The sequence below is a fragment of the Gossypium arboreum genome, chromosome 3, assembly GCF_025698485.1.
Source record: "Gossypium arboreum isolate Shixiya-1 chromosome 3, ASM2569848v2, whole genome shotgun sequence".
Taxonomy (NCBI): domain Eukaryota; kingdom Viridiplantae; phylum Streptophyta; class Magnoliopsida; order Malvales; family Malvaceae; genus Gossypium; species Gossypium arboreum.
The window spans coordinates 72,386,966-72,459,054 of NC_069072.1; the positions used below are offsets into that span (position 1 = coordinate 72,386,966).

General features: G+C 33.4%; 2 protein-coding genes and 2 long non-coding RNA genes across 7 annotated transcripts; 2 read left to right on the top strand and 2 right to left on the bottom strand.

The window, feature by feature from the left end:
- Nucleotides 1–20,173: 20,173 nt before the first annotated feature.
- LOC108464941 (uncharacterized) lies at nucleotides 20,174–24,179 on the bottom strand. Of its 2 annotated transcripts, XR_001868376.2 has the most exons (3): nucleotides 23,646–24,179; nucleotides 23,265–23,568; nucleotides 20,174–20,431 (listed from the first exon to the last, which is right to left on the bottom strand). It is a non-coding gene; the product is annotated as an uncharacterized LOC108464941 (long non-coding RNA). The 2 variants fall into 2 exon arrangements; XR_008280388.1 differs by having other exon boundaries at nucleotides 23,265–24,179.
- Nucleotides 24,180–31,828: 7,649 nt separating this feature from the next.
- Nucleotides 31,829–36,470, top strand: LOC108464942 (leucine-rich repeat receptor-like serine/threonine-protein kinase RGI4). Its single transcript, XM_017765222.2, has 2 exons — nucleotides 31,829–35,150; nucleotides 35,767–36,470. The coding sequence occupies exons 1-2, from the start codon at nucleotides 32,294–32,296 to the stop codon at nucleotides 36,282–36,284; spliced, it is 3,375 nt and encodes a 1,124-aa protein (XP_017620711.1). The 5' UTR covers nucleotides 31,829–32,293; the 3' UTR covers nucleotides 36,285–36,470.
- A 4,148-nt stretch (nucleotides 36,471–40,618) lies between these two features.
- Nucleotides 40,619–45,066, top strand: LOC108464939 (uncharacterized). Of its 3 annotated transcripts, none has more exons than XR_008280371.1 (8): nucleotides 40,619–40,878; nucleotides 41,481–41,633; nucleotides 42,632–42,748; nucleotides 42,828–42,891; nucleotides 43,739–43,902; nucleotides 43,994–44,068; nucleotides 44,641–44,733; nucleotides 44,856–45,066. It is a non-coding gene; the product is annotated as an uncharacterized LOC108464939 (long non-coding RNA). The 3 variants fall into 3 exon arrangements; XR_008280372.1 differs by having other exon boundaries at nucleotides 42,836–42,891; XR_001868375.2 differs by lacking the exon at nucleotides 42,828–42,891.
- A 4,501-nt stretch (nucleotides 45,067–49,567) lies between these two features.
- LOC108464940 (LRR receptor-like serine/threonine-protein kinase GSO1) lies at nucleotides 49,568–53,168 on the bottom strand. The gene has a single exon (XM_017765221.2). It carries the CDS (start codon nucleotides 52,720–52,722, stop codon nucleotides 49,783–49,785), a length of 2,940 nt encoding a protein of 979 aa, XP_017620710.1. The 5' UTR covers nucleotides 52,723–53,168; the 3' UTR covers nucleotides 49,568–49,782.
- Between the last annotated feature and the right edge of the window lie 18,921 nt (nucleotides 53,169–72,089).

Sequence of the window (72,089 nt, forward strand, 5' to 3'; positions counted from 1 at the left end):
ATGAGGCTTTGTAAATACATTTTTTGTTTTTTAAATTATTTTGTCTTTTTTGTATTTTTTCCTTGAAATTTTGTAATTTATCTTTTTGAATTGTTGTAATTAAGTACAATATTATAAAATTATAAAAATCTACATTAATGGCCGAAAGCCCAAAAATTTTAATTAGCATAAAAAATAAAAGGAATATAGCTCAATTAGGGAAAATGGGTCTAAAGTCAATCAAAGCCTTCAAATTAAACATTGATTTATAATTAGTCTAAATTAACATTGATTTATAATTTAAAATTGAATATTTGAATTTACTGGACAAAATTTGCTCTATAGCATATTTGTGTATTAACGTCATTCTTGTTATTATTTAATCATATTAGATGATGACGTGGTACCTCACTAACAATGTGGCAATTATATATTGAAAGTTACATTATTGGTGACAACTTGATTAGTAAATGACATTATTGGTGACAACTTGATTAGTAAATGACAAATGTGTATATCATTTGATAAAATTATTTATACATCTCGACCCAAAAGTGAGAGGATTTGAGGTAAAAGTATAAGTTTAAAAAATGGACTTGAACAAAAAATGAGAAAACGGCTTGAGCCTCAAGTAGGATTTTTTGGCTTGAGCTCGGCCCATTCGACTCGAATCAGTTGTTTTATTGTTGTTTCGCTATTGCTTTGCTACTATTTCGCTATTGTCTTACTACAGTTTTACTATTACATTGTTACTATTTTATTATTATTGTTTGGATATTGTATAACTCTTGTTTTATTATTAATTTGCCACTATTTTAGAGGCATTTGTTTGCTAAGTTACAACTATCTTAATGTTACTTTTAAGTATAAAGACTTTTTAAAAACATTTATTTTTAAGTTTGTTTTTATATAAAATTAAAAAAATTAATACGGACTAGCCGAGTTGGGCTCGGGTTTAGCAATTTTAATTTGAGTTGGGCTTGGGTAGAATTTTAAGCCCATTTTCTGGTCGAGTCGAGCTATAGCCTAAAAGATGGAGTCTAAAATTTTGCATTGGCCCGACCCATTATCAAGTCTATTTGTCACCTATATATTGAATGTTATTTTATTATTAGTGACAATATAGATGATTAATGACAAATTTTATATCATTATGTGACACAATTAATTGTCCCTAAATATTAATTATACGACGACATTGCAATTGTGGCCACCATATTATTGATAATACGTGATGCATAATGATACGAAACCATTAACCTTTAGTGATACACCTAATGTGACAAACGTTATGACACAATATGCGTCATCATATACTAATAGTGAATGTAATTTTTAGTGGCAATATTTTAGTTGTCACTAATAACCAAATTCCTTTTAGTAACATATGCAATATATAGTTAAAATAAAATTAATTTAACTTATGACAAGAAATTGAAATAGGTAAATACATCATATTAATTATATTAAATGTACTCCAATTATTTATAATGGCATTGTCATTTTATATAGCATGTCAAAAAGTTATTAAGTTAGTGAAAAGAAATTTAATATTAAAATTTATCTATTTTTAAAAATTAAATATCAAGTCGTCTTGTGAAATCTTATTCAGATGAAGCAGAAATTTTTTAGGGAGGCGGATGAAATTTTAATTTTTATAGTTTATATTTTTATAATTTGTAAAAGATTAAATCGAATTTTTATAATTTTAGGGGGGGCCAAAGTGTAATTTTACCTTTACTAATTTAAAATGTTTAAAAAATCTTAAGGGTCTAAAATGCAATTTTATATTTTAGGGGGGCGGGGCCCATGCTAGCCCCCTGGCTACGTCCCTGATCTTATCACACACGTATGCGTATGGAAACCACAAATTTAGAACATAAATAAGTGTTTAAAAATAACATAGAATAAACAATGAAATGTATGGTTTGGAATTAATTAATCATAATAGCATATTAAATAAGTACGACATTAAAATAAAAAAATTTGATTAAATTGTGAGTAAAATGAAATTTAAACACATAAATACACCATATTAACAATACTAAATGCACTATAATTATTTATCATGGCGTTGTCATCAATTGCGAGTTAGTATCCAATTAACTTGTGACACTAACTCCATTAACAATATTGACAATTTATAACATTATTAATACTAGAAATCCTATCACACACGTATGCGTATAGAAACCACCAATTTAGAACATAAATGTGTGTTTAAAAGTCACATATAATAAACGATGAAATGTATAGTTTGAAACTAGTTAATTATAATAACAAATGAAATATGTACGATATTAAAATAAAAAATAGATTAAATTGTGAATTATATTTAAACACATAAATACTAAATGCACTACAATTATTTATAATGATTTTGTCATCAATTGTGAGTTAGTGTCTAGTCGACTTGTGATATTATTAATATATACAACTAGTGGAGATAGGAAATTGTGCATATTAAAAAATGTATAAAAAAATCAAAATAAAGCTTTGGTTGAGTAGCAAATTTAAAGTTTTACTATTTCAATTGGTGCAAGTTCAATATCCATCTTTTGCATATTTTTATTGGTTTTTGTTAAAATAAAAAGTCTAGAGTACCTTCGAATAATATGATTTCTTTTAATTATAGAAGGAGATTTTCGTAATTTCCTAATTGAGTTGGTATCGCAAGTTAACCGAGTTGGCACTCAGTTAACCTGCGATATCAACTAAGTCATAGGTTTTCTTAATAGTATAAATACACAAATTTGGTGAGAGAAAATATTTTATATTAAAAGTTATTTTTTAAAAAGTTTACTTAAGAATTATTAATGGTGCAGTTATAAGGAATTTGTTTATAAATCTATTAAGGTAGTGTTTTGAAAGCCACCTAATAATTTGATTTGGGTGTAATTATTAATGGTGCAGTTATAAGGAATTTGTTTTTAAATCCATTAAGTTAGTGTTTTGAAAGCCACCTAATAATTCGATTTGGGTGTAATTGCTTATAATTATACAAGGGTGATATGTGTAAGCATTGTAATTGGTGGTTCCCACCATATTAGGTGTAATTAGAGCACCCTAATTACAGTAATTCTTGGGGAGAGAATGTGAATTGAAGTACTTACTATAATTACACTCAAATCCAATTTTTTAAAAAAATATACAAATTCTAAAAATTATATTATAAGCATGAATCCATTTGAATATTTAGGATGGTTATATAACAAACAATTGTTTTATATTATGAATTCTAAAAAATATATGTATTTTATAAAGTTATAAAAATTATTTAAATCCTAAAAAACTCTAAGACCTAAAAGTTTATTATAATTTTTTAAATGTTATAAAGTGTTATGATATATATATATATATATATATATATATATAAAGTTATGATTAAGAAGTATGGAGATAACTTATTTATGTGTCCATGCTATATATTATAAAAATAATATATTTATTCATAAAAATCTTTATAATTTTTTTATTATCATAACTTATTTGTAAAAATAATTTTCTAAAGTTATGGCACGAAAATATGTTATTTATAAGAAATGTTATGAAAATTTTATAAAATTTATAAAACCTTTTTATACGGGTATATTTTAAATTTTATATTATTTTTACTTAATTTACATAGTATAAAAAGATATATAACCTAATATAAGTATTTCTCAAAATAAAGTTTATATAAGATTTTATAATTAAAGCTATAGACTATTTGAACTATGAACCCCAAATCTTATAAAGTCAATGTTAATTATGGAAATAGAAAATATTTTCTTACGCCATATTTGATGTGAACACGAGAAATATAACAAATGCGTTACAAGTGCCCATGGGTCCAATTACAAGATCAAGGGTTAAGGGACTTAGAGAAGCTATTAATGGTTTCGTAACAGACATTTGGGCTAAGTGTGATTATTCTGTGTCACAATTTGGGCCGAATTGTGAATTGAATCCTTGCAACTTGTTCAAAGTTAACCCATGAACTTTTGGGCCATGGAATAATTGTTCAGTTTTCTATAATGTTTTAATTTGTTTTTATTTATTTGTCGTTTTATTTAACTTTTAATTTCATGCAAATAAATATATTGTCTAAAGGGAATAAAGTCTTGTTGATTTCTATTTATAGCTTTACAGGTTACTACAATGAATAAGTTTTCAAACATCAAGCATAGATGAATGTTTCAAGCAAGGATAGACGTTTCAAGCATGGATGGACGATTTCAAGCATGGGACATGGACAATTTCAATGCACAAAGACGTTTTGTAATTCAAATACATGATCATGGATGGTTTTCAATGCATAGAGACGTTTATCTCATTTAAATACATGACATGGACGATTTCAAATGCATGAAGACATTTTTCCTCAACCAAATACATCAGCATGGATAGTTTCAATGAAATGAGACATTTTCCTATCCAAATACATTTGCATGGTTGTTATAAAGCTTGGAGGGTTTTACTTATTCAAAATTGGACAGTTTTTTACATTCAATGGCTTGTTTTATGACCATTTGAGACTTTCCTTTACATTTTACACACATATAAATAGGTATCACATGTAAGTTTTAAGAAATCAAATCAATATACAATTTGTGAGCTTATTCTCTTTTATCTCCTTGGGAGATTGTTCTGAACTTATCATTATTTTAATATTGTGGCGTTTTTCTTTTTTCATTTCTTATCACTCCCCTTTCATATCCCAATCTATGAGTGTGGCGACCATAAACTATTGGTTCCTATCTCTTTATAGACAGTGGGTCACAGTTTTCTTCTACCAACTTCCATTTCTATTCAAACTTTGTAGAAAACGGGTCATGTTCTTCCATAACATTAGTTCTTTTCTGGGTTTGTTTCGGGTTGAAGTTTTTATCATTTCATTCATTATATTATTTCTCTTATTCTTACTTGGTTTTTTTTCTCAAGTTACCTGTTAGAACGATCAAACAACAAATTCATACTTGTGTTCATCAAATGAATATAAGCATACATCATTTGGTATTAGAGCTATCCATCTAATCATGTGATGTTTTTGATTTTTGGTTTCGATATTCTCAAAAAAAATTGTAGCAAAAAAAAAAGAATAAGTGCAGAAGTAAAAAAATAAAGGAAAAATATGATTTGAGATCCACTAAAAAAAAAAGAAAGTAAAAAGTACCATAAAATGTTTTCTTCTGTGATTAGTGTCATTGGATCTATTTTACATCTTTTGGTGTAATCTAACGATAGTGAAATTTTTTTTTGTTAAAAGTGCTATAAAATTTTCTCTTATATTTAGTGTTTTTAAAGTCATTTTATATCATTTGGTGTAATTTGGTAGTAAAAATTTTCTGTTGTCAAATATTTTTGTTCTGTCAATTTGTCTTTTGTGTCATTTTTTGGTTTTTTTTTTAGTCTATTTTGTCAAGATAAGGATCCTTTGTTAATCTTGTCATCCATTTTTTGAGTTTTTTTTTTTATTCTATTGTTCATTCTCACTGTTTGTTCTTTTTTATTCCTCAACTACCATAACCTTTTAACACCTACAAGATCACAATTTTGATTAAGTTCTTTTCTTTCATTCTTGAAAAACTTTAGAGAAATGAGTGGTAAAAGGCAAGAGGGGTAAGTGCATTGAATGAGTAAAAGCCAAATTGAGAGAAGCACGAGTAGAGTGATTATCTTTATTCGAGTGAAATTGTGATTGAGTGAAGTGAGGACATTTTTGTTACTAATCACTTTGTTGTGTTTATAGAAAGAAAACCATGTCTAATAATAGTCGTGAATTGATGAAAGAGGTGGAGTTCCCAACCTTCAAATGCAAGCTATGTTGCGGGAAATGCGAAGGATGATGTGAACGTGTTGATCGTGTGGAGGAAAGGACTTGAAGGGAAAGGTCTCGAAGGGGAAGATCTCTAAGAACTCTTGGTGTGCGAAAGGGCAAGGCATCCAACAGATCCGATAATGACGGATATTATGGTAATGATGATGAAAAGTCATCTGATTGTAGCGTAAATCCAAATGAACGAAAGCCTAGAGAGAGACGAGATTGAGAACGGGTTGATAAAATGGTGTATTAGTCATTTCCTAATCGAGTTGGTACTCAGTTAACTAGTGACGCCAATTCAGTCAAGGGTTTTATTAATAGTATAGTTAAAGTCAAAATTAAATTTATTTTAATTTAATACATCTTACTTTGTGTTTGTTGTATTTATAATTATTAGAAATCTTATCATACACATATGCGTGTGAAAACCATGTACTTAGAACACATGTATGTTTAAAACAATGTACAAAAAAATAATAAAATGTACGGCTTGAAACTAATAAACCGTGCATATTAAAAAAATGTATAAAAAAATATTAAAGTAAAGCTTTAGTTGAGTGGTAAATTTAAGGTTTTACTAATCTAATCGACGTGAGTTCAAATCCTATAATACCAACTCAATCAAAAGTTTTATTAATAACTATAGATTATTCTAGTAATTTAAATAAAATTTGCAATTATTTCTATTCTTATAACCACCATAAATGTAGAAATTTATATCGATTATGCAATCACTTATTAAATACATATATTCAGTACCATACCAAATGAAAATAAAAAAATTTAAGACCCATATACACAAATTCTTCTCTATCGCTTGGCACGTTTTTCTCTACTCTTTGGCATGAACTCTGATATGTAGCATGTAACACCCCAAACCCGGCCCAGACGTTATGGCCGAATCTGACGTGCCACATTGGAGTTGAAAACCCACGTTCCGTTTTAGTGTTTTAAAACCATACATTTTATTGAGTTAACAAAGTGTATAGAAGCTGGGCACCAGATAGGTATCCGAGACAGAGGAGGTGAGCCATGAAGGCTGCTTAAGTACCAAGCTCTTTAATTGGATCCAATCCTAGACATGCCCACAACCATAGCCACACTTTGTCATATCGAGTTTAAATTTGTTTAAGTGGACGTCTTTGATAAATCGATTAATCGTGGTGTTGAGATATTTTGAAAACACGTCCTAAGTCTAGCCCATTTGAACAATTATCAACCAGGTTTGAAGTTATTAAAAATAAAATAATCCCAAGAAGAAATAAAAGAAAAGTTAAAATGGCCTTATTACAACCCAAAAATAAATAATATTTAAAGGAAATTTAAAGAAAACCAACGCTTATTTAAAAGTCCAAAGACAATCACCGTGGCCACTCAATCCCTCCGCCCAAGTCCCCACATCAAGGCTCACTGCAAGGTTAAGGAAAGGGGTGAGTTTGGAAACTCAGTGTGCAACAAGCCCTTCGAGCCCAAAACAATAATAACTGTTGGGTCTAAGCCCAAATCCAATCTCAAACATGTCTTGGGCCATAGCCCTTTTCATATTTCATATTTCATAACACTGGGTCAAGCCTTTTCAAATTTCATATTCTTGGGTCAAGCCTTTTATCAGAAAGCAGTATGGCCCTTAGGCCCATTTCAATATCACATATAATTTCAATGAAAGAATGCAACCCATTTGGGGAGACTACTCAACCCACCATCCGCTACTCTCCACCGTACCAACCAACACACCATGTGGGATTAACTCGACCCACCCCGCCATACTCTCCATTGGCAAAGATAGTGCTTTATCATATAACCGAGGCCTAGCCTCTTTTAATAATCAGGGCAAAAGCCCTTTCAATAATCGGGGCATAAGCCCTTTTATAAGCGGGGCATAAGCCCTTTTGATAATCGGGGCATAAGCCCTTTTGATAATCGGGGCATAAGCCCTTTTCACTTCCTCCATCCATATAAAACCCAACCCAATGCGTTATGATTACATCATGTGCATATCATACATATCATGTGCATATCATACATGTCATGTGCATCTCATACATACCATATTTATCAAAATCCCATGTATTAAAATCATACATAAACCCTAGGGGTATAATGGTCATTTTTACCTAGGGGCAAAACGGTCATTTTCATGGTATAAGGGTAATCTCATAATTTTACCAAAATTAGGGTTTCCATGTTCATTAACGATTACTAACAATCCATGGGTGCAAACAGTGATTCGGCCCATTTTTAGCGAAATCGAGTTATTGGGCCTAAAACCCCTAATGGGCCCTACTTAGCCAATTTCGTCATCTAGGCCCATTTAGCCTATATTCCATAACGGTTTTAACAGTCTTATCATGCCATATAACAGATTTCCGTTTTCTACCAATTTTTACCCAAATGGGCCCGAAAGCCTAATGGGCCCCACTTCGGCCCCTCGAGGCCCAACTTACCAAGAACGCCAAAAATCACATTCTTACTGTTTCCATCGTTCTCGATCATCGTCTCATCGATTCTAACTAACTAGTGAGCGTTCGCTTGCTCACAAGTCCTCGAAATGCCGTAATTTGGCATTTGACTTTTCGGCATTTTATCGCTTTAAGCTATGAAAGGGTTCGTTACACACCTGATTTGCGATATTCCTTGACGAGATCTCCTATGCGATTTGTCCTATAATCAACCACTTATAGATTAGACCATGTTATTATTAAACCAAATCGAAAACTACCTATTATCATCACTTACACATTCGGCCACCATCCACAATGGCCCTTGGGTTCATACCTTTACAAGTTGATGACTAGATTTAGTCACTCCGATGATCCAAGCTTTTCACACACTCCTCGATCGGTAGCCTTTAATCCTCACTAGCACCAACAAACCAAATAACATCAAAACCCTTTTAGCCTTAGTCGATGAGAGGGTTTTCACTTTTCTTAAACCACAAGATACAAATGGAAAGAAGGTTCGAATACTTACCAAGAGATCTACTCATTGAAGACGTTCCAAATACCTTCCTACCCCATATCCATTGTGAATCCAACTTAAACGTGCGTAGAAAATAGATCTAAATATTAATTCCCGAATCACTAAAATATGAAGCTTTCGGCTTTTCAGAAAATATTAATCTAAGCTATTTAGAGGGTTAGTACACACCTGTTATGGGTTGAAGTTGAAACACTTCCAAAATCAATCGCCTACGATAACCACCACCTGTCACTCAAACTTAACTAATCCAATATCAATATATGTAAATCCTAAGCACATCAGTCATACGGAACATAAGGGCATATTCATCATTTTACCATACAGGGGTATTTTGGTAGTTTTACAAATTGAGGGTATTACGGTAATTTCACAAACCAAGGGTATTTTAGTAATTTTGTAAATCGAGGGTAAAACAAGAATTTTGTAAATCAAGGGTAAAACAGAATTTTGTAAATCAAGGGTAAAACAAGAATTCTATAAATCGAGGTAAAATGGTAATTCAGTAAATTGAGGTAAAAGCGGTAATTCTATAAATCGAGGGTAAAACGATAATTATGTAAATCTGGGTAAAATGGTAATTATGTAAATTAGGGTAAAACGGTAATTCTATAAATCGAGGGTAAAATAGTAATTACAGAACCGAGGGTAAAAGCAGTAATTACGTAAATCGAGGGTAAAACGGTAATTTTACAAATCGAGGGTAAAACGGTAATTCTATAAATCGAGGGTAAAACAGTAATTCTGTAAATCAAGGGTAAAACAATAATTCTGTAAACTGAGGGTAAAACGGTAATTCTGTAAATCGAGGGTAAAATAGTAATTCTGTAAACTGAGGGTAAAACGGTAATTTTACAAATCGAGGGTAAAACGGTAATTCTATAAATCGAGGGTACTTTGGTAATTTTACAAGTCGAGGTATTTCAATAATTTTACAGGTCGAGGGTATTTCAGTAATTTCACAAATTAGGGGTATTTTGGTAATTTTACAAACTAGGGGTATTTTGATAATTTTACAAACTAGGGGTATTTTGGTAATTTTACAAACTAGGGGTATTTTGGTAATTTTATAAACCAAGGGTATTTTAGTAATTTTACAAAGCAGGGTATTTTGGTAATTTTGTAAACCAAAGTATTTTAAACATGGATAACAATACTAATGGCTCTAAAGCCCATTCTCGCCCAAATGGGCCCACGCTCGTGTGGCCCTTTTAGCCCAAACCTAGCCACAGATATGCGATTCACCTAGCCTAGTCCAATATTTACTACACAATCAAACAACTTATCCAATTGGGCCGTAGAGGCCCATTGGGCCCATATGGCCCCTTTTACCATCGCTACCAAGTAGCCATCCAACAACAAGAGTAGTGATAAATACACACCGATAGGAGACTAGAGTTAATCCACGCTCCGAGCACTCTTAGCCGACGCCCAACCCAAACGAAAGCACGCCATACAAATGAAAGGGATCACCAAGAAAGGTACATTTACTCTCTTCATGGTTCCTCTATTTAAAGCCACTTCACAACCACTCTTATATTAGCTTCGATGTGGGATCCTCCAACATTAGAGTTTAAATTCAACACCAACTATTGTCACTGTTAGCAAAATAAATGCTCTTTGCTTGCCATGGGATTCGAACCTATGCCTCCCCTTAAATGCTCCACACGCTACTTGCCACTAAGCCATAAGGCTTTTTGTGTCATTTATTTAACACAATAATTTCAAAACCCTCATCCAAGCATCCAGGTTTTTTTTTCACTTAATACCAAAATTTTTTGCTAAAGCCCAAGTTTGAACCCAAGATTTCTCTAACACTTCTCAGGGCCATTAACCACCAAAGCGGACATTTAATTGTGTCATTTCATTGCACAATTAAATACCTATATACAACCTCCTTACGGACCCCCACTCAAGGCCCAATACTTCTAGGCCCAAATTGTGGTGTTACAATTCTACTCCTTAAAGAAATTTCGTCCTCGAAATTTCCAACTATCAACTAACCGTATTACTCAAGTCAAACCTCTATGCTTCGCCACGCACTCTAATTAAAAATAATTCTTAGTACGACCCGAACATCTAATTACCAAAGTAAAGAAACATTTATCAAGCACGCATACAATTCATAACACATATTTAAATAAAATAAACTTGGTGATCCCGAGCTCGATGCTCCTTGGACCCACATCTAAGACATGCTCCTGTCTTCCTATGGCATTCACCGGATGACGTCCGTTGTAGTCTTTGCAGATTGGATAGGTTGGTCGTGCCTTAACATGTTTCACGTAAGCGAGGCTTGGTTTTCGAGAACTAGAATCCTTCCTTTTCTTACACTCCAAGCACCACCTTGAAGCGTTTCCCTAATTTCCTTAATTTTGGTATCCAATACTTCCTCTACCACTTTCCTTACTAACTCGGCCAGTGCCTCAGTACCAAGCTCCGAGTTACCGCTACCCGAAGTTGGTAGACTTTGCTTACCCTCAGAATTCATATCAATACTCTACATTGCTAGTACACATATCAATTAACTACAAAGATCTAAAAAATTTTACTATTTATTCACATGTCTTATGCAGAGATAGTATTTTAAAGTTTCTATTTTCACATAATCATAGCCTAGCTATAGTCTCGATATTCTAGAGTTTTTAGGGTTGCCCTAGTCATAATGTCATGATATGGTCTCGCTTTTATCTACAATAATATCTTAATATAGAGTAATATGAGGAATGTAAATACTTACGGACTTGGTGCCGGGATTCAAGTCGCCACTTCTTTCTCAATCCATTTAAAACTCGAAAACCATATTTTTGATCACCGAAAATAGAAATTTAAAACTTTGATTTGAAAACACCCTTTATTTTGAAACTCTTGATTTAAAACAAAAAACTTGGACCATTTTAACATATATACTCCACAAAACATCTTTAAAATGAACTTTTCAAAACCATTTCCAAAAATACCCTTCTTAGGCCTAAATTTTGAAAACTTTTGGACCGATCCACAGTACCGAGTTGTTGCAACTTAGCTCGATACCACTAAATGTAACACCCCAAACCCGCCCAGACGTTATGGCCGAATCGACGTGCCACATTGGAGTTGAAAACCCACGTTCCGTTTTAGTGTTTTAAAACCATACATTTTATTGAGTTAACAAAGTGTATGGAACCGGGCACCGTGTAGGTATCTCGAGAGAGGAGGTGAGCCATGAAGGTCGCTAAGTACCAAGCTCTTTAATTGGATCCAATCCTAGACATGCCCACAACCATAGCCACACTTTGTCATATCGAGTTTAAATTTGTTTAAGTGGACGTCTTTGATAAATCGATTAATCGTGGTGTTGAGATATTTTGAAAACAAGTATCATTTTGAAAACATGTCCTAAGTCTAGCCCATTTGAACAATTATCAACCGGGTTTGAAGTTATTAAAAATAAAATAATCCAGAAGAAATAAAAGAAAAGTTAAAATGGCCTTATTACAACCCAAAAATAAATAATATTTAAAGGAAATTTAAAGAAAACCAACGCTTATTTAAAAGTCCAAAGACAATCACCGTGGCCACTCTGAATCCTCTCCGGCCCAAGTCCCCACATCAAGGCTCACTGCAAGGTTAAGGAAAGGGGTGAGTTTGGAAACTCAGTGTGCAACAAGCCCTTTCAGAGCCCAAAACAATAATGACTGTTGGGTCTAAGCCCAAATCCAATCTCAAACATGTCTTGGGCCATAGCCCTTTTCATATTTCATATTTCATAACACTTTGGTCAAGCCTTTTCAAATTTCATATTCTTGGGTCAAGCCTTTATCAGAAATCAGTATGGCCCTTAGGCCCATTTCAATATCACATATAATTTCAATGAAAGAATGCAACCCATTTGGGAGACTACTCAACCCACCATCCGCTACTCTCCACCGTACCAACCAACACACCATGTGGGGATTAACTCGACCCACCCCGCCATATTTCTCCATTGGCAAAGATAGGCTGCTTTATCATATAACCGGAGGCCTAGCCTCTTTTAATAACTGGGGCAAAAGGCCTTTCAATAACGGGGCATAAGCCCTTTTATAATCGGGGCATAAGCCCTTTTGATAATCGGGGCATAAGCCCTTTTGATAAGCAGGGCATAAGCCCTTTTCACTTCCTCCATCCATATAAAACCCAACCCAATGCGCTTATGATTACATCATGTGCATATCATACATATCATGTGCATATCATACATGTCATGTGCATCTCATACATACCATATTTATCAAAATCCCATGTATTAAAATCATACATAAACCCTAGGGGTATAATGGTCATTTTACCTAGGGGCAAACGGTCATTTTCATGGTATAAGGGTAATCTCATAATTTTACCAAAATTAGGGTTTCCATGTTCATTAACGATTACTAACAATCCATGGGTGCAAACAGTGATTCGGCCCATTTTAGCGAAATCGAGTTATTGGGCCTAAAACCCTAATGGGCCCTACTTAGCCAATTTCGTCATCTAGGCCCATTTAGCCTATATTCCATAACGGTTTTAACGGTCTTATCATGCCATATAACAGATTTCCGTTTTCTACCAATTTTACCCAAATGGGCCCAAAGCCTAATGGGCCCCACTTCGGACCCTCGAGGCCCAACTTACCAAGAACGCCAAAAATCACATTCTTACTGTTTCCATCGTTCTCGATCATCGTCTCATCGATTCTAACTAACTAGTGAGCGTTCGCTTGCTCACAAGTCCTCGAAATGCCGAATTTGGCATTTGACTTTTCAACATTTTATCGCTTTAAGCTATGAAAGGGTTCGTTACACACCGATTTGCGATATTCCTTGACGAGATCTCCTATGCGATTTGTCCTATAATCAACCACTTATAGATTAGACCATGTTATTATTAAACCAAATCGAAAACTACCTATTATCATCACTTACACATTCGCCACCATCCACAATGGCCCTTGGGTTCATACCTTTACCAAGTTGATGACTAGATTTAGTCACTCCGATGATCCAAGCTTTTCACACACTCCTCGATCGGTAGCCTTTAATCCTCACTAGCACCAACAAACCAAATAACATCAAAAACCCTTTTAGCCTTAGTCGACGAGAGGGTTTTCACTTTTCTTAAACCACAAGATACAAATGGAAAGAAGGTTCAATACTTACCAAGAGATCTACTCATTGAAGACGTTCCAAATACCTTCCTACCCCATATCCGTTAGAATCCAACTTAAACGTCGTGAGAAAATAGATCTAAATATTAATTCCGAATCACTAAAATATGAAGCTTTCGCTTTTCGTAAAATATTAATCTAAGCTATTTAGAGGTTAGTACACACTGTTATGGGTTGAAGTTGAAACACTTCCAAAATCAATCGCCACGATAACCACCACCATCACTCAAACTTAACTAATCCAATATCAATATATGTAAATCCTAAGCACATCACCATACGGAACATAAGGGCATATTCGTCATTTTACCATACAGGGGTATTTTGGTAGTTTTACAAATTGAGGGTATTACGGTAATTTCACAAACCAAGGGTATTTTAGTAATTTTGTAAATCGAGGGTAAAACAGTAATTTTGTAAATCAAGGGTAAAACAGTAATTTTGTAAATCAAGGGTAAAACAGTAATTCTATAAATCGAGGGTAAAATGGTAATTCTGTAAATCGAGGGTAAAACGGTAATTCTATAAATCGAGGGTAAAACGATAATTATGTAAATCTGGGGTAAAATGGTAATTATGTAAATTAAGGGTAAAACGGTAATTCTATAAATCGAGGGTAAAATAGTAATTCAGAACCGAGGGTAAAAGCAGTGAATTCAGAATCGAGGGTAAAACGGTAATTTTACAAATCGAGGGTAAAACGATAATTCTATAAATCGAGGTAAAACAAAGAATTCGTAAATCAAGGGTAAAACAATAATTCTGTAAACTGAGGGTAAAACGGTAATTCTGTAAATCGAGGGTAAAATAGTAATTCTGTAAACTGAGGGTAAAACGGTAATTTTACAAATCGAGGGTAAAACGGTAATTCTATAAATCGAGGTACTTTGGTAATTTTACAAGTCGAGGTATTTCAATAATTTTACTGTGTCGAGGGTATTTGGTAATTTCACAAATTAGGGGTATTTTGGTAATTTTACAAACTAGGGTATTTTGATAATTTTACAAACTAGGGGTATTTTGGTAATTTTACAAACTAGGGGTATTTTGGTAATTTTATAAACCAAGGGTATTTTAGTAATTTTACAAAGCGAGGTATTTTGGTAATTTTGTAAACCAAAGTATTTTAAACATGGATAACAATACTAATGGCTCTAAAGCCCATTCTCTATTTAAATGGGCCCACACGCTGTGTGGCCTTTTAGCCCAAACCTAGCCACAGATATGCGATTCACCTAGCCTAGTCCAATATTTACTACACAATCAAACAACTTATCCAATTGGGTCTGTAGGCCCATTGGGCCCACATGGCCCCTTTCTACCATCGCGACCAAGTAGCCATCCAACAACAAGAGTAGTGATAAATACACACCGATAGGAGACTAGAGTTAATCCACGCTCCGAGCACTCTTAGCCGCCGCCCAACCCAAACGAGCACGCCATACAATGAAAGGGATCACCAAGAAAGGTACATTTACTCTCTTCATGGTTCCTCTATTTAATGCCACTTCACAACCACTCTTATATTAGCTTCGATGTGGGATCCTCCAACATTAGAGTTTAAATTCAACACCAACTCTTGCCCCTGTTAGCAAAATAAATGCTCTTTGCTTGCCATGGGATTCGAACCTATGCCTCCCCTTAAATGCTCCACACGCTACTTGCCACTAAGCCACAAGGCTTTTGTGTCATTTATTTAACACAATAATTTCAAAACCCTCATCCAAGCATCCAGGTTTTTTTTTCACTTAATACCAAAATTTTTGCTAAAGCCCAAGTTTGAACCCAAGATTTCTCTAACACTTCTCGGGCCATTAACCACCAGCGGACATTTAATTGTGTCATTTCATTGCACAATTAAATACCTATATACAACCTCCTTACGGACCCCCACTCAAGGCCCAATACTTTTAGGCCCAAATTCAGGGTGTTACATAGCACGTCTTTTTCATTCTAGTTATTTTGGTTTGGCTTTTGGGGAGCGCTCTGCTGGTGATTTGAAGTTAGAAATTGTTTTTTTTTTTTTATGGATAGGGCTGTAATGGATCTTTCTTTATGAGAAGAGGGGAAGGACACGCTCCAACTGGGAATGGATTTAGTGGAGAAGGATATTTCTTATGTGAATTGCTTTATGGGAGTTTTCCTAACTTCCAGCATGGTAAATTTCTAGGCAATGCGGACAACCCTTGCAAATGTTTGGCATCCGATTGGGGCTGTTTCTATTTCGGATCTGGGAGAAGGTAGATTTCTATTTCGGTTCTATCTTGAGGTGAATATGGATAGGATTGAAAAGGATAGGACTTAGAGTTTTAATTCTCATCTTTTGATTCTTCATTGATTGATAGAGGAGAACACAATGGGTGTTGAGTTAAATTGATTGGATTTTTGGGTATTGGTTTATGACATTCCATATGGATTTATGTTTGAGATTGTTGCAAAACAATTGAATAATTTTATTGGGGATTTTTTAGAGTATGATGTTACAAATTTTCAAGCAGGAAGTAAGAGGGCCATGCGTATTCGGGTGAGAATGGATATTCGCAAGCCATTACAAAGGAGAAAGATATTAGTACTTCCAAATGGTGTATGTGCATATGAACATTTTGAGTATGAGAAATTAATGTTATTCTGCTTCTTGTGTGGTAAATTGGGTCATAGAGAGACTTATTGTCTGCTACATGCTACAATTTCGAAGCATGAGATTATGTTCCAATGGGATCTTACCTTGCGTGCTCTGTCACGTAAGACTGCTATTTGGAAGAGTAAATGGTTGGTGGAGAACGAGAATGGTGGAGGGCTGAATTTTGGAAATTCCTCAATTAGTGCAGATAGGATTAGATTAGATTCATCCAAATCTAATCCCATAAATCAAGGAGTAAAGGATGGGGAGGAGTCTAATTTATTCAAAATTCAGAGGAATAAATTTGTGGGTATTAATTCAGTAGGCCCAACAGGGGGTATTGGCTGGACCCTAATGTATATGGTCTAAATGCTAATTTTAATGAAGAAATGGCATTAGTGGAGGGGGAGAACATTCCAATACATCAAGCAAAGGGTTTCAAAAGGCCCCGTATAATTTTGAATGATTTTAAATGAGAGGTATTAGATGGGTCAAGGGAAATTATGTGGAATTTGCCATAAACCCCAGAAAGTATTATATTGGTAGGCCATGCTAAGCAGGTCAACCGTACACAATGAAAATTTTAAGTTAAAACGTTTAGAGATTGAGGAGACCTCATACTGTTCATCGTCTCCAGCGTATGCTGAGAGACATAAATCCCTCTGTAGTCTTTTTAATTGAGACGAAACTAAATACGTCACGAATGACTACAGTAAGAAAGAAGTGTGGATTTAGTGAGGGTATAGATGTAGATTCAAATAGAAGGAGTGGATGATTGTTAATGGGTTGGAAAGATAAGTGTAAGGTTTATTTGAGGTCTTACTCGAGAAGATATATTGATGTTATGATAGAGGACGATAGGGAGGGGCAAGCTTAGAGATGCACGAGATTCTATGGGGCACCCGAAGAGAGACTTTGTAAGGAGTTGTGGAACTTATTGAGACAATTAAATGATTTGCCGAATGTTCCTTGGATGGTTATTGGAGATTTCAACGGGGTTGTTTATTCAATTGAAAAGAAGGGGAGCTTGCCTATTAGGGAATGACAGATGAGGAACTTTCGGTTGGCTTTGGAAGATTGCTCTATGTTTGATTTGGTTTATCGGGGACAATAGTTTACATAAGAAAAGAGGTATTTTGAGGGAAATAATATTCGGGAGTGACTTGACAAGGGTGTTGCTAATGATGAATGGAGGGTACGATTTCCGAATTATAGTTTGGACCATTTGACTCTTTTTTTTTCTAACCATTTCCCATTGTTGGTCAACACGGATGTTGGAGGGAATACTCACCGAGTATCGCATTTTAAGTTTAAGGCTACCTGGATTATGGAGGATTCATGTGAAAGTGAAGTGCGACAATTATGGAATTCCACTAACTGTTTGGTTCTGTGATGATTAAAGGAGGTGGGTCTTAGACTTGAAAGATGGTTTAACACATTGAGGAAGACTAGATCTATAAAAAGGAACAAACTATGGAAAATGTTAATAAAGTCATGAGTCTTATCCTACAGATGAGATTTTGGTAAAGATTGTGGATGTGAAACTAGCATTGAATTTAGAAGCAGACAAAGAAGAGATTTATTGGGAGAAATGTAGAGGGCTAATTGGCTGAGCAATGGCGACAAAAATACTCAATACTTCCATAATTTTGCTTCGCAACAAAGAATGAGGAATCGTGTGAAAAATCTGAGGGATGAGAGTAGCATCTTACATGAAAGTAATTTGAACTTGTTGAATATTGATAAAGAATATTTTACTTCTTTGTTCTCTTCAAATGGTTAAAATGGTGTTGATGAGGTGTTGCAAGGGGTTGCATCTTGCAATTCATTGGACATGAATGAGAATCTACTGCAAGATTTCTCATTTATGGAGGTCTGCGGCACAGTTAAATCTATAAGCCAGTTAAAAGCGTCAGGGGAGGATGGGCTTGGTGTAATCTTTTTCCAAAGATTTTGGCATATAGTTGGCAAGGAGGTGGCTGGGTATTGTATTAAAACTTTGGTCGGTGAACATGACATGGTCGAGATAAAATGATACTCTTATTATTTTAATTCCCAAGGTTAGTAATCTGTAAAACATAAATCAGTTCAGACCAATAAGCTTATGTAACATTCTTTATAAAATTATTTCAAAGATGTTTGTGAATAGGTTACAGTCAGTGATTCATTATTGTATTGATGAGGCCCAAACTGCCTTTGTACCTGGACAACTAATATCGGATAATATTTTAGTAGCGTATAAGATCTTACATTTCTTAAAGCACAAGAGAATGGGCAAAATGGGGTATTTTACACTAAAATTGAACATAAGCAAATCATACGATAGAGTTGAGTGATCGTTCCTGAGGCAGACACTTGGGCACATGGGTTTCTTGAATCTATGGATTCAACAAGTGATGAGATGTATGGAATCGGTCTTATACTCAGTGGTGCTAAATAGAGAGGTGGGAGAGCAGTTTTGCTTGTCTCGTGGGTTGCGACGAAGCCATCCCCTTAGTCCATACTTGTTCCTTGTATGTAGTGAGGGGCTTTCAGCATTGTTGTGAATGATAATGCTATATAGACGGCTACGGGTAGTACTTATTAATAAGTATGCTCCGATTGTCACTCATTTGCTTTTTGCAAATGATAGCATGATTTTTGGTGAGGTTTCATTAAAAGAGGGAATGCATTGAAAGGGGTGTTAGAAAAGTATGCAAATAGCTTGAGGCAAGTGGTTAATTTTGATAAATCTGAGGCATTTTTTAGTGCGAATGTGACTCAGGAGAAAAGAGTGGAGGTTTGTCAAGCTTTAGAAGTACACTTTATTGATAACCGTGAGAATGATCTTAGTTTACCATCAATTGTTGGTAAGAGTAAAAAGGGAGCATTTAAGGGTTTGAAGGAGAAGTGTACAAGTCAATTGAATAGCTGGAGCTCAAAAGCCTTGTCAGTAGGCCAACATGAAGTTTGTCAATAGACGGACGCGAAGTTCTTATTAAGTAGGTGTTACAAAAAAATCTCAATGTTTGCCATGTCGTATGTGACACCCCTAACCCTTATCCGTTGTCAAAATAAGGTTACAGAGCATTACTAGACTTTACGGGCTAATTACGAATATTTTATTACCTTTATTATACAGATCAAGAATCAATCATATAACACTCATATTATCCCTTAGATGGGCTCTTGAGGCCCAAAATACACTTTAGAAGTGATTCGAGACTAAACCGGACACTCAGGGAATTTTTCCCAAAATCTTAAAATTTTTCTTAGGGGCAGGGGACACACGCTCGTGTGACCGGCCGTGTGGGCATTCGATGTGAGGCACACGGTCGTGTCCTTACCCGTGTAAACCTCTGAATTGGGTCACATGGCTAACCACATGCTCGTGTGCTAGGCCGTGTGCTAAGGCCTGGACATTCTGTTTCAAAATTTTAAGGCGCAAGGGACATACAGCCAGACTACACGCCCATGTGCATGGCCGTGTGTCACACACGGCTGAGACACATGTCCGTGTCTTTGCTTGTGTGGATGAAAGTAAGCCATTTTAAGGCCACTTTTCTCACCCTTTTTGACATCAACCTACACACAACATTTAAATACACTAATATATCTTAACCAAGCAATCAAAACCAACCAATACATGTTCTAAACATAATATAACATTACATATACATCAATTACTTATACTTACCCATTTAACTCATTTCATTGATTTATCAAATTCTACTACTAATTACATACATACAAACATTTAAAATTCACCACCATAATTCAAACTATTTCATTGCCAAACCAACCCTATACATGCCATATAAACCAAAATTTACATTTCAAAAACTACTGGATTAAACTGGATAGTGTGGCTTGATATGTTGATCCGATCTCCCGATCACACGCTAATCTACAAGAATATAAAACAACACAAGATAAAGCTTAGTAAGTTCAATATATTAAACTTTGATCTTACTGAACTTAATATAATAAACTAAACTGTAAATAAATCATACATTCTCCCTATCAAATACAACATAAGTCAATAAGCACACTTCCTTCAAATCAATATCATTAATAATCAATATATCTTTCAGTTCATTCACATAGATCTTTTACCAATTTTTACTGAATCAAGGAACGACTTATGGATATGAGCATATCATTTTCTTTGTGCCATAGTCCAACTATGGTTTTACAAATGCATTGCCATGGCCCAGCCATGGTCTTACATTCGTAGTGCCATAACCCAGTTATGGTCTTATCATCAGAATGTCATAGCCCAGCTATGGTCTTACATATAAACATTGTCATGACCCAGCCACGGTCTTATCCGTCAATTCATCTTTTGTTATAAAATGGTTGTACTCTATCCTGCGTTCTACTTGTTTTAAACATTCATTTCAATTTCATATTTTAACAATAAATTTTAATTTCAATAATAAAAATATGAATAAATACATTATATCATTCATAAATTAATAAATAATCATGAAATTTTAACCATACGAACTTACCTAGGCTGAATTGTAAGTTTGTAATAGTTAGGGACTATTCTGCTAATTTCCCTTTTTCTCGTTGATCTATGGGCTTTTGATCTATAATGTAAAATTATTCAATCATTAGCATATATTTAAATTTCAATTAAATTCACAATTAATACCCTTAAATTTTGAAATTACACAATTAGTCCAACTTTTACAATTTTTACAATTTAGTCCTTACCAAATATCCTATCAATTGATCTAATTTTTCTCAATTGATAATTCATCTAAGTATTATAAGCTATTTCACAGCCTTTGAAAAATATAATTTAATGTCAAACCCTAAGATTTAATCTTTTCACAATTAGGTCCTAAAATCAATTTCTATTGAAATTTCTTAATAAAATCATCATATGACAAAATTAAAGCTTCAAATCCATGTTAATTAATCATAAAAACCCAGAACTCATCAATGATAACTTTCAAAATTACCCATAGAATCAAAAACTAATGAAATAGCTAGTTGGACCTAATTGTAAAAATTTAAAAAACACAAAAATTAGAAGAAAAAGGCAAGAATTGAACTCAATTGTAGCAAAAATATGAAAAACCAGCTTAGAGGGACTCTTTTATGGAATTTTTGGCTGAAAATTCATGAAGAAATGTCTAGCTTTCTTTTAATTGTTGTTTTATTTATTTAATTTTACAAAATTTCCAATTTTACGCTTATTTAACCTAATTTCCTAATTTTTTTTCTTACTAATGCCGCCTCATCCATCCTATTTTGGCTAATTTCCCTTTTAGTCCTTCCTTATTTATCACTTGAGCTATTTAATCATTATTTCTTTAATTAACAAGTTTTGCACCTTTTTCAATTTAGTCTTTTTTAATTAATTAACTATCAAAACATTAAAATTTTCTAACGAAACTTTAATACTAACTCATTGACACTCTGTAAATATTTATAAAAATATTTACGACTCAGTTTATGAAATCAAGGTCTCGATACCTTGTTTTCGAAATCACTTAACCTAATAATTCATTCTAAAACAAAAATAATTAATTCAAAAGTTTTCCTAAAATCATATTTAACTCATAAATAATAAATAATAAAATTTTCAAACTCACTTGTCGGGTTTAGTGGTCTCGAACCACTGTTTCCGACACCACTGAAAATTGGGTTGTTATATCGTGTTTTCTATTACCTAGTTCATTTTGTAGGGAGCTTGAAGTAATGATGGCTTGGTTTTGGTGGCAGAAATTGGGGGGGACAAAAGGGATGCACTTGTGTTCTTAGGACAAGCTTTGTTATCTGATAGAGGATGGTGGTATGGGTTTTAAGGATTTAGCAAAGTTTAACATTGCTTTGTTGGTAAAGTAGGGATGAAGGTTGCTTGAGAATCCTAGCTCTTTATCAACAAGGCTGATTCGGGTGAAATATTACCCAAATACAGGTTTTCTTCAGTTGAATCTAGGTTCAAACCCTTTTATGACTTGGATAAGCATTTGGAGTGCAAAAGGTTTGCTGAAGTCTGGGCTAAAATGGAGGATTGGGATGGGATTAATGGTGTTTATTTGGGAAGATTACTGGCTACCTGGTAAAGAAACAATGAAGGTAATTACGGAGCAAGTCTCAAGTGTTGATCAGGTTAGTGATTTAATTATGCAAGAATCAAACAGTTGGAATAATATTTTAATTAGATCAATTTTCTTTGATGATGAAGCGAATGCAATTTTGAGTATACCTTTACCACAAATCAATCAAATGAATAAGCAAATTTGGTACAAGGAACATATTGGGAAATTTTCAGTGTGTAATGGCTATAGGGCATTATTACATCCTGGTATTGTAAGTATGAATGAACGCAGTATCTATAAGCAGTTTTGGTGTTTGAAATGCACCTTAAAGATAAAAATTGTAATCTCGAGATTTGTTCAAAATTATGGACCAACACTAAAAATTTTATATTGTAAAACAATAACAGTTGGACAATTGTGCCTACGGTGTTAGCATTGTGATGAATTGATCATTCATGTTAGTCGGGACTGCCTCTTCATAAAGTAGGCTTGGAAAATATTGGGATTCTAGTGGCCTAAAGTGGTGGCCGAGGTGAGTTTAGTAGATTGGTTATTTTGGATTTCTGAACATTTAAACAACGACAAAAAAGAACTTGCTGCTATTACAATTTGGGCATTATGGCATGCTCGAAATAAACTTATCCATGAAAGAATTTCGTAAAGTGTTAATGATGTTGTTACCTTTATTCGCGATTATGGGCAAGAATATCGGGCGCTGAGTACAGTTTTGAGGCACCCTTCTCTAGTTGTTGTAGCACGTTGGACTCTTCCACCGTCATCGTAGGTCAAGGTAAATGTCGATGCGGGAGATTTGGGACCAAATCAAAAAGCGATATAAGGGATTATTGTTAGAGATGAGTTGGGGCAAATATTGGGTTCGAGTTATCAATTCCATAGCTAGGTCAGCACGATTTTCATGGCAGAGGCGATGACAGTTTTGCATGGGCTCCAATTTTCCCAAGAAATAGGTTTCTGGAAAATCATCCTGGAGAGTGATTTGAAGACTATAATACTAAAATTATATACAAACGCAAAAGACTATTTAGTTATACATCTAATTACCTAGGATAGCTTTGTTGAGAAGTTTCGAGGCATGTAGTTTTAAATTCACTCCTAGAAGTTGTAATGTTGCTGCACATGCAATGGCGGGGATTGGCTGGCAAGGTTTAACTGACCTGTTCTAGTAGATGAAGTTCCTTCAAAGGTTCATGAGATCGTAGCAGAGGATCGGACGTGGATAAACTCGCTATGAAGTTAGACTGGTATGGGTCTGTTTGGGATTGAGGTCTTTATACTATGGGAAAAGGGTCCTTTTAATCTCCTTTCCTTCTCCATTGTTTCATTGGTGAGTTTAGCAAGGAGGTTTTGGTCATTTTGATAGAGAAGGAAGGTTATTGCAGACTGGTTCCTTTGATTGTTTTAGGGTTCTGGTTATGTTTTGTTTTGATTTTGGGATTTTGCACTGTTATAGGTTTTGTCTTTACATTTTCGTTTTTGTTTTCTCGACTGGAGTAGGGGCTTTGGACGCGTGATTGTTTTTCGGTTTATGGACACGTGATTGTTTTTCAGTTTATGTTTATGCTTTTAGGTTGTATTCAGGTCATTTACCTTTAAATAAAACCAAAACGATTTGTTTAAAAAAAACATACATTCACATAATGTATTAGATCACATTTTATATTAATTTACAAATAAAGTTAGACTCCAAAAATTCCATTTTTTTTACTCTTTTTATTTTTCTTTTTAAGCTTAAAGGTTTCAAAAACATTGACTATTTATATCATAATAACTTTTATAAACAAGTTACTAAACAACTTCAAACACTTTAAAAAATAAAGATGAGTACTCAATCCTTGTCTGCTAAACTCATAACTTCGTCAAGAAGATTAGCTGAAGAGTTATAGAATTATAGTCAAAATATAATAATGTTTTGTCAAATATGCCACCATTTTATGGACCATAATCAGCTAGCAACTTTGAACTTGAAACCTTCCCATGACTCAATCATAAAATATGTCTTGTTCTAATAGAACATGAAACGAGTAAGTAAAAAAACCCAACATACTCAAATTCCAAAGGCGAGTATAAATACAAGTATTTTTAATTTTTAATTATCTAGTATATTAAAATATATATCAAATATAAATATTTAAAGAAAATTAATTAATTACTTACTTTAACCTTCTCAAGTGCTTCATAACGAGCTGATTTATGCTTTTTTGTCAACCACCGTGTAAAAGGTTTGCAATAATGTCATGTATATATAATCACCGAATATATATATATTTACATAAATGTTATTTGCTTTTCCTACAAATATCATGGAATTAAATCAATAAGGTTTATATTAACAAATTAAATATTTTTTTATAATTTTAATAATTTATTTTCTAAATTTTAAATATAAATTTAAAATACTTGTCTATAATTTTGAATAATTTATATTTTTTATTTTTTTATAATTTTATTTTAATAAATTTTATCATTGTTTCGCTACATGTCACAATCGTGATGAAGATAACTAAAAAAATTGAGAGCATTAACTTTAACGATTAAATAATATTTTTAATATATTTTGACAATTAAAATATCTAATTAAGTGAAAAAAAGAAGTAGAGGTTTAATTATTTTTTTAAATCGAGAGCTTTTTACAAGCTTCTTTTTATTTTAATGATTTTAAAATTTATGTTTATCTTTTATAATCAACTTGATGTGATATTTATAAAGTAATGAATAAAATAATTATGTTATTAAAATTTTATTTAATATAAAATTGTAAATGTAGCGATTCAGTTTCAATAAAAATTTAAAACAATTAATTTAATATAATTTTATTTATACATATAATAATTTGTGCATAGGATGCAAACTAATTGTTACATGTTAAAGAAGATTTTGCAGAATAATTTCCATAAACCTACAAAATAAACCCAATAATTTCAGATATAATTGGTAGATGAAATTAGATGCATAAAATTAGGATGTAAATGTGGATGCGATATAGATAATGAAAAGCTTCTTTCTTTCTATGTTTTAGAGGATTTGACGCGATGTATGAAGATAATGAAAATGAAGATATTTTTCCTTATATTAAAACGGGGATTTTATTAATTTTTATATAAAAAATTAAAAATAAAATTCAAACTTTAAATATATTAAAAATAATTTGGGGCAAATTCAGTGCAAACGAAAGGTGTCCTACTTAATGGCCCCTTTTAAGTAGTCGTAACATGAAAAGCAATAAACAAAACAAATGTGTCTGTTTCGTGTGATTGTGAGGCATGTGCCACACTGCAGTGCCAGCCAGTTCCTCTCGTGCCTAGATTCCTAATTACACACACTTGCAATACCATGATTTTATTTTGAGTAAACTAATGGCAAACCCACTCCTATATCAGGAGCCCCCCTATTTTATTTGTGGACCCATCATATTATCCATTTTCTTAATTCATTTAGTATAAATGAAAATTTTAAAATCCGGTTTGAGTGCGGCAGTGTTTATTATTTTATTAATAAGAGAATTTGGTATTTATAATTGTTTTTAAAATATGGCTCATTAGAATATGTTTTTTTTGCTTTTTTATTTAAGATATGATGTATAATTGTAAAATTTGATACATAGGCATGTCCTCAACACATATTAGTGTTATTCAATTTATCATACTCATGCACAATAAAATCCAGAAAAAAAAAGCAAAGATATATAACCCTAAATAATAATATAATTATTCTGATTGACACCTCATCACTCACGTGATAATGCCTCCCTTTTTATTTATTTATTTAATTTCCTACTTTTTCTAAAAGAAAGAAAAATAAATTATAAACATAATCTGACATTTGTGTTATGAAAGGGGCATCTCAATTAAAATTATTATCATTATTGTTTGCTTCGTCTCCTCTCCATGGATCTTGATGTATTTTTTTTATGTTTTAAATTAGCATAATTAATATAAAGATTCATGGTACAGGGTCGGTCCATGTCATAGATCTCATCAATCATAATTCGTAATTTTATTTTACTTTTTAAAGTGTGAAATTGGACTTAGATCCATCTGTAGAGTCATTATGAACGCTTCATTGCATATGAATATGAATAAACTCGAATAAAGATCCAAACAGTGCCTTATTGCAGCTTTGTTCTTTTCAACGAAGTCTTCATTTTTCAGCTTTAGAAAACATTTACCGTCTTCCTTTGGATATTAGTTAATTAATAATCTTAACGTAAACAACTTTTGTTATCTGTCGTAGACCATAACAGTATTTCAATTTTGAAACCGTATTTTAAGATGTTATTATTAAACTGAAAAAATAAACACTTTATTTAGCTTCACTTCAAAATTGAGTAACACAAAATGTACTTTGCTGCCAAACCCCCTTTTTTTTTATATTTAGAATTGGTTATATTAGTGTTACTTAATTTTACAAATATTTAATATTTAAACAATATAAAAATTATCATTTAAATATTAATATTAATATTAATTTATTATGATTTAATTAATATTATTAATAATTTTTATAAGTTATTTATTTCAGGGTGAACTACAAAAATAGTTACTTTTATTTGACTCAGATTATATTTTAGTCACTTATGTTTGAAATGTTACGTTTTAGTCATTTACGTTATTGTTTTATTACGAAGTAGTCACTTTACCGTTAAACACAGTTATCTTCTTAACGGCAGTTCTACGTGGCAGTCCAAATGGGTTTTAAAGACTAACTTAGATGTCCAGTTGTTGGGATGAAAATATGTTTTCAATTAAATAGAATTAATTTGGACTGTAACGTAGGACATCCAAGTTGGCATTTAAAACCCTTTTGGATTGTCACGTAGGACCACTGTTAGGGAAGTAATGAAGCTTAATGGTAGAGTGACCACTTCGTAACAAAACGATAACGTAAGTGACTAAAATGTAACATTTCAAACATAAATGACTAAAATATAATCTGAGGCAAAAATAAAAGTGACTATTTTTATAATTTATCCTTTATTTTATATATAGTTAAATTAATTTATTTTATTGTTAATATTTATTTTTTATAATATTATATTTATTTTTACTCTACTTTAAACAATAAAGTTAAGTAAACATGGTAGAATAAAATCATAACCTATATAGAAATTTGTATAAAATTTTATTACATTGCCTTAATATTTTTACTGTTTACCTTTTTATTTTAATAAATATTATAATATTTGATTATTTTTATTTGTTATGAATATTTTATTAAGTGGATGTCCATTAATATCAAGATAAGTTTTTATGTATTTTAAATTTAATAGTCATTAGAAATAGATCTCTATTTCATTTATACTTCTTATATCTATAAATAGAAACTTTGGAAAAATTTTCTAAATATTAAAATTGATCAATAAAATACGTTATCTTTCTATTTTCTCATTTTTTTGTTCTTTACTCTCTTTTATTTATTTTATAATATTATTGAATTTTTTATTTAAATATTAAAATTTATGTTTATGGTAATCTATAAAACTTTTTAATATTAGATTAATTGGATATGTTTCGCATAAATAACATTTTAGTTATTCAATGTTTTTAGTTGAAAAGTTAGTTTAAGCTACATTTGATATAAATTATGAAAATATTGTAAAATCAAACCATTAATAAAATTTAATTTACTTGCAGTGTTTTAAATTTACAATTTGGAAGAAAGAAAAGTTATGAAGACACTGGAAAGAAAGGCAGACACATTTTCATTCATTTACCTAACATGTGTGTGTCTAAGAAAATGAGTAAGAACATCATCTGAATTGCTTCAGGTAAAGCACTTCTCTTCTTCCAGTTTTTTCACTTTTCACTTTATTATAATTATTATTATTATAATTTTTCACTTTTCACCTTTTTTTTAAATTTTAAGATTTAATTATGTAAACTAAAATCTCAAATCCAATTCAATTGATTCATCAAATCACTTTTAAATAAATAAAATAAATATATTCACCTACAATTTCTCCTAAAGTGAAGGGTTAGTTCTAATTGGTGAAGATAAATTAAAATCTCAAAAATGATAAAAATAATTAAGAGTTAGATTATATTTTGATTCTCTATTAAAAATTAGACAAATTAGTTCTTATACTAATATACTTTTTGTAACACCCCGAACCCGAGACCATCGCCGGTGTCGGACGCGAGGGGTTGACGAGCTAAATCCTCTTAAAGCACCGACCAATTTGGCATTTCCAGACAGGCTGGAAAACTGCGTCACTGTCGCCTTAAAAATCATATCTCGAGTTTCAAAACTCGGAAACTGATTCCGTAAATTTTTCCTGAATTTAGACTCATATATCCTTTCATGGATTTATTTCTAGAATTTTTGGTCGGGCCAATTGGTACAGTTTATTAGTTAAAGTCACCCATGTTACAGGGATCGACTGCTCTGACCTTCGCGCGTTACAACTTGAATATCTCTCTGTACAGGGCTTTAATACTGGTGCCGTTTGTTTCTAATGAAACTAGACTCAAAATGGAATCTGCACATATAAGGCATGACTTCTAATTCTTTCTGGATAATTTATAGCAAATTTTTAAAGTCGCGACAGGGGACCCAGAAACCGTTCTGGCCCTGTCTCACAATAACTTTAATATCTCTTAATAAGTAACTCCTATGACCGTTTCGTTTCTTCCCTATGAAAGTAGACTCATCAAGGTTCATTTACATAACTTATTCACTATTTAACACCATTCCTACAAATTTTGGTGATTTTTCAAAACCACACCACTGCTGCTGCCAGCATCTGTTTTCAAGGTAACCTTTACCTATTTCATGATTTCCACGATTCAATTGGCCCTTTTTGCATACATAGCACAAGTGTGATCATGATTAACCATTCCAATGGCTAATCTTTTCAAAACCATTCCATACCCCATAATGATCATCATACAAACGATTATAGAATCATACTAACAACGTATATAAGCCATTTTCGCATGGCTATCCAAGCTTACATAAAACCGAAAGGTACATGACCTTCTACAATAGGGTAGTCCTATACATGCCATTTCAAAGTTCAACCAAAATTATACCCAAAATGGAGGCTTTGATAGTGTAGATGACTTCGACTTTAATGATCCCGAATCCGATCGCTAACGAGCAAAATCTATAAAACAGAGAAACAAAGGAACGAAGTAAGCAATTTATGCTTAGTAAGTTTCGAGCCATAATTTACACACAACCAAAGTATAGCATTCAAGTAGCTCAACAATAATTCATATGCACAATTTCTCAATGACATGCTTACTTCACAATCCCAACTCTTATATTCATACACAAATAACGGCTTAGTTAAGGCCGATAACTCGTTTATCATTGGAGCAAATATTCATACGCACTTACTCCTAGTGTGCAAAGCACACACAACACATACCTTGTTGTTGGGAATTTCACAAGTGCATTAACTGAAAATTTTCCAGCAAGCTTATAATTTTCAAATCACATACCTTCGGAGTTTAACCGGATATAGCTACTCGTTCAAACGCCTTCGGGACATAGCCCGGTTATGGTAACCCGCACAAATGCCTTCGGGACTTAACCCGGATATCACAACTCGCACAATTGCCTTCGGGCTTAGCCCGGATATCACAACTCGCACAATTGCCTTCGGGCTTAGCCCGGATATCTGGTCGCACAATCATACACATCTTTGTTTCAATTTCATAACAAACTTTTATGCACAATTTACTTAATCAAGAATATCATTTCGGCTCAATGGCCACATACAAGGGCACAATTTCGATTGCTTATTACTTTGTTCAATCGAATCAAAATCTAAGTTTCGATACTCGAAAACTTACCTTGGAGATTATCGAGCGCTTCCAACGGCTATTCAATCACCTTTTCTTTTCCTTTATTGGAGCTAGTTCCCCTTTGCTCTTGAGCTTAATGTTAACAAATAAATTGATTTAATCGTTTTGAATATCAAAAGGGGAATCCAAGGTACTTAGCCCTTATAAGGCCGCACACACTTACATCCACATACTTAAGCTCAATAATTATAACATAGCATCAAGCACTCATATGGCCGATTATACTTACTCATACTTGCACAAATCAACAATAAATTTCGAGATTTTCACACCATATAAGTACTAGGCCGAATATACATGCAAGTTTCACAAACATTCTTCAACCATTTCTTCTTTAAACAAACATATTTATCATTTACTTCATAACCAAATCATCATGTGCAAACACATATACACATATAGGTGCAAGGCCGAATTTCAAGGTGTTCATAACCATCCAAAACACAAATTTTAACTAACATGCAAGAAACATAAACCATGTCATGGCCGAATATACACCCACCATACTCCTTTTAAATTTTTGGTCATGGTTAAACAAAGGACTCAATGCCCTACTCAAGAATACTAAAAAGAAATTTCAAGAGTAGTCAATCCATCATTGCATGCATCATCATCAAGCTTCACATTTAGCATGCAATGGCTTTATCACAATATCAACTTTGACCAAATACCACTTCCATGGCATAACAAGGATTTGAACCATGGCTAACATGAACATCAAGTTGGCAACTAAAACATGCATGAATCTCATGACACAACCTCATACATACCTTAATCTTGATGCAAGTTTAGCCAAATCTTCTCCTAGATCTCTTCTAAACAAAGAAAATGAAGCAAAAATCTCTTCTTCCTCTTAGTATTTTCGGCCAAAAAGGAGAGAACAAGGATGAACAAAATTTTTTTGTTTTCTTTCTTAGTTGCACGGCAAGGGGGGGGAAATGCTACACTCTCACACACATTTTTTTTTTTGTTTCTCTTCCCACATCTAATTATTAATCATTTCTTTCATGCTCCATTAACAAAACATGTTTCAACATGTTTTCTTTGCCCATAAACCATGTCATGGCCGGCCACCACCTATAAAAGGGGGAATTTGACATGCAAGTCCATTGTTTTGCATGCATGCTTTAATTAGTAATGACACAATTCCCTATCGTACTTTCAAAGTTCACTACTAAGTCCTTTCTAGTAAAATTCACCTTATTAACACTAAATCAATCACCAAAAAATGTCACACATGAACACACACATATTATAGGCATCAAAATAAATTTTAAATTATTTTTATGCCTCGGTTTTGTGGTCCCGAAATCACATTCCGACTAGGGTCAATTTTAGACTATCACACTTTTTTTAAATAAAAGAGACAGAATACAATACTCTAAGGGGGCAAGTATGGATTTGGCATTAAAATGATGTATCCCAGTATTGTAGGTGTGATTACGATTACTTTTTAAGATTTGTTTGGTATCCCTTAGTTAATGGCATGTAGAAGAGTGATATTATAATTGCACAAGGCCAACAAAAAAGATGGAAAGTAGGGAGTTTTTGAACACTAAAGAATTGCAGACAAAAAGCCACCCACTCAACCATTCAATTTGAAACTAAAAAGGAAAAAACAGATATCCCCCGTTTCCCCCATCCCCACCTGACCTCATCTCCACCATAAACAAATGCATCACACACCCATCTAAAATTCCATTTTCTCTCTGCACTGCACAAACATCATGGCCTAGCTGTTTCTTGGATCCGGAGATTCTGGGTCTTTTCTATTAGTTTATACACAAAATTACAATAGCCCACCCACCCACCACAAGACATGATTTGGGGGTTCTTCTATTGTCTCTCCCTCCTTACCCTCTACCCTTCCTCTCTTTTGTAATGCCTGGGAATCCATGGACCCTCTTATCCTCCCTTCTCCTCTCTTTCTTCTTCGTTCTAATTCGCTCCCCTTACGCTGCTTTCGCTGTTAACCAACAAGGTGAAGCTCTTATCTCTTGGAAAGCCAGTTTCAATGGATCACCGCAGGCCTTAAGCAATTGGGATGCAGGGGATGTCACCCCATGCAACTGGTTAGGCATCGTCTGCAATTTTAACAACCAGGTTGTGGAACTGGAATTGAGGTATGTGGATTTATTTGGACAACTTCCGGCTAATTTCACCTCTTTGTTAACTTTGAATAAGCTTGTCCTCTCTGGAGCAAACCTTACTGGTCCAATCCCAAAAGAGATAAGCACTCTCACCCAGTTGACCCACTTGGATTTGAGTGAAAATGTGTTCAGTGGTGAAATCCCAAGTGAGCTCTGCGGTTTGTATAGGCTTCAACAACTCCATCTCAACTCAAACCAACTCAAGGGCTCCATCCCAATCGAAATTGGGAATCTCACAAGTTTGAAATGGCTCATCCTATACGATAATCAACTAAGCGGTGGAATTCCCAGCACCATAGGCAAATTAAAAAATCTTGAAATGATCAGAGCCGGTGGGAACAAGGAGCTTGAAGGCCCTCTACCACCAGCAATAGGCAACTGCACCAGTTTGGTGATGTTAGGCCTAGCTGAAACAAGCATCTCGGGTTTCCTCCCTCCAACTTTAGGCCTCCTCAAGAAGCTTCAAACCATCGCAATCTACACCGCTTATCTGTCAGGCCAAATCCCCCCAGAAATCGGGGACTGCACCGGCCTTCAGAACATTTACTTGTATGAAAACTCCCTGGCTGGATCAATACCCAGCAGCCTTGGCAATTTGAGAAACCTTGAAAACCTGTTGCTGTGGCAGAACAACTTGGTAGGTATCATTCCTCCCGAGCTTGGGAACTGCAACAAGCTATCAGTCATCGATGCTTCCATGAATTCATTAACTGGAAGCATTCCCCAATCGGTTGGGAACCTGTCCTCTCTCCAAGAACTTCAGCTGAGCGTCAACCAAATCTCGGGAGAGATCCCTTCCACACTCGGCAACTGTCGTCAGATGACTCACATCGAACTTGACAACAATCAGATCACTGGAGCTATACCTGGGGAGCTGGGCAACTTGACAAACTTGACGATTCTGTTTCTATGGCAGAACAAACTAGAAGGCAACATTCCCGACTCCATTTCCAATTGCTACAACCTGGAAGCCGTTGATTTATCTCAAAACAGCTTAACGGGTCCTATCCCCACTGGAATCTTCCAGCTTAAGAAACTCAACAAACTATTGCTTCTCTCCAATAACCTCATGGGGAACATTCCGCCGGACATAGGGAACTGCTCCTCCTTGATCCGGTTTCGCGCTAGCAATAACAAGATAACCGGATCCATTCCTATCCAGCTTGGGAGCTTGCAGAACTTGAATTTCTTGGATCTGGGTTCCAACCTATTAACCGGATTTATACCCCAAGAAATATCCGGCTGTCGGAATCTCACTTTTCTGGATCTGCATTCCAACTCTATAGGCGGTACCTTGCCTCTCAGCTTGAGCAAGCTTATTTCACTTCAGTTTGTTGATTTCTCTGATAACTTAATCGAAGGGACACTGAGTTCGAGCCTTGGTTCACTGAGTTCACTCACTAAACTCGTTCTTGGGAAGAACCGATTCTCTGGATCAATCCCGACTGAACTGGGGTTCTGTTCGAAGCTACAGTTACTAGATTTGAGCTCAAATCAGCTGATGGGTAATATTCCGGCAACTTTAGGAAAGATTCCGGCGCTGGAAATCGCTCTCAATTTGAGTTGGAACCAGCTCACCGGCGAGATTCCGGAGGAGTTCACGTCATTGGATAAGCTTGCTATTCTGGATATATCCCATAATCAACTGGTTGGAGACCTTCAAAATCTTGCCGGGCTGCAAAATCTAGTTCTTCTCAACGTGTCGCATAACAACTTCAGCGGGCGAGTGCCGGACACGCCCTTCTTCTCGAAGCTCCCACTCAACGCGCTTGCAGGGAATCCCTCAATCTGCTTCTCCGGCAACCAGTGTTTTGCATACGACGGGAAAGGAGGTGGCTCCTCGTCTAAGCGCAAGGGTGCGCGCGTGGCGATGGTGGTTTTGCTCTGCACCGCATGTGCTCTCCTCATGGCGGCGGTCTACATCATCATCAGCTCTAAAAAGCGAAGCCGTGGTCCTCACCATGATTGTGACATTGAAGGAGACGCTGACCTGGAAATGGGCCCGCCATGGGAGCTGACTCTATACCAGAAACTGGACTTATCAATCGCCGACGTGACGAGATCCCTGAATGCCGGCAACATAATCGGCCGCGGCCGAAGTGGTGTTGTTTATAGAGTCATCGTTTCTTCAGGACTAACCATCGCCGTTAAAAGGTTCCGTTCATCGGAAAAGACATCAGCCTCCTCGTTTTCATCCGAAATTGCAACGTTGGCTAGAATCCGACACCGTAACATCTTACGATTACTAGGTTGGGGAGCCAACAGGAAAACAAAACTGTTGTTTTACGATTACATGCCCAACGGAACATTGGGCGCGTTGTTGCACGAAGGTTGCGGAAGAGACATGTTAGATTGGGACATAAGATTCAAGATTGCGTTAGGCCTGGCGGAAGGGTTAGCCTATTTGCACCACGATTGCGTGCCGGCCATCATACACCGAGACGTGAAGGCTCATAATATTCTGCTAGGAGACCGTTACGAACCCTGCTTGGCCGATTTTGGGCTGGCTAGATTGGTTGAGGACGAAAACGGTGCCTCCTTCTCCGCCAACCCCGAGTTTGCGGGCTCCTTCGGTTACATGGCACCAGGTAAGCACCTTGGGTCCTGTACTCTAAATTTTTTTTTTTAATGTCGCTATTAGATTAAATTAAATTCGGGGTTTTATGCTATAATCATGGTTAAGATGATAGTAAATGGGGATGTGACAAATATGAAACGATGGATGGGACTTAAAGCAAGCATTCACTTTTTTACGTGCTAAATTACTTGGAATTTAGGTGTTTTAACATGTCTAGCTACATGCAGAACTTATAGGTAGTGGACATCAGTCAGTCGGTCTCAAACCAAACTTGTTGCCTTTTGTTTATTTTAGTTAGTGTTATGGCAGTTGTTGCACGCTCTTTTGATTGGGAAGCCAGCCCTACAGTTTATATGTATATATTCTACATTATTTTTTTTGTCAACCTAGAGAGTTTAAATTCAGCTTCCATTTGAAAACGTTAAAGAATATGATGATGACCAGCCAAAAATACAATTGCACTGTTGTGTGATGTCTCAGCGGGCCCTGTTAAATTGCTTTTGCATGATGCATTAATTGCATTTGGTGTGTTTATCATTCATTCCTCGTAGAACACCAGACATTTTTTTTTTGTTTATCTGATGTAATAATTGCTTGGTGTTCTCAAATTGATATGTGCATTGCAGAGTATGGTTGCATGTTAAAGATCACGGAAAAGAGCGACGTGTATAGCTATGGAGTAGTGTTGCTGGAGATGATAACCGGGAAGAAACCGGCAGACCCATCGTTTCCTGACGGGCACCATGTAATCCAATGGGTTCGAGATCACTTGAAAAACAAGAAGGACCCCGTAGAAATCCTTGATCCTAGACTCCAAGGTCATCCAGACACTCAGATACAAGAAATGCTTCAAGCTCTAGGAATCTCACTGCTCTGCACAAGCAATCGCGCCGATGATCGGCCCATAATGAAAGATGTTGCAGCATTGCTAAAAGAAATTCGACAGGAGCCTACATCGGGGAGCGACGCCCACAAGCCGACTAGCAACTCCTCGAAAAATACCGAAACTGCTGCTTCCTACACATCATCATCAGTAGAAGTGACCCCAGCTGAATTGCTACAACACCTCCAAGGCTCCTCTCGATCTCAAGCCTCACTTGCTTACTCTTCTTCCTCTGCAAATTATTTCCCAAGAAGCCAATAACGCAATGCCTCTGAGTCTGTGTGGTGAAATCATTAATTAATTCCTTGTATGTATAAAGGTAGTAGCAGTAGAAGTGAATTAAAGATTTGAATCAGAAATAGATGGCAGCTGATGATGAGTGTATAGCAACTTGATTGATTGACTTCCCTTTGCGAATGAAAGCTAGCATTCGGGTATAGTGTCAAAGTGTGGTGTTCTAAAAAGGCGTTTTCGAGGATGATTTTTCCCCTTTGGTTTCATTCCCTCACTTGGGGAATTGTGAAAAAGACATGGAGGGGATGTGTGGTTGTGAGGAAATGTCGGCAAATAATTAGGTGAGTGAAGCAGGCCACCCCCAACCTTCCTTTCTTTATCCGTCCATATATAATTGAGTAGAGGCATTCTTGGTTTTGAATGCTACCATACCATCCAATCTAGGTCCCACCATGTGATCATGAGTTTTTCAAACCATTTTTATTTTTAAGTTACGATTTATATTCATTTAAGCGTATATCAAAAAAATAAATAAATACAAAAATACCATAAGACTTAATACATAATTTGATATTTTTTTATGTTATTTTTTTACTACAAATGAATACATATATTTGATAAAAGCTACATATTTTAATATCCAAAGGTAACAATGTTAATTTATTAGTATTTAATTTGGCTTTTATGGTTGATTTGAATTTTTTCAAATTAACCCTAAAACTCAATTAAATCACATCGATTAGATTATATTTGAAAAATTAAATGCAAACTTAAACAAATTCACAATTAATACTAAATTTATTCTATTAATAAAATCATGAGAAATTCAAACCCATTATATTAGCAATTAATTTTTATCAAATCAACCTAAAACTCGAATTAAACATTAAAAAATTAACATTGTTTTTTTTTAGGGGTGCCAAAATATATAACTTTTGTCAAATTGGGCCAAGAGATAACACAACTACCACATTAGAAAGAAAAAGGTCAAACTTGAGTATCAAATGATATATTAAGCCTTTACATACTCAATGTTTGATTTTTAGTTGCTAATGGACAGGGGCGAAGCTAGAACAATTTTTTAGGGGGGTTGGATGAAATTTTAATTTTTTATAGTTTATATCTTTATAAATTGTAAAGGATTAAATCGAATTTTTATAATTTTAGGGGAGGCCAAATTATAATTTTACTTTTATTAATATAAAATTTTTAAAAAATTTTAAGGGCATAAATAGTAATTTTATATTTTAAGAGGGGCCAGGGCCCATGCCAGTCCCCTTTGGCTTCGCCCCTGCTAATGGACATGGAAATATTGGATATGCAAAACTTTACCAGCAAATCATATAGGGATAAATATTAAAACTATACATTAACTTTGATTTGGTTCAATTTTATAATGAAATTTTGATTTGATTCAATTTTAACAAATCACCGATAATATTATCGAATTAGCACCATTTTACATTGATATGTTGCATGCATAAACAATTATATTAATCCAATATGAAAGTAAATGCATGCATTCATTTATTTAAACTTATACAATTGAATGAAAATTAAAGTTTTTAGTATACATATGAACCACAATTTTAGTTTCAAATGTATAATTATATCAAGCTCATATATCAAATTATACATTGAACTAAAATTTATATATAAATTTGATATTAATAATCTTTGCATAGACGGATAATAAAATTGAATGACGGATATACAAAGCTCTTTTCTGATTTTGTGCTCATGTTAGTCTTAATTAATTGGAGGGCATTCCAGCAAATCATCAGCTTCCCTTTTATGCTCGGACAATCAAATGCAAATCAAAACCTTCTGTTCCGCCTTAACAAATAAGGAGGTAAAACCTTTTCCATGAAATATCTTCACAACAAAATCGACATTATTAATGGTTTTTTTTGCTATTGGTAGAAGAGTATATTCATGTTGTGTTAATATTATCTTTTGATTTAATATTTGATCTCATAACATATTATTAGAAATTAAACTTAAATGATTTAAAAAAAGAAGAAGTAATGATGATTTGTTATTATCTGAATATAAAATTAGATAGTCAGTGTCATTTTTTCGTTAATAAAATGTTGGTATATTCATATATTCCTTTTTTATTCTATCTTGTTTGTGTTATTGTTTTTTTTTTTTCCTGCCAAAGCTTAAATTTTGTGGCTATAGAAGTGAAAGTAACCTTTTTGGCTGTTTCTGTTTATACAAGAATATGTGTAGTTTAACTGACGTGCCTTGTATCATAATTTTGTTGGCCCATATAATGTTAAGTGTAACAATTACAGCAAAAACCCTGGAAAACTTGCTCTTAAAATGTTGGCAGTCAATTTCAGTGTATTGATAGGACAAAATCTGTGGCATATTGTCATGCAGAGATACTGAAATCTAATGTTTTACCCAATGCCACCTTCTTCAACACAACGCAAGATAAATATATTGATAAGAAAATTCTAAAACAACTTGATTTAGAAGAAAAATGATCAGGTAATGAACCAAAGGAAGCATATAAATAGTTTCCGCCACACCCCTTGATGGAAATTTTCATTCATGTTCATCCCAAGGAAGCCTTCATAAATGAAGCCTCCAGCATTCATGCTGGCCAAAATGTCTGGATAGAGATTCTCCAAACATATTGCATCCATTCTCCACCTCTATGCATCTCTTACAAAGTTCCGAAAACATCTTCACCTTACATTAACCTCGAATATGTAATGAAATATTTGGCCACTGAGACAAAATATGCTGACTTGACAGTAAAAATCCCTATCAAACTCTCATTCCAATAGAGTTTGAAGGCTCAAAGGGATATAGCCTTAATGGCCTCTGAATCTTCATGTGAAAACAGCTCCAATAGCAAATCATATCTCCACGACTTGCTTTCCTCATCAATCAACAGCCTCTCCACCTTCATCCATTTATAGTTTTGCCTTTCACTACAGGAAAATAGGGCTTTAGCGGTGTTTTATCAAAAAACGCCACAAAAATTGTAAAACATAGAGTAATAGCGGCGTTTTACCAAAAACGCCATTAAAAACAGAGCAATAGCGGCGTTTTTTGTTAAAACGCCGCTAAAACTAGAGCATTAGCGGCGCTTTTGGTAAAACGCCGCTAAAAGCCAGAGCATTAGCGGCGCTTTTGGTAAAACGCCTCTAAAAGGCAGAGCATTAGCGGCGCTTTTGGTAAAATGCCGCTAAAAGTCATATAACCCCTAAAATCCTAAACCCCCAAAAAATCATAAACACTAATTTATACTCCTTAAAACACTAAACTCCTAAACCTTAAAAAATCTTAAACCCTAAATTATAACCCCTAAAATACTAAACCCTAAAAAACATCACATGGATGTTGATGTACATCATATGTTAAATATTTTCTTATATAATTGTAAAAGAGATAGTATTAATTTTAAAATATTGAATTAATTATCATTATAGTTTAAGGTTTATGATTTAGGGCATATGGTTAAGGGTTTAAGGTTTACGAGTTACTATTTTAAGTTTTATGGATTATAGGTTTAGGGATTATGGTTTAGGGGTTAGGGGTCTAGGATTAAGAGTTTATATTTTAGGATTTAGGATTTAGGGTCTAGGGATTAAAGATTAAGAGTTTAGGGTTTAGTTAATTAATGTTTTTAATTTATATGATAAATACTTTCTTATATAATTGTAAAAAGATAATATTAATTTAAAATATTGAATCAATTAATCATTATAGTTTAGGGTTTACAATTTAGGGTATATGATTAAGGGTTTAAGGTTTATGAGTTACTATTTTAAGGTTTATGTATTATAGTTTAAGGGTTAGGGGTTATCGGTTATGGGTTATGGGTTATGGGTTATGGGTTCAGGGTTAATGGTTTATATTTTAGGATTTTAGAGTTTAGAGTTTAGGGATTAATGGTTTAGATTAATTAGTGTTTTTAATTTATATATTAAATAATTTCTTATATGATTGTAAAAGAGATAATTTTAATTTTAATATTTTAAAATTATGATTATAGTTTAAATTATTTAAGAGATAATAGATAAACTTTATATATATTAAATGATTTAGGATTTAAGGTTTACTTGATATTTGTTAAATGATAAAATTTTATACAACCAATTAATACTTTTATTTTAAAAATATTTAATCTAAACTATTTGATATATTTAAATATTAGATTTAAAAAATATTGATAAATAAATAACAACATTGATAATAAATAAAAATAAAATACAAAAATAAAAATAAAATATAAAATAGAGGTTAGTGGCGTTTTTATGAAAAACGCTACAAAATAATATACAATAGCGACATTTTTTTATAAAAACGCCACAAAAAAATACAATAAAATAAGTGGCGCCCTTTTATCCCCAAATTTCCCCCCTAAAATCGGCATCCTAAAAAAAAAAGTGTTTTTTCCCTGTTTTCCTAATCCTCTTTTTTAAAATGAAAAATAAAAAAAAAATCTTTTCCTTCTCTTTAATTTACTTTGGTTGATATAATTTTCAGCTAGTTGTTTCTTTTCTTTCTCTGTTTGATTACCGAGAAATTACTTTTTTTCCTCTCTGTAAACAAACGGGATTTTGGATTTTGGATTCGCATTAGCCGTTTAATTGATTGGGTAAGTTTATTGATTTTATTGTTCTTGATGTTTATTTTGCTTAGAAATCTCATTGTTCAGGCTGTTTGTGAGGCAAAAAAAAAGGAGTTTTAATTTCATATTTATTTGGTAAACTTTTTATTCATTTGTTAAGACTTCTGCTTGCTTTTGTTATCTGGGTTTCTACGGTTCAAAAATATATGTAAGATTTTCTGATTTTCATAAAATTTCTGGGTTTTTCCTTGTATTAGAAGAAAGTTTAAGGTGGTGAACTTGAGCTTGTTTATGCTGTTATCTTTCTGTTTGTGATGGCATTTTATAATTTCATATCCAATTTTTTGAACCTTGTTGTGGGGCCTCTTCTTTGGTTTCTATTGACCTTTGTTTGTAGTTGAAGTTGAGTAGAAATTTAGGAGTTTGGTTACTATAAATGCTTGAGAAATATTCAAATATAATTTGTGATGAACAACAAGTAGTATAAGAGTAGTTATCTTTAAGCATTCCTTAGTGGAATATGTTATTATGCACGAGAATTGGATGAATATATGTATGTAAATAATTACATATATATTTATTTAATTTGGGAATTGTATGATTCTTTATTTGTCTGGCCTTTTTTGCAGGTTGGAGCTGAAAATGAAACCCTACCTTATTGGCTGTCCAACACCTTAGCACTTTTGATTCTGCTGCAGAAAAATTTGCGATCAAATGGCTTTTTGTCTACTGGCACTCAACGCTCTGGGGGAAACACTGGTTTTCTTGGGAGAGTTTCTTATGTGAGTTCCATTGCAATATTTATTTCTGATAGACAGATTCATGTGATACTTTTTCTTTGAAATAGTATTGTTCATGGTCATTGAACAAGCTGAGAGTTATACTTCTGTTCTCAAAGTAAGCCTTTTTGCTAAGTGTTTTTTATCTTGGTTTTTAATTTGTCAAATATTCGTAGTTATAGATAATTGAAGCTTACATCTTTACCTATCCATTTATCATGTTTCTATCTAGTCTTGATTTGGTTGTTTCTTGTTCAAATTGAGTCCCCTTGTTCGTTTTATCATATAAACTACTTCTAAATATTACAAAATGAAAAATTGGTAGCTTGCCCCAAAATTGGTAGTTATAGAACTACATGCAGTTTGTGCACTTTTCTTTATTTTCACCTAAGGAAGAAGAAGAAAAGGGGATTTGAAGCTTACACTTTAGTGAAGGTGTATAAACATGAAAGTTTTTTACAGTGAATTTTTAGACTTCTGTGTTGCTGTTAGGTTTTATACCTCACTTAGTGTCAGCAGGATAAATTGAAATGAGACTCTCAGGTGGCTTTGGATATAAAACATGTAGATTATAGAGTGGAAGGGGAAGAGGAGAAGGGGGTAAATATTTGGTGTAAAACAAGGGGAAATAGGGAGTAAGTATTCAGGAAACTGCTGGTTTTCCACCTGCATATTGTAAATTATTTTCTTTGCTTCTTATTTGTGGTATTCATTACTCTCCGTCTTCTTTTTCAAGTTTTCATTATTTTTATTACAAAGGCATGAAAAGAAATGCTACAAGTGGTAAACTTTTTGCTTATGAGTATAGTGCGTGAATTAGTAGAATATACCTCATCTAATTTGCCTTTAACTTTGGTTTGTTTGCACTTTCGGTTTGTACTTTACAATTAAATTGCATTTGGTACTTCATATATTTTTACATGTAACCATACATGTTACATGTATTGTTATATATGTAAGAATCCTTCTCTTTTTTCCTGATTGAATGCTCCACCTTGTAGTTCCAACTTGAGGGTGCAATTGATAAGGAAGACTTTGAAGAAGCTGCAAAGTTAAAGTTGGCTATTGCAGAGGTTTCTTCAAAAGACAGTGTAGCTGAAATCATGTCTCAGTTGAAGGTAAGAGATTGTAAGCCTCTCAAATAAACAGTGCTGTTATGCTTTGGCATTTATTGGAATCTGTTGTTTATCTGCAAAGTGCCATAGATGAAGAGCGGTACCATGATGCTTCACGGTTGTCTAGACTTACAGGAAGTGGACTGGTAATTTCTTTGGTTGCTACTTACTCTTGGGCTGTGTTCTTTATAGTGAATAAATGGCCTCCACTGAAAATAGTCAAGTAACACATCAGTACCATAGCTGCCTGGTTTTCTAGTATTGAGTAGCTCATGGTTTGGGTTCTACCGTTGTTCTTTTTCCCAGCAATCTTCCTTTCTTGTCACTGGTGCACTGCTTTTATAAAGACAAACAATAGACTGTGAACCTAAAGCTCAGAGATATTTAGGTTCTTGAGAAAAATATTTTATGAATGAACATAATAGTAACTTGCTAGCATCGTATAACTGTTGGAAAGATGTTCCCCTTTTAATATTTAAAGCAATCACTGAAATGAAAATTTAACATTTGTAAGAGTGAATGACGGTAACGATAACTAGATGATGATATTTTAAATGAATAGCAGGGAATTATGAGTTTCTTTTTATCAAGGGGCCTTGCATAATTATAAAATGTTTCAGTATTCCCACTTTTTGGTAATTATTACCTCAAAGGATAGAGAACTTAAAATTTGAAGCTTAGCTCCCTATAAATCTTTACTGGTAAGTTGTATGGATTTTAATATGCTTTTTTAAGCTATATGGTCAAATAGATTCCATAAGAACACATTTCTTGAGATATGTTTTTTCCCCCTAATGGAGTCAATTCTTTACATTGTCTGTTTATTGCTACAATGTTTGTAACTCAGCAGAGCTACATTGAACTGCTAACCAGATTAGAAAACCGGACCTTTAGAAGATCTCTTTCTCTTTCTCTGTGGTGTTAATTGATGTTATTTGATTTTCTCTCCACATACCAAGCATCATCTATTGAAACCAGCTGATTGAAATGTAGGCCTCTATGTTGGTGCATTTGGCCCTTATGGAACTGAAATAGTTCAGCTAAGGCGTAAATATGGTCGCTGGAGTGATGCAGATGATGAATCTTCAGATGTTGAGTTCTTTGAATATGTTGAAGCTGTGAAGCTAACCGGAGATCTCAATGTTCCGGCTGGCCAGGTTTTTTTTTCATTTTATTGTATCTTAGATAAATCTATTGATAGTTGTATTTCTAGCATGTGAGCAATCGGTATGCCTTTTACATCTTTAGGTTACTCTTCGTGCCAAAATTGGAAGGGAAAGCCGGCTCTCAAACCGTGGGTTGTATCCAGATGAGTTAGGAGTGGTAATTACTCTCGTTTGTCTCTATCTGTTTGTATGCTTCGATTACTATCTAAGGGGCATTACCAGTACTGCACATTACCTGTGATTTCATGACTGTAGAAATGAACAGGTCCTATTAACCTGGAAGTCCCATTTAGTAATTTACAAATGTTGAAAACCGAGAAGATCAATAATTTACAAATGGGAACTTTAAAGCTGCATGAAATGAAATAAATAGATTGTCATCCTATGACCATGAAAAGCTACTTACCAGAATTTTTTTGATTAATTCAATCTATCTATTGAACATTTTCAGTAAACCATTAAGCATGCTCTAATGCTCATATAGACCAAGGCATGAACCCTGTTATTGAATTCTTTCATTTTCTTCCCTAGGTTGCATTATGAGAAGCAATGCTATCTAATATATTGTGTTTAATATGAACAATGTATGTCAATGTATTGAATTTGGTGTAAGGTTTGCCTGAAATATCTCTACTATCTCATTCATTTGACTTTATTTAGAACCTCGTATTGAGTACGTTAATTCATACTTTTGAGACTTTTAATTGATGGGAAAACTCTAAAATACAGGTTGCATGTTACAAAGGTCAGGGAAGAATAGCAGAATTTGGTTTCCGTAACCTGCGATGGGTCGATGGCGAACTTCTCCAACTTAATGGCAAGGTAATAAAATATTCAGAACTTTATGCTAATAATATGATGTGACTTGCAACTTAAACTTATTTTGTTGAGTTTTCAAAACTATATGAATTGAAGGAAAATCCCTTGTGGATGGTCATATGCAGGGCAATATTGGACCCTATGTCAAAGGAGCTGATCTAGGTTTCCTTTACATTGTGCTCGAGCAAAGTTTCCTTGTGCTACACAACCGTTTAATATATAAATATATTTGTATAAAGTATTTTAATTTTTTTACTAATTTAAATAAATTTTTTTATTTTTATATTTGTAAAAGAAATTAGTTATAAAATAAAAAATTAAATTTAGTTTGGTTTAGACGATTATAGTTTTCTAACTTACAAACAGTGAATCAAATTGAAATCAATTTATTTGAATAAATTAAAATTAAATTGAAATAATGAATTTTAAATTTTTATATTTTTCATGACCTTTATAATATTTTGTAATATTTTTTTGAATTTCATGACTTTTAGCGGCGTTTTTGAGAAAAGCGCAGCTAAAGGTCGTGATCTTTAGGCGTTGTGAAAAAGCGCCACTAAATGTCATGATCTTTACTTGATGGCGCCAGTATATAACGGCGTTTTTTACGGCGCTTGTAAAACCGCCTCTAAAAGTTTTAGCGGCAAAGACCTTAAAAAACGCCACTAAAAGTCAATTTTACTGCAGTGTTTGCACTAAATAACAAGGTCCTTTATAGGTTTTTTCATTAAAATACAAGGAATGTTTTTGCTCGATTTTAAAATATTTTTAAATTTATTTAAAAATAAATAAATAATAAGAGAAATAAATATTTTGATGGACTCATTCATTTAAACAATTCTGTAATTTTGTGTCGAATTCATTGATTATTTTGCATAATTTATAATTATTGGTTCAACTTTTAAAAAATTCAGTTTTTGTAATATTTTTATTTCTTTTATTCAAAGTATTATATATTTTTATAAAATTTACATATTAATTATTCATTTTATATATTATCAAAAATATATAAAATGTGAATAATTGAATTAAATTCTAAAATTGTATTCGCAAGCAAATTGAGCAGTGCCAACTATTCAGGCACTGATGATATTCCTTAACCATATTTGTTCCAACCTATACACATCAATTGGCATACAACTATGGCATAAATAGGTGCTCAAAACCAACCAATATCAAGTTTATAACATGAACATTTACACCACAACATGATATAATAGACAAACTCATTCGGCCATCTTAAAACATACCCGACATGCTTCAAAAGTTATTTAAATGATCAACTACATGTATGAGACATTATATCTAAGTTAGCATTCATAGAATGCATTCATAGAATTCTCAAATTTCAACCACTTGGTATTTTCAATACATATTCATCAACATGACACATAGCAAATATACACAATTTACCAAAAGATCATTTATATATATTTACAAACCAAGCATACCAAAATAAGTCAAAATCTCATGGCTATATATATAACCAAAACAACATAAGACATATAGGCCAAACAACATAAGACATATAGGCCACATTAGCCAAAACACCTATACATGCCATTTAACCCAAAATATAAAGTCTATACATGCCATATATATATATAACCTATACATGTATGAGACATTGTATCTAAGTTGTGAATGAATATGTAAAACAAGCTTATTGACCAGGTACGAATTAGCTTATTATCTACTTGAAATAAGGTAAGAAAGTCATTTGGTATTTGTTACAAAATGTGTGTGATGTAAATGAAAAATTTATGTGAACAAAGGAAGTGTATTTGGCCTTATGAACAAGAAATATGAGTATTGTTAAAATGATTCTTGAATATGTGTATATATGATCTTGTATATTCGGCCATATAATAAGAGTATGCATGTGAAGTTTTATCTTGGTTTATGAGCTCGTATATATGAGTGGAGGCATATTTGGTTATATAATGAGATTTTGGCTTTTAAAATTTAATGATAATTTGTTCATTTAACTATTTGAGCATTCAGTCAAGCTAACCTTTATGTATGAAAGAGATATTTTGCTCATATATATGTATGTGTATTCGGCATATAATATAAATATGTATGTGATTATTATCCTTTGACTTCTGAATTTACCTATATAGATGTATATGTATACAAGTTATGATAAAGAGATTTTGGCTAGAAAATTTAATGATAGTTGGTTTAGATGTATAAATGCTCATTCGGCCATAAATAATCTATATGTGAAATTACATATAAAATACATGAGATTGTAAGCTTAAGATTTAAAGTAACTATGATAGTATAATTTGGTTTAGCATAAATGATTTGATTATGTCAATTAGTCATTTATTTGTTTATGACTTACTAAGCTGTGAAAGCTTACTCTGTGTGTATATTCTTATTATCTCAATTTTATAGATTTTGGACTCAAGCTAAGAGTTCGGGAAATCGTCAGAGAAGCTTATCACACTATAGACTGTCTTCGGTATTTATAAGCTGAATATTCGGACCTATGGCATGTATAAGCTGGATTACATTTTGAAATGTTGGATTTTGGTTGTGCATAATCTAAGCCATGCGAAAATAGCTAATCTTTTATGTTTGAATTCGGTTATGCTAAGTATGGTTTATGTTCATTTTAGTCTTGAGGTTATGTGCTATGAATGTATAATATTTATGTTAGGTACTATATGCTTTAAAAATGGTTGACGACTTAAAATGTGCATGCGAATGGTTCGGCTAAAGTTATTCATAGATAGAAGTATATGTGATATGTGATTGAAGTTGCTTGATGTTTTGGATGTGGTTTGAAAGAGTCAGACATGATATACATATGGTATGAATCATGTTGATGTGTCACTCTTAGTTAAAATGATTCGAATATGACTTATGATGATAATAGTAGTTAAATTTGGTTGACAAGTATATTTGGAGTGATGCTAGATTTATGTATTGAATAAATTGAATGATGATTTGGCTTTTGCATTTATATATCTAAGTATTTGATGTATCTGTCATGGTACAAATAAATATACCTATTCGTAAGTATATTAATTGATTCGGCTATGGTATATATATAAATATGTGTGACATTGGTTGATATGCTTTGTTAAAATGAGACAATGAATACGGTTGATTATAATGCCCAGGGTTATGTATATAATTGACCTTGGTTTGGACTTATATAGAAGGCATGTCCAATATATGTAATGTTTAAATGTCCAAATTGGTGGTAAAAAGACTAGTTGTATATATACATTTTGGCATGTAAAATGAGTGCAATTCAAGTCGCTACTGTGTTATAAAATGGTTAACTATAAATAAATGATTAAGTATACTTCTAGTATATGAACTAAGCTTAATTAGCATCATTATTGATGTTTGGCAATAGTTCCATTTCATTATGATTAAAATGTGTATAAATTTTATTTATTTATTGAAATTTATTTGACCATTCATGGATTATTAATGCAGTATAAGTTAATTTCTAAAATGCCTTGTGTTAGATTTTATTTGATTTAATTTATACATATATAAAAATATGTCTTAAAATGATTGATGTTTATTAGATATTCGAATATCATTACAATTTTCATTATATGATTTGTATTTTTTATGTATTATGTATTAATAATTTCATGATTAACAATTAATTAGACATTCGTTTACATATATGAATATGACTTGTGTGAATGTTCAGAGTTGTGCTTTTGTTTAGTAATACCTCAGGACCCTCTTCCGACGATGGATAGGGGTTAGGGGTGTTACAGACTAGGTCTCAGAGTCATTCGGCTAGGGACGACACACTGTCCCAAGCCATGCTGAGGATATTAGAGAGGGTCGCTGGACCCAATTCTAGATCTAAGGGCAGAGGGTCAGTAATAGAGCGACTCTGGTCTAATGGAGCTGAGTTGTTTAGGGGTGTCACAAGAGTCACCCCAAATGTGACTGAGTACTGGTTGGAGGCCTCTGAGAGGATTATGGATGATTTGGACTGTATCCTTGAGTAGAAATTGAAGGGTACAGTCTCTTTGCTTCGCGACGAAGCATATCAGTGGTGGTTGACAGTTAATGAGGGCACTCAGCCTGATCGTCTGACTTAGTAGTTCTTTAAGAGTACATTTCAGAGCAAATATGTGGGAGCCAGCTTCGTTGATGCTCGCAAGCGTGAGTTCTAACCTCACGCACCAATCTATGGCTGAGTATGAGGCCGGATTTCTGAGGTTAAGCCGCTATGCCTGAGGTATGGTGGCATCGAAATATGAGAAGTGTGTTCGGTTTGAGGAAAGGCTGAGAGATAAGCTAAGGGTTTTGATTGCTTCGTAGAAGGAGCATAAGTTTCTTGTTCTGGTGGAGAAGGCGAAGATCGCCGAAGATGTTAAACGTGCTGAGTGCCAAAATAGAGATAGAGAGAGAGGTAAGAACAAGAGGGATTCAGAGCCCTCAAGTTCTATGCAGATGCCTAAGAAAAAGGCCAGGTCTGAAGGGCTAGTTAGAGTGGGCAAAGTTCCTAAACATACCCATATTCCAAAACTCTCTTCCTTTTTACTCTGATTGAAATGTCTTTGGAATCAAAAACTTTAAACCCACATTCTGAGTAAATCCTCTCATCAAACTGTTACCATGACAATGAAAGTTCCCCATGCACCATGCAATGAATTCACTCCTCGGCAATTTAATTTTCAGTTTAGCTCTCCTCCCTTACCCAACACTTAAGCCTCTTCAATCTATCATTCATGCAGCATTCTTTTAGTTCATACAACTACCTATCTCTACTGCGCTCATCCATTTTTTTATAAAAAAATTTCGTTGTAACAGTTCAAATTTTGCCATTCTTATCTTAAGAGATAAATTTAAAAAAAAATTCAATAACTCGATAGTCGGATTTTAACACCTTTTATATGTACATTGGACAATGAGAATTTTGTGTCTTGGTTTGTTGTCTAGAACCTCACAAGTTAGACGAAATCTATTTGGGTGATGTAGGAAGAAAAGTAAAAGGAAACAGGAAGGGCACAATGAAAAAGCTGAGAAGATATGAAAAATGAAATAAGCATATGATGTCCTCTATATACCAAGTTTTTTGGTATCCATTTTAACTTGAAAAATGCATGATGAAGAAATGTGGTCATCATGATTCTGAGAAGGAACCAATGCCATGGAGCTCATCACTCTCCAGTACTCTCCTTTCCTTTTCTTCTCATCTCCATACATCCATCTCTCTTGATCTTCTCGTTTGATTTGTTCAATCCCATTCCCACCACCCTCGGATGAATTGCTAATTAAAACTTTCCTCATGTTACACCACATCCTTAACATGATATAAATCATCACCAAACATATAACTGTGGAAGTGAAAACAATGGCCACTATAATACAAACAACTGCAGTGCTAGACAGTATGTTGTTTTCATGACCCGCTGAGTCCATGCACGATGTTAATGGTGGGCCGCATAGCTTGTCATTACCCGAGAAAGAAGTTGGTGGGAATCCTGAAAAGGTGGAAGGAAGTTGTCCTCGAAGATGATTATTTGACAGGTTTAGCGTTACAAGGCTAGTGAGTTGTCCAAGTGAAGAAGGAAGTTCTCCTCCAAGTCGGTTGAAAGAGAGATTTAATCTTTCTAACTTCAAAAGATCTCCGAGAGACGATGGAATCTCACCTGACAAAAGATTTCTGCTCAGGTCCAAAATTACTTGTAGCTCAGTTAGCTTTCCTATCTCAGATGGTATTGGACCTGAGAGCCAGTTTTCTGAAAGTCTCAGCTCATACAGCTTCTTGCATTGCTGGATGGTTGGAGGAATAGAACCCGAGAGATTGTTTCTTTGCAGATTTAGGACATTGAGAGAAGTGAGTTGTCCGATCTCACGTGGGATCTGGCCAGACAGATTGTTGGTATGAAGAGAAAGCTTTAGCAATCTTGAGCAGTTTCCAAGCTCGGCTGGGACCTGTCCCTGGAAATTATTGGAAGAAAGATGAAGCTCTCCCAGGTCTTGTAGGCTTCCCAACCAACTAGGCATCTTGCCTGTGAAATGGTTGTCGTTAAGTAGAAGGTGCTGAAGCTTTTGACAAGTAGAGAGTTGAGATGGCACTTCTCCTGTCAAGTTGTTGAAGGATAAATCCAGAAAGATGAGCTCCTTGAGTCGGCCTAATTCTGAAGGAATGCTGCCATTGAGAAGGTTATTTGCCAGGCGGAGACGGCCAAGATTTGTTGAAATGGCCAGCCTAGAAGGAATGCTACCTGAGAAGCTGTTGTTTGTTAAGTCCAAGGCAGTCAAAGAATTTGAACCTGTGAGGGGAAGGATGGTACCACTGAACTTATTGTGAGAAAAGTTTATTATTTTTAGGTTCCTGAGAGAGTAGAGTGAATCGGGTAGAGGGCCTTCAAAAGAGTTGTTGTAGAGCGTAATGGTGCTGAGTTGAGAAAGGAATCTGAATGTTGCAGGCAAGCTCCCTGATAGCTTATTATCAGCTAAAGCTAACTGCTGCAACTTTTTGCAGTAGCCCAAACTTGGTGGGATTGGACCTGACAAATCGTTCTGCCTTAGTTGAAGCAAAACCAGATCTTTGAGCTTTCCAATAGTTTCAGGAATGGAACCACTGAAGTGGTTCCCAAAGAAATCAATTGCAGTTAAGCTTGCACAGTTGGTTAACTCCATTGGTATACTTCCTGACATCTGGTTATCGTAGAGGTAGATGGTGCTCAGACTCTGTAGCTTGCCAATCTCCACTGGGATTGAACCAGTGATCATGTTGTCGAACAGATAAAGATTTTCCAAGTTACTCATGTTTCCTATTTCTGGAGGAAGGCTTCCATTGAAGCTATTGTTATTGAGCAGTAGATCTGTGAGATTCTCTAATTTGTCAATGGTGGGTGGTAACTCTCCTTCAAGATTGTTGTTGGAAAGATCTAGTTGTTGCAGTGAGGAGCAGTTCAGTAACCCCAATGGGAATCCTCCGGAGAGCTTATTTTGGGCTAGAAACAGTTGTTGCAGATTTGAATTCTTGAGGCAAAAGTTACTTGGAATGCTACCCGTCAAAGCATTGTTGGAGAAAACTACAACTTGAAGGTTCTGCAAATGGATATTAAGCAGGTTTATGGTTCCTGATAGGTTGTTACTGGATAAGTCAAGCTTCTGGAGCTGAACCAAATGGTTGAGCTCCCATGGAATCTCTCCATTCAGCCTATTTCCTAATAAATTCAAGTACTGCAAATTGGATAGGCCACTTATCTCTGGAGGGATGGATCCTGAAAGGCTGTTATTGGCCAAGTTCAGAATTTGTAGCGATTTAAGCTTCCCAATTGATGCAGGGATTTCCCCATCAAGCATGTTGTTTGAGGCTGCAAAATTTTGGAGTTCTTCACAGTTATGAATCTCTGCTGGAATGAAGCCACTCAGACTGTTGTGCTGCAAATCAAGAAATACCAGATTCTTCAAGTTACCAATCTCTGCAGGAATACTTCCATTTAATTGGGAATACGCTAGACCCAGAACTCTTAACTCAGTCAAGTTACCAATACTTCGTGGAATTTGAGCAGCCAACATGTTATCTCCTATTCTAAGAACTTGCAACTTCTTCAAAAGGCCTATCTCTGTAGGAATTTTACCAGAGAGATTATTTGCAAACAGGAGCAGTGTTCTTAGATTTCGAAGTCGTCCAATCTCAGGGGGGATTGAACCTGTGATAAGATTGAGGGATAAATCGAGAGTTTGAAGAGAAACAAGGTTCCATAACTCGGTGGGAATGGAACCTGACAAGGTTGAAGCAGATAGGTTCAAGGCAATGACAAAAGCTTCATCATGTGAACATGTGAGGCCATTCCAGCTGCATATATGAGCTCTGAGAGACCAGCTTTCAAGAACTCCTGCAGGATCAACTAGTTTTGACTTAATTCTCAAAAGCCAGTGAGCATCTGTTGAACTTGAATTGTCCCCAAAACTGAACGCCAGAATACAACTAAAGAATGTGATGAACAGGCTGAAACGGGATATTTGAGTACTATCCATTTCAAGTGGCGACCAATTAAGTTCGATTACAAAAGCATCAGATACTGCAACTGTTGCCCCGTGATTCCATGTTTAAAAGAAAAGACCAGAAGAAGAAGAAGAAAGGTTCAACTGAATCATGGTGTTAAAAAGGGAAAAAGAACAGCAATACGAGGATATGTCAGTGGACAGTGGAAGATCAAACAGGCTTAAAGTTATAAAGAAGATCAAACAGGCTTAAAAAGAGTTGGGAAGTTAGCCTGGAGTTTAAATAGTTATTGAAGTATGGCTGCTTAATCGGTGTGAACAGCTGAACAAATACCTTATATTAATACTGCATCATCCCTTTTTTTGGTAGAAAAAAGTCTAGGCCGAGTTATTAGTGGAACTCAAATTTTAATGCTTGCCAAAATGTCAATGAATATTCAATTAACCGTACCAACTCATATCCTCCATTATGCAACATTTATGGAATCTTGAAGCAGGTAAAGTTGTATTTGCATTTATATTGATATTGGTATTTGTAATCATATAAAATACAGAATGCGATAGAGATACGATGGAGTAGTGATGGGTATGTTGAAGAAGGAAAAGGTGTGTGGGCCTCTTCCCTCCCTAGCCTCTACTTGTTGTCTGACTTAGATTGGAGATTGCCAACCTAGGCAAATAAAGACAAAATCATATATTAAGAGAAAAAAGGAATTTTAAACTCTGCTTTTACAAAGCTTCCATAAAGATTAAGCAAGATTTGACTTTCTAATGCTTCAACTATTGTCACCTAAATTGGTATAAGACCATTTATGATATTGAAACTAGAATCGTCCAAGCAAGCGTAAAGCATATAGGCGTGCAAGCTGAATGGACCAGTTGGCCCGCCAACTGATATGATATACATGCCATCGTAATCATCATATTCTTTGAATGATGCATAAGGCTTCATAGGTTCAAGTATAAAGTTGAGAAATTAGTCATCACCAAAACCACCAAATACCAACTTAAAAATACAAGAAAGAAACAAAACAAAATAACAACCATGAAGAATTTTACAGTAGATAGAAGAGACAAGCTTGATTAGGTTTTATTTTATAATATAAAATGGAAAGAGAAGTACGTCAATTATATTCAAAAGGATTCTTGTAATGACCAATTAACACCTAAATGTATTGTGAAATGAATAAAAAAGGATTCTGGTGAAGAAGAAACAAAGGGAAGAGGACAAGAAAAGTTCATCAACTGAAGTGTGTTTCACCAACTGAAGTGTGTTTCTCATAAAGATTGTGCTTCCAGTTTTAGGTTTAGATTCCTCACTTTGCTTAGTTTTTCAATTTCAATTTCAAGGAGAGAGACAACAAACATGTTCTGTCCCATCAAAGAGCCCGGCCAAGACAACAAATTACCACTTACCAACCTGCACCCAGAGACGAACTTAGGGAGTAACAGGGCCGGGCATCCTAGACTTTGTAAATTTGTTTCAAGATTTTGAAGTTTTAAAAATCCTTATTTTGATCTATAAATTTGTGTTTAACACCTTCAAAGTTTTTCAAAAAAAAAAATTAATTTTCCTTTTGTAGAATTTATAATATTTTATAATAGATTTAGTAATATTTTTAGTTTAATTTAATAAATTAAATACAAATTAGAATCTAAATATTAATTTAATAAAAATAAAATTTAATAAATTTAATATCTAAGTATAACTGAATATTAATTAGGTAAAAATAAAATTAAATAATTATAATATCTTATACAAACTAAATATTTAACTTATTTTATTTTATTTTTAATTTTAATAATCAAGATTATTTAGAATTAAAAAATTGTTAAAAATACGCCCCACCTAACCTACTTTAAACATGTATATTTTATAAAGATATCCTCGTCATTTTATCAACAATTCTAATTTCACCGTGCACCACATGAAAAAAATGTAGTAAGCAACTATAATACATACCCACACGTGTGGGGTTTGTTCAATGGGAAATGGTGTTGAGTGAAATGTGGAAGGTGCAATTGAATCAATGCTTCTCCCCTATCTCAAATCAATCACCATTAGTATTTTTCTTCTACACATCATATTCAAATAATACAGGGCACTGAGCCACAACAATGACAAAGTTGGTTTCGACAAGAAAGAATTTTTTTCTAAATAAATGGCTAATAATGGAATTTCTTTGACTTTCAATACATAAATATATTTATTGGATTGTCAACCTAACCTCGGCATCTTCCCAATGGTTTAATTTAGACTGTTGAGTGCTGCTACCTAAGCTTGAGGTTTAAAGAGAATCCCATTGGTGTTTAAGTCATCGCCTCGTTGAGATCCTTAATGATTTAGGGATATATACAGCCAAGGGAGAAGGTGGTCAAGTATTACTAAAATAATATTCTTTTATGTTGAAAAAAGAAATCACAATTGCATGAGAAAACAAAACTTAACTAATCATATTAGTCCCACGAAATTTCCCAGTGTGATAAATGTAGTCTCTCTCAATTTTAATTTTAAATAAATTGATCCTCTAAATAAAATCAAAGTAATTTAATTATTATCAATTTTAAAAGAGAGCATCAATTGATATTAATCACATAATTAATATTTTTCTTTGATTTTATAGAAATGAATTGGTATAATAACAATTGTCTTCAAAATTTACAAATTTTTCCTATTTATAAAAGAAACTAAAGTTTTTTTAATATATTCTTTTGGATTTTTTTATTTTTAAAATTTTTATATTTTTCAGATATTTTTTAAACCATAATCAAATTAATACAATATGTAAACATTAAGAGTTTAATTTATTATTATATCAATCAAAATTATTTACAATTAATAAAATATATAAATTACGTAATTAATTATCTTCAATTATTTACTTTTGAAATTGAAAAGAATTAAATTCGCTATTTTTTTAGAAAAATCAATTTATAATAATAAAATTTAAGGAAATTAGAGATATTTTTACCAAAAATAAAATACACTACTAACCACTAATTCGTTAAAAGATGGCTATGTTGATGGTAATAAATAATAATCAAGGCCTAGTCAACAAACCTCTCACACCACTCCAAAAGGCAAAGCGGAGTGAAGTAAGAGAATATATGTTGGTTTTATTCACATGAAACCAACATTAATAAGGTATTAGGAATTAAATTAGCAAGTAATAAAAAAAGTATAAGCTTTTCTTATTTAATTGTACGAGGCGCTTATAATATTCTCAATTTCTTTTTGAAGGTAATGAAATTATAATTTTTAGGCATATTTAAAGAAATATAAAAGCCCAATAATGTCATATAAGAGTATGGATTCAAATCTTATCAAATGTAAATGGTTATATTTCTTGGTAGATAGTGTGCCTCACACGGTCCGATCTTGCGAGATACTTCTGCTCTTTTGAGCCCATCACCTCTTTAGACAACCTTAAGCACTTGAGCTCTCTATATAGTTGGGAGACAAAACCACAAACGAGGATAATATTGACTCTTTAAAGGGTTCGTCAACTACCAACCGATGACATTTTAAAAACTTCTCTAAAAAAAGTTGGTCTCCCCTCAATAATATTTTTGTTAGTAGCCCCAATTATTTGTGATAGAAAATAAATTATAAAAAATGATATATTTGTTATAAAATGAAGAAGAATGAGAGTAAAGAACAAGATAAGTATGAGAACAAAGAGAGCAATATGAATATTATTCATCAATGGGATGCTTACAATGCTTTTCCAAAGTCTATATTTATATATATAAAAAGTATAAATGAAATAAAATTCTACTCCTAATGGATGTTAGTCCTAAAGTACATCAAACTTGTTATCCTAATGGACATCCACTTCTATAATAATAAAATATTTATAACACTCCTATAACACCCCTAACCCATATCCGTCATTAGAACAAGGTTATAGAGTATTACTGGAGTTTACAGATCAAATATAATTAAATCGTATCATTTACTATTCATATCTGAAATCATACATAATCAACCATAGTGTCCCTTAAATGGACCCTCGAGGCCCAATTTATGAAATAGAAACAAGTTGGGACCAAATCGAGAACTCAGAGAATTTTTCATGAAATTTCAAAATTTTTCTTAGATGCGGGGGACACACGCCCGTGTGGCAATGCCGTGTGGCTCACATGGCCAAGTGACACCTGTATCTTAGGCCGTGTGGGCATTCGATGTGAGGTACACAGTCGTGTCCTAGCCCGTGTCCATATCCGTGTAACTCTCTGACTTAGGTCACACGGCCAACCACAAGTCCGTGTGCTAGGCCGTGTGACACACACGGCTGAGACACACACCCGTGTCTCTGCCCATATGAGCAATTTGATGCATTCTATTTCTCAAATTTAAAATGCAGGGAACACACGACCAAACCACACACTTGTGTGCAAAGCCGTGTGTCACACACGGCTGAGACATACACACGACCAAACCACACACTTGTGTGCAAAGCCGTGTGTCACACACGGCTGAGACATACACACGACTAAACCACACACTTGTGTGCAAAGCCGTGTGTCACACACGGCTGAGACATACTTTCGTGTCTCTGGCTGTGTGGACAAAATAGGTCATTTTATAGGCCACTTTTCTCACCCAAATCTTCTTTCACTACAACATCATTTAAGCACATTCATAACTCTCAAACCAAGTCAATATCTAAGTCTTTTACATGAAATATCATCACATTTGTCGAAGTATTCAATTTTACCTAATTGACCATATAAACATATATGTATGTATTTTACCAATTCTTGAAATTCTTAACATACATATATAACTTCCATCATTTAACCATTTTAATACACACTACAAGCATGATAAGGCCTTGTATATTTACATCAAAATATGCCAAACACTAGCCATTCCAATGGCTAGTTACAACCAAAACATTATTGTGCCAACATTGGCTAGTTAACCTATACATGCCATTATATCTAAAATAAAGTTTGTCATTTTATACCAAAACGAGTTGAAGGATAGTGTGATTTTGTTCTGACTCGCTTCCAACCTTTTCGAGCTTCTGAGTACTATAAAATAGAGAAGATAAAACAAAGTAAGCATTTACTGCATAGTAAGTTCACATAACTGGAAACTTAACTTACCATTCATTTTTATCAAATAAACATATAAATTGCATCCAAGCAATTTTGGCTTAAAGCCTAAAACACACAACTTCACAAATCATGTTAGTCAAGTAATTTACATAAATACCAAGAACATGGATGAGCTCATCATATAATAATTTTCATATACACATGCTTTTCATATCATACTTCCATATTACATGTACATTTCCATGACAAATCATTTTAAGTTTAGTTTAGCCATGTCAGAACTTTACCCGTTGAATTTATTTGAAATATTGATGGATACGCTCATGTAGTACACTTAAAGTGTACAAAACTGAAAATCCGTCAGTTTATATCTAGAGATGCCCATCAGGGCACATAATCAGGAAACACTCTCTCGAGCCATATAATAGGATGTTCATGTGACCATGTAACATGAAGCTTATCTGTGCTATAACAGGAATCTCATTAGAGTTTAAAACAGGAAGCTCATTGAGCTTATCAGGTAACTCCGAAGAGTTATTATCAGGGAGCTTCGGATAGCCATATAACAGGAAATTCAAGCAAGCCATATCAGGAAGCTCAAAAAGAGCCTATATCAGGACGCTCATAAAGAGTTGTGTTTGTGTCCACAATATGCGCAGGATCACAACCGATCATATAACAGGACGCTCACAAAGAGTTGCGGTAGTCCGCAACACATGCAGGATCACTACCGATCAGAATGCTCGTAGGACCCATATAACGGAAGTTCGAGAGGGCTTATAACAGGATGCTCGTAAAAGCTATGGTCTGTTCACAACATATGCGGAATCACAACCAATACGGGAAATCCTGTATCCATCAAATTTTAATATTTCAAACGGGACTTAACATTTATCAGGCACTTTCATATATATAATCAATTTCATGTACATAATAATTGTACAATTTATATATATATATATATATATAAAACATTCAATTCAAACATATAAATGTACATAATTTAGTTATACGAACTTACCTCGACAAGTGTTTGTATATTTGAAATCTACTAATCTAAAACTTTTTCTTTTACTCGATCTAACTTTATATTTGAGTTATCCAGATCTATACGAATGAATTTAACATCAATTTAATCCATTTCATACTCAATTTAATTTAATTCAATTTAACTTTGTATTCATTTCATATGAATGAACTTACCATTTTGCCCTTATACTTTCAATAAATGACGATTTTGTCCTAGGCTCGGAAAATGAAATTCATGCAATTTAATCATTATTCCAAACCTAACCGATTTTCACATATAACATTTACAACCTATGTAATTCATCAAATTTAGAAATTTTTCATGAATTTTACATCTTTACAGTTTAGTCCTTAAATCACAATTTCATCAAAATTTACTTTACAAAAGTTGTTTATCTATCAACAACCTTTCATTTTCTACCATAAATTTCATAATTCATGCATATTCATCCATGAAAAAACCCTAGTACTTTGATAACTTTACAAATTAATTCCTGAGATAGCTAGATTAAGTTATTACGATCTCGGAAATATAAAAATTACTAAATATGGGACTTGAATACTCACCTAATTTGGCCAAATAAATTTTCTCTTTCTTCAAGTGTCCATGGCTAGGGTTTCCATAGATTTTATTTAGGAAAGATGATATAAAATATGATATTTTCTTATTTTATTTATTTATCATCTTTTCATCTTTTAATTTCAATTTCATCTTTTCTTTAATTAAATTTCCATGGATGACTAATCATCCTTATATACTAACCCCACTAATTGGTCTAATTACCATATAAGGATCTAAAATTTTGAATCTCATAGCTATTTGATCCTTCTAGCTACTAGAATTCAACTTTTTCACTTTATATAATTTGGTCCTTTTCTCCTAATTAAACATGAAAGTGGTAAAATTTTCTTATCAAATTTTCATACGTCATTCCTATCATAATGCAGACCATACAATAATATTAAAATAAATTTTCTTTTTGACTCGAATTTTTGGTCCCAAAACCACTGTTCTTACTTCACTAAAAACGGGTTATTACAACTACCCATTAGATGTCCTTAAATAGATAATGTATCTCATTAAAACTTTACTAAGATAAAAACCCTATAGGAAAATAAATTCTTAGTGAAGGAAAACTAGTACACTTATCTATAATATACATAACATGTTACTTCATTAAAAACCTTATTAGGAAAATCTAATGGGACAAAACCCCGATTAAAGAAAAAAATAGTACAACATGCATTTACTTTGTAATGCCTAGATTTGGCAGGTCCTAAGTTCGGTTGAGAAACCTAAAGGAAATTTGATTCGCGCGATACTATTCGCCTAAATGACGTTTCTGGCACACTCGTAGGGTGCATAAGCAACAATAGGATGTAAGGTAAAAGATGTTCCCCGAGAGGTGTGTGTATGTGTAGAATGAGAGTTTGGCGAAGAAATTAAAGGTTCTTGAGTTATAAGGGATGTCACCAAAATTAAGGTACACCTAGTTTGTCTAGCTAATGTATAAGTTACATACTAACGAGATAGTTAGAAGTGAACGATGAGACAGATCAAAGGTATGAAAAGATTTTGGATTCTTGTACATGCTTCTCTATAGCTGTAAGCCACTAATAAGGGTAGTTTTGAAAGTTAGAGACACGTGTCAAATTCCACTATGAGAATAAGGATATATATATTTAAGTGAGCTTCTGAAGAAAAAAAAGTTACCTTCTTCCTTCTGTTAAAAACACCATTTTTTAACTTACTTTGAAGCTGATCAGGAATCTGTCTTGCTAAAATAAAACTAAGGATCAAGGTTTTTACATAAGGATTGTTTTCTCATTCCAGTGATTTCTGAGAGTTCGAGGATGGATGTTCAGACCTAGAGATCAAGTTATTATTCGTGGGTATCAGGTGAATCCCTAAGCTGACTCTTGCATGTGGAATGTCTATTCTATGAACTTTAATGCTTAATGACCAAAGCATGTGATTGAAACTAGCAAAGTATGATGTAATAACTCTGATATGAAATGAAAGGTTCAAGATCATACATGAATGAAATGTATGAAGTTTCATGGACTAATTGTAGGACATGAACCTGAATGTGTATTGCTTGTACATTAGTGTGAAAGCATGAATATGTCTACCATAAGTATGTCATTGAATGATGGGTCAATGCATGATCAGTTTGTGTCTGTCTCCAGAGTCGTCAAAGGGGTCTATTGGGACTAAAAACATGAATATCTGAAATGACAAGACCATGATCGTGGCACTAATGGACCATATTGTGTAAGATCGTAATTGGTGGGTTATGACATCATATGGGAAGAAGATCATATCATGTAAAATTATAACTGGTGGGGTATGGTATCATATAAAAAGAAGACCATATCGTGTAAGACTGTAACTGGTGGGTTATGACATCATATGGAAATATTTAAGGAAGGTTATTACCTAATGTGATTTTCTATGTGTCCCAGGATAATGAGGGGCAAACCTCACTAAGTGTGAGTCTAGGAAAATCCCTATCATCTAAATCACCAAGAGAAGGGAAGCCTTTGTGGTAATATCTGTTAAAGGAATCTTTTGTGGTGATCTCTGTTAAAGGAATCTTTTGTAGCGACCTCTATTAATGGAAGCCTTTGTGGTGATCTCTGTTAAAGAAAGCCTTTGTGATGATCGCTGTTAAAAGAAGCCTTTGTAGCGAACTTTGTTAAAGGATTCCTTTTCGGCGATCTCTATTAAAGGAAGCATTCGTGGCGTTCTCTGTTAAAGGAAGCCTTTGTTGCGATATTTGTAAAATGAAGCCTTTGTGGCTATCTCTGAAAGGGAATGTCTTCGTGGCGCAGTATAAAAGAATGGCCTTGGTGGCAACCATCTAAAGGGAATGCCTCTGTGCCAGACCTTGAACGGAAAAAAAGGAATTCTAGGTAATATCTGAAGGAGCGACGTATACAATATTTTAAAGAAATAATGTGTATGGTGAATTCTGAAAGTAAGGCCCCATATGAAATATTAAGGTGAATCTTGCATAGTAATAAGGTACTGTAACACCCCTTACCGGTATCTGACAACGAGTCATAAAATTTCGTCCAAATTAAATACATTCATACATAGGCATGTTGTCCCTTATATAGGCCTACAAGGCCCAAAACATACAACAAGAGCAATTCGAGACTAAACCAAGAACTTTAGAAAATTTATGAAACTTAGAAGAATTTTCATGAAACAGGTCACACGCCCGTGTGGGTAGGCCGTGTGGTCACACACGCCCGTGTGGCTTGGGATACGCATGTGTCTTCAGCCCGTGTAACTCTCTATTTATGACGTCATCAACATAATTAGTGTCACACGGCCGAGTCACACACCCGTGTGCTTAGGCCGTGTGGCGAATTAAATTCCAAAAATTAAGTACAGACTTCACACGGCCTGGGCACACGTTGATGTCCTGCAACTGTGTCCTTCAAACGGCTAAGACACACGACCGTGTCTCTACCCGTGTGTTTACTACTGAGTATTTTGTTCTACATTTAATAAGGTGGAGGGGACACACGGCCGGATCACACACCTATGGGGTAGACTGTGTGTCACACATGGTCTAAACACACGCCCGTGTGTCTACCCGTGTGGATAACTTTGAGGCTATTTTCCAAGCCTTTGTCACCCTCACTAACATATGCACACTCACTCAACTCAATGACATCTTACATGGCATAAATGAATGCGTACACATTCATAAACATGACTCAAGCATGTCAACTTCTTATCAATTTATACTAGCTTAAAGCTTCATATTCCATTTAGGTCAAGCTTACCAAATTCACATGCAATATAAAACATCAAATTTACTTCCATTTTACACATTCATGCCTTAGTTGTTATTGTGCCATTTACTCACAACTCCATCACCAAATATCTATGGTCACATCCACAATTCATCCATGCTAAATGAATTTAACCATATCAAGAGTGATCTTAACACATGCATGTATATATGAATAGGATTACATCCCCATAATTAATATGAGCCATATCTCATGGCCTTATACAAAATGAATCATCAAATCATTATAAGCCAATACACTTGGCTAAACCAATATGACATATAACAAAAAGACCAAGTCCCTATACATGCCATACTCAAAATACTTAAATTCACTATACCTAAAGATTAATTTGATGGTGTGAATCGAGCTCCAACATCCTTCGATCCCCGAGCTAGCTTGGCAGCACTATAAGGAAATGGAAAGGAAATAGAGTAAGCATAAAGCTTAGTAAGTTCACATGCAAATAAATAGCAACAAAATCATATATATATATAAATACCATTGACATAACATAGTTTACTTATGTGTCATCATGAATTTATAGGCATAACTTACACATTTCCAATCGTACCAAAAGTTCATCACATATTGAGCTCGTTTATATGAGTTTTTCCAACAAACCTATACCAACTCATAACAAATTGTCATATTTCCTCATCATTGACTTACCTGTCAAATAACTTACAGGTTTACCTGTTGAACACTTGGAATACTATTGGATACACGGAAGACTTGCACATAGTGCTTCAAATGTATCTACATGCTACCTCATCTCACAATCACACATTGCTCACTCTCGAGCTAATCACAGGCCTACTCACACAAGCTGACAGTCAGGACATAACTACTCGGGCTACTCACACAAGCTGACAGGTACCCGCAACATTTGTCGGGCTACCTAGCCATCGGTAGAACGTACAAGACTAGCACCCGGATTCACATAATCACATATACCTATAATTTCATGAGCTCATAATCACATAGTTCCTAGTGACATGTCACATTGTATCCTAAATTATTCCTAGGATTCAAACGAAATTTTTCTCGATATCACATATTCGTCAAACTCGTTCACAATGTCATGCTCATAAACTATAACATCGTTCATACACTTTTCATAATAATTAATCATAGAGACTCATACATTAATAAAATATTAAAACATGATATATCATTGCATTATTTACACATGAACTTACCTCGGTAGAAAATATAGACAATTAATTCGATTTAGTCCAAAATCTTGTTCTTTCCCCGGTTTAGGTCTAGACTTCATTTTTCTTTATCTATAATAGCAAATTCAGCTCATTTAATCATCACATTATTCAAACCAGTCCAAAAACTATATTTTGGAAAATTTATAATTTTACCCCTAAACTTTTACATATTTGCAAATTAGTCTCTAGGCTTGTAAAATAAAATGTGTTCATTTTCTTTGTTACTCAAGCCTAGTCGAACCTATGACATAATCATAGTAGCCCACATTTCTCATTAAATCATACATCTTACCACCCATTTTAGACTTTTTACAAAAAGGTCATTTTTTAGGTGTTCTCATGAAAAGCCACTTAGTAAAAGATGTTTATCATACATCAACCTTTCTTATTCCTCTATTAAACATCAAAATACATGCATGTCACATATGGGTCACTTTTTAAACATGAGACCTAACTCAAAATAAGGCTAGAAATAGGTAGATCATGCTTTAATGATCTCAAAAACATAAAGAACATAAAAAAGGGGCTAGGGAGTACTTACAATCGAGCTTGAAAGTTGAAGGAAAAACCATAGCTATGGCTCTTCAAATTTTTGGCACACACATGAAGAAGATGAACAAAATTTTGACTTATTTTTCCCTTTTTATTCTTTTATTAACTAAATGACAAAAATGCCCTTAAGGCCTTTCTTTTAAATTTTTCTTATTCATCATAATTATTGAAATTGGGAAAATTACTATTTAAGGACCTCTAATAAATAATCCATGTAAATTTCATGCCTAAAGCTTCTAGATCTCACATTTTGTAATTTTTGCAATTTAGTCCTAAATATCAAATTGGACACTTTATCAATAGAATTTCTTCATGAAACCTTCACAAAAGCATGCAATCATATCATAGACCTTATGAGAATCATAAAATAATTATTTCTACTTTAAATTTTTGGTATTGAAATCACTGTTCTGACTAGGTCCTAATTCGGAATGTTATAGGTATGAACAATGAAGCTGGAATGTGCCAGAGTACGTGACGAATCAAGAGTATGCTATTCATGTGGTCCTCTGAAATAGAAATGATTAAGGAACTAGGTAAGGGAAAAGGAGTATGTGAATGAGGTAATGGATACGTGAGGGATAAGTGGTGATCTCAGGGCAATGTATAGCTTATGTGGCTTAAAGAATGGAACCTTAATGACGAACTTGCCAGAGTCAATGATAAGAATAAGGGGATAGACAATAGAGTCACCAATTATAGCTCAAGTAATTGATGATTTACGCATTAATTTCTATCGAACTTACCTTTGTGATTTATGTCACAAGTAAGCTGTATGAGACTATGCAAAGAGGGATGATGCCAAGGTTACACCAAGGAATGGCGTGATGGGTTGTTATGCATACTAAGTGAGCTTGAGTGAAGCAACGCATTCAAGTTTCACAGAAATAGCCATGCAATTGTCTACAAGTCTTGTAGAGTAGCCAATTATATTGTTTAGAGGCAGAACAAATAGAGCCTCATAAATAAGTGTGATATGTATACTTATAAGTCCTCGTCGAGTGAAGGGCCTTGTTCAAATGGTTGTAAGTACACATTATACATATAGACGTAAGTTGGTTGGGTAACTTTACTAAATAAGAAGTATTTTTTGAAAGTTGTATGTTTTGGCTAAGTATAAGTCTGTGTTAGAATGGTAACACCCAAGATCCAGACCTGACGAATCGGTTCGGGTTGAGAAAATTACAAATTTGGTATCAGAGCATGATTTAACTGGTTCTTAAACCAAAAAGAAGTAAAGAAGCCTTGAATGCATGATACGGCGAACATGGTAAAGTCCCTCAAGTCTATTAAAATTATTTCATCATGTGATAGATGTATTAATAATGTTTAATGAAGAGAAATAATGGTGAAACGAAAGGACAAAAGAAAGGTAAAGAATCAATTCGTTGATATGAATAAAAATGATGTTACATGATATGATAAAAATGATTCATGGTGTAACCTTTGACAAGAGAATTGAAATAGAAGATCACGATATATGAATGGATACGTAAGACCATGAATTCATGACTCATGGTAGTATATGAAATGATGGCATGAATGGACCACAAGTATATGACCTTATATGGGATCACTAAGGCATGTTTCACATGAAATCATGATGGCACGTTAAGTACAATATCTGCTAACATATTCTATGAAATATTTTATGGTATATCTTGTCTGCTACTCAGTGGCGCATTCTAATTATATCTTATAGCATCTTTTGTGAAGTTTGCCGAGACAACAAAAATGAGATTTTCGTATAAAGCCAGTATGGTGTGTTCTATTTGGCTTGTATGGTGTTATCTTTGATGAATGTTTGGTAAGATTTACATACCTAGATTTCTAGTGGAATAAGAATAAGCCAGATAGCTTTGTAATAAGTATAGCTAAGGTAAAGTATTATTATAATTAAGGTCAAGGGTTGGGCAAAATCTGTGAGTTAATCGAATAAGTTACTAAAAAGAACCACATAATTGCAATATGGTAAAGGTATTCACCACAATGATTTGAAATGGTAAGATATATATTTGTATATGTGTCAAAGTGAAGAATCTTTCATTGAGGGTATGTCTATAATATGATGAATGGATGAATCAGAGATATTTGGAATTTGTTGAATCACGTTTGTCAAAGATTTAATGACCTCCCATGAAATCATAAGAAATATTCTTAATATACGTAATCTTAAGAAAGGAATGTGGAATTCATCTTATGGTCTAAGTAGTGTTTTTTCAATGTTGTATAGAATCAAGGTATGCCTGAGAGTCTTTTTGGGTATTCGCCAAATACATATGTATTCATCCAAAGTAAACGTTAATGAATAATTGTTTGAATTAAGGGTATGGCTTAAGCATGGATGGTGGAAGTGGATTCAAATGATAAGTGTTGTTAAGAAATTATCATTGTGATAAGAAGTTTATGAAAAGTTTGAAAGGACTTCTCAGTTAACTAAATAAGAAAGATTTATTAGTATAAAAGCATTCTGATCGACTACGCATGTGCATATTAAAACAATGAATTTGTATAATAACTTTTAATGCTTGGTTTTACTGCAAGCATACAGATCAGTTGTAATATTTATAGTGTTACAATAGAGGCTAAGTGACTACTAATACGATTTTATATTATGGCGATTCATAAAAGATGAGTTTATAAGAAAATTAAATACTCTACTCTAGGGACTAAATTGAATGAAATGTAAACTAGAGGGACTATCTAGCAAATTACTAATGGGGGTTGTTTGACTTCGATGTGGTTCACCAAATCTTGGACTAGGGACATAAATCAAGTAAATTACCAAGTGGCTTCATTTTATTTTATGGGATCAATTTTACCTCCTTAGACGAAATAAGTCCAGTTTATCTTTCGATCTCGTCGATTAATTCGGGACTACCAAATGGGTGCACGATAAGATTACCTTCTGGTCTCAATTTATCTTAATATTCATTTAGGGATGTCACTACCTAAGTTCTTAATTTTGTTCAAATTAGTTTAATTTGTTATGACTTAGTCATTTTTCCAAAGATTTTAGTTTATCCACATCTCCATCAACCAACCTCCTTAAGGGTTTAGCTACACATACTCGAAGTCTAGAAAATAAACATAATAATGGAAAACAAAGAAACAATAAAAGTAAAGCTTGAAAAATGTGAAAGTTGAGATTTTTATGCAAGAAAACTTAAAAATCATGAAACTAAAAGCATCTAACAACGAAATATCACTACAGGAAAATAAGGCTTTAGCGGCGTTTTTAGCGGCGTTTTTGGATAAAACGCCGCTAAAAACAGAGCAATAGCGGCGTTTTAGCAAACACGCCGCTAAAAACCAGAGCAATAGCAGCGTTTATGGTCAAAACGCCGCTAAAAGTCATATAACCCCTAAAACTCTAAACCCCTAAAAAATCATAAACACTAATCTATAACCCCTAAACCCTAAAAACCATAAACACTAAACTATAACCCCTAAAACCTTAAACCCCAAAAAACATCATATGGATGTTGATGTGTATATTCATAGATATTAATGTAAAAGCTTATGTTCATAATAAATTATGGAAGCAATACTTAATATTAATTAAATTTATTTTGGGGTTTAGGGTTTAATATTTAAGGTCTATGGTTTAGGGTTTTATGGTTTAAGGTTTAATGGCCATGGGTATATAGTATGTTAATCTCAAGTGAATCATATTGAATAATTAAATCCTAAACCATATAATTAATATATATTTAGGGGCATAAGTAGGGGGTTGAAAGGGTCTCTGCTCTTCTAAGAATGAAAAATTTTCCATTTTGATTTTTTGAAAATTTTAAAATTTTTAAAGGTAAAATTGCACTTCATCCCTTTGAATAGTGGAAAATTTTTGATTTAATCATTTCAAAATTATAAAAATATATGTTAAACTTTAATCGTTTAAAGTTTAGATGATAGGGGGTAAGGGTTAGAGGTTAAGGGGTAGAAGTTTAGGGTTTATATTTTTGGCTTAAAGTTTAGGGTTAAGAGTTAGGGGTTTCTGAGTTATGTGGTTTAGGGTTTAAGATTTAGGTGTGTATGGGTTTTAGGGTTAAAGGGACATAGGTTAAGGGTTAGGGGTTTAGGGTTTAAGATAATTAGTGTGAAAATTATATGTTAAAATTTGAAATACTATTATTTAAAATAATTTTAAAGTTTTTGGGTATTTGACTGATTGTTTTTAATCTATATATTAAATAATTTCAAATTTTAAAGAATTAAAATTTTAAAAAATTTAAGATTTCAAATTTTATCTAATTCTTTTAAATATTAGTTAAATTTTTAAAAATATTTATTTAAATAAAAAATTAAAACACTATTATTTAAAATAATTTTAAAGTTTTTGGGTATATAAGTGATTGTTGGTGCAAGTTGAATGATATTTTGATTAAAAATGGGAAACCACATTTCAATCTCTATTCTCTAAGATTGAATATTCAAATTATATATTATCATGTAATGTTTTAGTAAAAGTTAATAATATTAACTATTTGGATTAATTAATAATATTATAAAAATATATAGACTAAATGATATTAAAAATTAAAGTATATGCAAAAAAATTGAAATTTAAATATATTAGATAGACCAAATTAAAATTTAACCATTTTAGTAAATAATAATAATAATAATAATAATAATAATAATAATAATAATAATAATAAAAGAGAAAAAAAATTATTAGGCTGCATACTTAGTGGCGTTTTTTAAAAACGCTGCAAAATTACCCTCGTTTTTATAAAAAACGCCACAAACATCTCTTAATAGATTGAAAACGACTTCGTTTTTTGGAGCCCCAAATTTCCTTTACTTTCTCCAATTCAGATTACCCCTGAACGTCTAGTTCCCCAAATCTTGAATCTCCAAATCCCCTAAAACTTCCCCCAATTTGATATCCTCAAATCGGTTTCCCAAAATCCCCAAATCAAAATACCTTTGATTTTCGCCGAAGTCCCTTTGATTCTCTTTTTTTTTTCATTTTCATTTTCACAGTACACTCCATCACTCGCATCCACTGATTCTCACTGCTTTTGCAGTACCCATATCTCAAAATCAATTCTACGCAGTGTTTTAGTTACCCACTGAACGTTGACTGCAACTCTCTATTTTGTATTTCCAATATATCGATCTGTGTTTGAAGATATGGCGGAAGCGACTGTGTAAGGCCCAAATTTTGCTCGGGGCCCAAAAACCAAATAAAACAATTACAAAACCCATTACCCAGTTGCAAGCCCAATAAGCCCAATAAACATAAAAACTTAGCCCACAAAATATTTTCTGCTAAACAAGTAAAAAACCCTAACCCCAAGCATGTGGCCACCGAACCATCGGCCTCCCCACGCGTGCTCGGCCACCACGCCTCTGTCATCGCCACTCCGTACGCTTCTGAGGGTCATCTGACACCTGCAAAATGAAGCAGACACCAAGACAGAAGCAGACAAACAAAAATGACAAAAATAAATAATATCTTCCTAATATTGTAACAGGCTATAAAGCCGAGAAGAAGCAAATGTATTAAGGGGGGTTTTTTTCTGAATTAAAAAAAAATGGTTTTTTCAAATTCAAAAAGGGGGAACCGATTGTAAATGGGGGGATTCTTGAATATTCAAAAAATCAATACAAAAAAGGTCCCATAGAAATCGAAATACAAAAAATAGTAAAAAGGTTGTTCCTTTTTCTTGATTATTTTGCTTTCATGCTTGTTTTTGATAGAAAAAAAGAAAATAAAAAGAAAAGAGAAGAAAAAAAAACATTACCTTTCTTAAGATTGGAGGAGGAAACCGAGGGTTTATTGTCTGTTGTTTTATTTTTTAAGAGTTTTGGGTTTTAAAACGAGGTAGGGAGAGCCAAATCGGCCGAAAAAAGGGTGATTTGGGAACGCCGGCCACCGTATAAGGTGGCGGTCCAACGACGACGACGAAATGGGTTCCTTTTGAAACCCTTGCAGATCTAAAAAATGAAGAAAATGGTGGGGGAGGGGGGAACAGCTGCTGTTCGTTTCTGGAAAAGAAAGAAAATGAAAGATTCCTTTTTTAAAAAAAAAATTGGCCCTTTTATACATTAACTAAAACAATGCCGTTTGGGTAAAAGGAAAGGGTCCATGCGCCTAAAATGGATAATTTGTGTAGCTAGTCCCTTCGAATTTTCTAGGTTTTCATTCTAATCCCATTTTCCTTTTTATTTTTCTTCAAATTCTCCTCTTTAATTTTATTTCATTTTTAATTTAACCCAAGGCCTTGTTAGTCAAAACGCAACGCAAAAGGACTAGGGATATTATCCTGTTTAGTCCCTGCTAGTTTCAGCGTACCGCAATTTGGTCCTTTGACTTTATTTTATTTCTATTTTTACCCCAAAACTCCATTTAACTTTCAAATTAGTCCATTTTTGTTTGTTTACTCACTCATTCATCTGTTTATTTGTTTATAAATATATTTTTCCATTATTCTTTTGTTTTACTTGTTCATTTATTTGTTGGTGAATATTATTCGTTTACACTATTGGAATCATTAATTCATAATTCTTTTATTTCTTTTCAATTTTATTTACTTTTGTTGTTGCCATTTTGTTATCTTTTATTATTTTATTATTTATTCATCTATCATTCATTTTTTTATATCTATATTTTCTTTCATTAATTACTCATTTTATTTATCATCATCATCATCATCATCATCATCATAATTATTATTGATATTATTATTATTATTATTATTATTATTATTATTATTATTATTGTTACTTTTTCATTATTATATTATTACTATTGGTATTATATTTATACTCATGTTTACTTTATTATTCGACATTATCATCATTTCTCTAATTTTATTTATTTATTTATGTTTCTATTACATTTCCATTCATTATACTTCTATCTATATTTATATATTAATGTTACTTTTATTTTTTTACGTATTTTATTCTTGTTATTAACATTTTATTTATTTATATCCTTTACATATTTTATTTTTTTACGTATTTTATTCTTGTTATTATCATTTTATTTATTTATATCCTTTACATAGTTTTCTTTTAAACTCTGATTTTTTATTATATCGTTAATATCATTTTTTATCTAATCTTTAAAATGAGCTTTATTTACTTTCATCATTTCCTATTATTGTCATTTTACTATTTATTTATTTATTTATTTTATATCTTTACATACATACCTTCTATTTTAAATTATTGTATATATATAACATATTTTAAATTTGCTTAAGTGTTAACCGTTTTCAAATTCCTTTTATTGTTGTTCGTTTGAACTTTCTATGTGTTACTTATTTTAAAACTTTTATATATATATATATCTCACTTTGGATTATGTTTATCTATTTTTGTTTAAACTCTTTTGTATATTATTATTATTAGTATTATTTTAAATTTCTCTTTCACATATTATTTATTTCAAACGCTTTTATATGTTTTAAAGGGTCCTTTTATTTTACCTTATGTATTGTTTTAATTCATTTAACATATTATTTATTTGAAATTTGCCTTATATATTATTTTATCCCAAATTGTTTATATTTTATTTATGTTGAATCTTTTTCACATATAGTTCTTCTTGAACCATTCTTTGGCATTATGTGTTTTGAATCTTAATCACTACATTTTTATTTATTTGAAACTTTTATCTTATTTGCCTTAAATCATTTTTTGTATATTATTTTACTTCGTTTGTTTTTGCCTATTGGTTGGTATAAAATAATATACATTGTGAAT

What these genes read in the sequence shown, in the direction of transcription:
- LOC108464942 (XM_017765222.2), top strand. Translation starts at nt 32,294, where the DNA reads ATGCCTGGGAATCCATGGACCCTCTTATCCTCCCTTCTCCTCTCTTTC. An exon ending in CTTCGGTTACATGGCACCAG is followed by an intron (nt 35,151 to 35,766) that starts GTAAGCACCTTG and finishes TGTGCATTGCAG; the next exon opens with AGTATGGTTGCATGTTAAAG.
- LOC108464940 (XM_017765221.2), bottom strand. Translation starts at nt 52,722, where the DNA reads ATGGATAGTACTCAAATATCCCGTTTCAGCCTGTTCATCACATTCTTT.